Source organism: Dipodomys merriami, unplaced genomic scaffold, assembly GCF_024711535.1.
Source record: "Dipodomys merriami isolate MVZ:Mamm:240054 unplaced genomic scaffold, mDipMer1.0.p SCAF_1144, whole genome shotgun sequence".
In the NCBI taxonomy this organism is placed as follows: domain Eukaryota; kingdom Metazoa; phylum Chordata; class Mammalia; order Rodentia; family Heteromyidae; genus Dipodomys; species Dipodomys merriami.
In genome coordinates, this window is record NW_027202432.1 from 65,923 (window position 1) to 138,011 (window position 72,089).

The 72,089-nt window shown below is 41.1% G+C and overlaps 1 non-coding gene across 1 annotated transcript; it reads left to right on the forward strand.

The window, feature by feature from the left end:
* Positions 1-42,595: 42,595 nt before the first annotated feature.
* On the forward strand, positions 42,596-42,702 carry LOC138822770 (U6 spliceosomal RNA). Its single transcript, XR_011370620.1, has one exon. It is a non-coding gene; the product is annotated as a U6 spliceosomal RNA (small nuclear RNA).
* Positions 42,703-72,089: the final 29,387 nt, after the last annotated feature.

The window sequence follows — 72,089 nt, forward strand, 5'->3', positions numbered from 1 at the left end:
AAGGAAAGCGCTCTACCACTGAGGCACTTTCCCAGCCCTAGAATTTGATTAAGTTTAAAAGGGAAAATATTATCAGAATTAAATCGTCACTCAAAAATCAATTTATGTGGTGCTTTATATATTCAGCCTTTCTTGCTTATAAGGTTTGCTGTGACCTGTTAGTAACAGATTTGCAATGGGTAAAAGTCCAGTTGTTCAAAAAAAGTTGTTACTTCAGCAAAGGTATGACAATGTATGAGAATGTTGAACCCTAGGTTTTTAAGAGGAAGAAACACAGATGTAAGACCTCAAAGATGCTGACTAAAATGAATGAAATTCACAGTCCATTAAAAGGAGTGTTTGCTATCTTCAACAGCCAAATGCATTTTTCTTTGCATGTGACTATCAGCAAAGATAAGATTGTAGACAGACTCAGTTCGTGGTTCTTATTCAATGAAGAGAATAAGGAGCTGTGTGGATGGCTGGTGTAGATGGAAAACAGTTCTACAGACAGCAGACAGCATCATTGAAGAAAGGCTTGAGAAGTTTCAGAAGGTGAGCCAACAGTGTCCAGGCAGGTGTAGTTTGAACACCCTTCTCACTGTTGAGAATCACATGTTACAGGCATGTTTCCTATAAGGGTTGAAGAGAACAGTTGCTTTGTTTGCATTGGCAAGTCAGATAGGAGGACTTGCTTGGGTCTCCTGAAGTATCTTGGTGTCTCAGACCAGTGAATGTTATTGCACAAGAACAGAGGTCATCTACAATGAAGTTGATGATTTCAGATAGTCACTAGGCCTCAGATGTAATGCAGCTCAGTAATACATGTAACAAGAGTGGTATTCATATAGTTAAATGAAACTGAGTTATATACACTTGTGAATTCCCAAGTAAATTAGAATGGAAGATATCCATGAGAGAAATCAGTGGGGCTGTTACATCAAGAAAGTAAGAACAAACCATAATTTGAATATGTTTAGTGAGCCTTTCTTGACTTTCCAACCTTTCCCTGTGAAATTGCATTAACTATCACGTATGATGAGAATTTCTCATTCATAAAACTCTTTAGGAGTCACGCCATGTTTGTGGCTAAGGAATAAATGCTTTTGAAGGCTGGGCACTAATGGCTCAATCTGTAATCTTAGCAACTCAGAAGTCTGATTACTGAAGATTGAAGTTCAAATCTAGTCCAGAGAAAATCTCCCTTTAGTCCTCAAAACCATGGAAATGTAGCTTTAGCTCAAGTTATAGAGCACCTTCCTTAACAGATAAAGCTAAAACACCATGCCCAGGTCTTGAATTGAAGTTCTCAGAGTGGAACAAATAAAAGTAAAAAAGAGAGATGCAGTAATAATGGAGCTTTATGTTTTCATAACTTACCAGGACCATATGGAGGTCATACCCGTGTTAAGTTAAAAGAAGGCCCAGCTGAAGCAAATGGGTGAACAGTTGAAAAGGGCCAGCAGCAAGGCAAGAGTCTTCAAGATGGATGGCAAGCTTAGCAACATCAAGGACATTCATCTTCAAGAAAGCACATCTCTCTAATTACATATTCACCTTTCATTATTCTCCTCATCGCTATGAACATCCTCTATGATTGGCTACATTTATCCACGAGAGTCAGCCGACCACAGCATACGATTTATGACATTTCCTGCATGAAGTTGCTTGTTCTCATTGTCATCAGCCTTTCAGCAGCTTCAGTGAAGAGCATGTTCTCCCACTTTCCCTGTAGTCAATAGTACCCTCTTCTATTTCCCTGCAAAGAAACTGTGGCTAGCAGGCTTGAGAATTGTTACATTCAGAGGTTCTTCAGTTTTGCATTTTTTCTTTCATTTCTTGGTAGGTGAGTTAGAATAAGAAAAACAAATAAGAAATTTGTTTTAGTTTAAAGGAAAAAATATTTATTTGAAAACACAAGTTATCATTATTTGAATTTATTTTTAATTTAAATATAATAGGGATGGTTTTAGTGCTGCATGCCTTTAAACCTAACTATTTAGAAAGCTGAAAGCTGGGGCTGGGAAGGTCGCTCAGTGGTAGAGTGCTTGCCTTGCATGCATGAGGCCCTGGGTTCGATTCTTCAGCACCACATAAGCAAAAAGAAAAAAGCCGGAAGTGGTGTTTTGGCTCAGTGCTAGAGCGCTAGCCTTGAGCTGAAGAGCTGAGGGATAGCGCCCAGGCCCAGAGTTCAGGCCCCACGACCGGACCCCCCCCCCAAAAAAAAAAAGAAAGCTGAAAGCTGAGGATCATATTTTCAAGACAAAGTAAAATTTACCAGAAGACTCTTATCTTCAGGTAAGAACCAAAAGCTACAGGGGGAGCTGTGGCTCAAATGGAAGAATGCCAACCTTGAGCAAAATGCAAAACCAAAAGAAACTAAGCACTGAATTTAATTCCTACTACTAACACAAAAATATGTATGTGTGTATATATATGCATATATTCATATATGTGTGTCATATCTATATAAATTTTATATGCATATGCATGTATATATAATTATATAATAAATTTTTAGCAAGTGTCAGGAATATGCAAGCAAACATTTAGTCTTGCTCCAAAAAACAGATTCATATGTAAATATGAACCCCTTGAATTTATAGGAGCCAACAAATATAGAAACGTAAACCACCAGACTAGAAATTGATAGAATGGATTTTGTTATAGAATAGAGTGTATGCACAAGATTAGGCATATGATAGTAAGTCATTTCCCAAAACATTGAAAGCAAAAGCGTAATAGTAAAAGAAATCATATTTAGAAATGGACTATGCCACTCAATGGACAGGTAGATCAGGAAAATAAAACTGTGCATTTTCCCTTCTACATTTGATTCATATCCCCTCACTAAATTATCTATGATTGGTTCAGTTGCTGCCATAGTACCTCTTTGGTGGCTCCACTGTGATTCACTTTATTCTACTGAACCAGAAATGGAGGAGAGACGGACCACAGCACATTTGCTCGTTTCTCAATGAGCAGTGATTGGCAGGGGAGTTTTAAAATGCTACCCATGTTCTTGGTTGCCTAGTACCACCTTGGATTCCAGATTAAATCCTGGTAAACAGATACAAAAGTTACATGTAGTTTATTGTTCCAGATTCACAGCTAAAGAGGCAGATGGGAAATTGGAAGGGTTTGGTGTGAAAGCCACAGGTTTATGCAAAGCAGAAATCAAAGGATGTGGAGATGAAGCAAGCTATCTTGGAGGAAAAGGAGAGACATTTGAAGGTGATGAGCACCTCGACAGTGAAGACAGAGCAAGTGCTCTTGACCATTTCAAATGAGCTCCCAGAATGCCAGGGTAAGAAGTGAGAGCTTCCCAGAGCACTGCTGCTGAGCACTCGTCAGATCCTTTGCTATCATGATAATTGATTTTAGAGAGGAGCAGTGAGGTTTGTAAAAGTTGATTGCAGCTTACTATGTGGAGCCTGTTCTGCAGCATTGTGGAGTGTGGTCCCTCAGGATGCTTAGGGCAAAGATCCTATAGCTCATGTCAAAGAATGCAATCTACTTAGAGTAGACATTTATGGATGGCACATGCCTCATACCAACATGCTGACAATGAGCTGGTAGCAGTAGTTCTCTAAAGATCTAACAGCAAAAACCGGAGAGGGAATTCCTGAGCTCTACACCACAACAGTCTACCATGCCAATTGCTTCTATCCTAGTACTGGCTACCCAGTTTGCACACCCATGACCTTGTTACCCTAATTGTGCCAATCCTAATCCCTCACAATTTTTAGTCTTTCACTTTGTCTTTGGATTCCTGTCCCTGATAAACTGTCTGGATACCTGTATTAGGTACCCCAATCCCTTCTAAACTCTTTCTGCAACCCAATATCCTGCCAATGCAACTCAGTGATTAGTCACAATTCCCCTTTCCTTGGTATCCTAATCTCTGCTACTCTGTTCTGCTACCCATAATTCATAACACCATGGTTCCAGCCACCTGATCCCTGACACCCCTGTTGCTGATACCCCCTTCCCTAACCAAACAGGGGAAGAATGGGAACAGCCAGTTGAAAAGGGTACTGCTGTCCTCTTGCAGACACATTGGGACAAGTTATTCCTCAGGTATTTAACATGAGGGACTAACTGGAGGTGGAAATGAAAGAGGTTACTCAGAGGTGACTAAAATCTAGGGACAATGACATATCACTGGTTGATAGGAAAAGAAGGGCCCAAAGAGAAAGTTAATGAAAAAAGAAAATTTTACAAAAAATATTGGAAATTATACAATAGGTTTAGCTTATTCTTTTCTAGTAGTGATCTGAATTATTTTTTGACATAGATATATCACTGTTTTACAGTTTAAAAATTATATGAAAATGCACATTTATGTGGTGCTTATTCATAGAATATTTGCATATAATCACGTTAATGATATTCAATATTTTATGTTCTATGATATTTTCATGAGTCTGCCTTTGTCAATATGAATTGAGCTTTCTATCAATAAATGGAATTTCATTGTCTAATATTAGAAGATTACTGATGCTAGTACCGAAATGAAAGCTAGAACAGGAAAATTGAATAAAGCTACATATTTGAAGGGAGGGTCAGTGGTAAGTGCTATGATGAAAGAGAAATTCTTCACCATGTAATCTGCGAAGAATAGAATGTGTTTTGTTGAATTATACTGTATTTAATCTTCTTAGAAAGCAGAACATTATCTTTATTCTTGCTTTATGGAAACTCTTGAATGAATGGTTTACAAAAATTATCAATATCAATTTGAAAATTCACTGATGTGAGTTATCAGATTATCATTATACTCAAAGCTGTCTTGAGATGCAGGCAGTCTGGATTCCTTTTCTATGAAATTAATGGAATAGTCTTACTTTGGAAGGGATGAACAGTCCTTGACACTTGTTCCAAAACAAGAAAGATACTGAAGAAAAAAAAAAAAAGAGTAAGGAGACCCAAGGCTGCTGAAATGAGCATATATCCCATTTGGACTTAAAAGGGTTTTTGTGCAAACAATAAGAATTTCATCTTAATAATATATTCCAAAATGTATGTGCTATGTGATACCTTTTAAATGTAATATTTAATGCTGTTTGATTACTTGGAGACAAAATTTTACAGAAAACCTTAAATTCCAAAAAAACTGCAATGCTCCAATAAACACCTAGAATAAATATATTTTAAAAATTCAGACAGATTGTAGGAAGATGGCAGCACACTCACAGGTAGCCCCACTAAGTGTCTCTTACCAAAAGAGCCACACTTTACATCAAGAGATCCACTCCAATCAAACTTTAAATACCTAAAGGCTTTTTCTACTACAAAAGGTCTATCCAGCAGGCAAATAAATACAAGGCAAAAGAGAAGCAGTAAATGGGGCTCCTCCAGAGCAGCTGCACCACGTAACTCCACGCCATGCTGCCCTGGGACTTTCTGTATACTTTAAACGGAGGAACACCCAAAAGCTGAAGAAAGTGCTCAATACTAGACCCGCAGAAATTTAGGAGGGAATCTGGTGAAATGTTGGAAAATGCCCTCACAAACCCTCCCTCCCCCCAGAGTGGCTACAGGGAAGGAGTGAATTAAGCAAAACGACCACCATTACAATTGCCATAAATTGGCACCACCAGCTAAGCACCCAAATCAGCTTGTACCTGCAGCACTGGCAGGATCCCCGTGAGCCCCCCCCCAACTCCGCACAAGGTCCCCAGCAAACCACAGCTGCAGGCAATCAATTGCTATATGCTCTGCTGTCAATTGCCCTGCTGGCAACTGCCCTGCCGACTGTACACTTTTCTGGGACCAGCTCTCTCCCTGCTGCCACCCTGCGCAGACCCCAGGCTCTCATAGCTGCTGCACCATGAAGCTGTTGCAGGCATCTCTGCTGACACACCTAGTAGCCACAAGCCTAAACCTCCAAGGCTGCCCAACACCACGCACCACCTCCTACCACATCTGCTGCAGACCAGCATGGACTGCCTCAGTCCACACTAGCCTGCTGCACCAACCTCCACCCAGTCCTCCCAGTGCCAAGAATCCACACGCTGCAACAGAGGAGACCCTTCAGAATCAGCAGAGCCACCCTCCCCCCACACACACACCTGGACCTGCTAATACCCAGACCCTCTGACTGAGAACTGGCCAACTCCATCTTACCCACCACAGCACAGGCTCTGTGGTCCAACACACTGCCAGCTACAGACCTTGTGTGTAACACAATGGGGTCCACTCCCTGGGGGTGGCAATTCCCTGTAGAATCCCAAAGCCCCCTGACACAAGCCCCCTTCCAAAAGGGAAGGATCACATCAAACAGAACACAGAAAAAAGCTCTGTTCCTAAGGCTCTTGTGGCTATCTTGGAAAGCCTGGGAACCCAACTCCAGGTCTATGATAGCAGTCTACAAACCTGAAATCCAAAAAAAAACCTCCCTGCCAATGGGCCTGAAAGTGGGACTCTATATAGCAGGCACCCTCCTCCATCAAAAGACCATCTGCTTCCAACTGTAGAGAGCTGCGAGAGGCCGCACCTGGAAGATGGCGCCAGCTTCCGCCCTCCGCCTTCCCGATGGCGAGTGCTCTCGTGGTAAACAACTCCTTATATGGCTAAGGCAAAGAATCTGGCTTGCTTCCGCGCACCTGAACCTATTGGTGGTTCCCACGTGGCGTATCAGGGTTGGCTACCCAGCGGGTACTTAAGGCTGTGGGGAATTCTCCCCGGGGTTGGGGGTCAGAAGATTACTCAAAGGTCCTGAATAAACGGCAGAGAGAAGAGTCCGGTGTCGCGACTTCCTTGCTGGTCGAGGCGGTAGCGACACGTGGTGGCCCGTACGGGGAACTCAGCCATAACCCCAACGAGGACTCAGAACTCTCTGCGGTCAGGGTGGTGCACTGGTAAGTTCCCAGGTAAAAGGGGAATCCCCGACAAAAGCGGGGGTAAGTCCCCAGGTAAAAGGGGAATCCGCGACAAAAGCGGGGGTAAGTTCCCAGGTAAAAGGGGAATCCGCGACAAGAGCGGGGAGTAAGTTCCCAGGTAAAAGGGGAATCTGCGACAAGAGCGGGGGTAAGTTCCCAGGTAAAAGGGGAATCCGCAACAAGAGCGGGGGAGATTTTTGCTCTTCTCTGTAGATAAAGAGAGAGCGAGAACCCGGGGCTAGTCAATACAGTAACCAAAAGTGAAAGTAAAAGTTTGTTTACCAGCTTTAAATGTTTAAAACATGGGCACTTCTTCTTCGCACCCAATTGTTTTGGCTCTCAATGAGCTACTGCACTCAAAAAAGTTAAAAATAAAAAAGAGTACTTTAGAGAGATTTTTGAATGAATGTGACATCGTTGCCCCGTGGTTCTCTGTCTCCGGAAGCCTCACGGTGGCCTCTTGTGAGAAACTAGGGAGGGACCTAGATTTTGCCTCTGAACAAGGAACGCTTAAGAGCGGAGTGACACCAATATGGAAACTGATAAGAGGCTGTCTCAAGGACCAGCGTTGCAGTGAGGCGGTAGAGAATGGTCAGGCCGCCTTAGAAATGCTGCAGGAAGAAAGATCGGAAAGGGCAGACAGCGAAAAAGAGGAGAGCAGGGGGGGGTTATACCCCGATTTTGCCGAACTAAAGACCTCTGAGTCTACAGACTCAGAGGAACTACAATCACTCATAGAACAAATAGAAAAAAACAAAGATAAGAAAGAGGAGGAAAGGGAAGGAGAGAGAGGACCCAGATAAAGATGAATGCACGCCCTTCGTGCACCTCCCCACACCTTCGGCCCCTCCGCTCTATGCGGAGGAGCCCGGAAGTGGTAGCCCCGGCTGTTCTTTCAGCCCAGGCATGTGGAAAGCGGTCACAACCGAGTTACATCTAGCCTGTCCAATATTTCAGGATCCACAGGGACAGCGGTATCATGAACCCTTAGATTTTAAGGTTATAAAATCTTTAGCTGAGTCTGTGCGGACATATGGAATCACAGCCTCCTTTACTGTAGCCCAGGTGGAGGCCCTAAACAGACATTGCATGACACCCGGTGATTGGAGTTGGCTCGCACAAGCTTGCTTGAGCCCAGGTCAGCATTTAGATTGGAAGGCCTTTTTGATTGAATTTGCTAGTGAAGAGGCTGCAGCCAATCAGGCTGTGGGGAACCCAGCTTGGGACAGAGATATGCTGCTTGGACAGGGAAGATTCCCCAATCAGCAGATAGGCTACCCGCTTCAAGTTTATGAACAAATCAATAAAATTAGCATAAAGGCATGGAAGGCCTTACCAAATAAAGGCGAGGTGAGTGGCAATCTCACCAAAATCCTGCAGGGCTCTATGGAGCCGTTTTCGGACTTTGTTGCCCGTATGGTCGAGGCTGCTGGCAGAATTTTTGGTGACCCAGACGCAGCCATGCCATTAATTAAGCAGCTTGTTTACGAGCAGTGCACAAAGGAATGCAGAGCCACCATAACCCCATATAAGAATAGGGGACTACAAGCATGGATAAGAGTTTGCAGAGAGCTGGGTGGACCACTAACTAATGCTGGATTAGCTGCTGCTGTGGTGCAATTAACCCAGAAGAAAGGGGCTGGGAAGGTGGCTCAGTGGTGGAGCGCTTGCCTTGCATGCTGAGGCCCTGGGTTCGATTCCTCAGCACCACATAAGCAAAAAGTAAAAAGCCAGAAGTGGCACTGTGGCTCAAGTGGTAGAGCGCTAGCCTTGAGCTGAAGAGCTGAGGGACAGCGCCCAGGCCCAGAGTTCAGGCCCAGGAAAAAACCTATTTAAAAAATGCTGCAAATTTGTCTAAACAGTTGTCTAGTTATCTTTTAGGTAATTGAACTGGGGAGTTCGACAGCCTGATGGAACAGCTCAGGGTTGCCATCGTCATGGTGAACTCGACCCGAGTGGATGCCGGATTGGCGGAGGGGTTATCTTCATGGATCTCCGCTGCTATGAATCATCTTAAGGAATGGGCGGGTTTAGGAGCCCTGACAGGCCTTCTGGTGTTAGCCTCCTTGTCTGTGGTGCATTTGCCAAATTAGAGGTTGTCAGCGTCGCAGTGCAGCCATGATTATCCAAGCCTTTACAGTCATTGGAGAAGGTCAGTCCCCCCAAGCGTGGCTTGCCACCCTAAAACAATGAACACAGATTGCAAAGCCAAAGTACTGCAGTCGAGAGGCATGAGTTTTGCCCTCGAGGAGAGCATGTTTGATTGCACACGGGTTCAATTCGCCTTTTGCCGTCCTTGTGAAAAACGAATCAATGGACAGGCTGAGTCATCCCTAGAGAAGGTACCCTCTGGGAGAAGGCTTGTATGCAGTCCTTGCATTGCACAAAAGGGATCAGACCTCTGTTCTCATCTGTGTTCTTTAAACAAAAAATGGGGAACTGTAGAGAGCTACGAGAGGCCGCACCTGGAAGATGGCGCCGGCTTCCGCCCTCCGCCTTCCCGATGGCGAGTGCTCTCGTGGTAAACAACTCCTTATATGGCTACGGCAAAGAATCTGGCTTGCTTCCGCACACCTGAACCTATTGGTGGTTCCCACGTGGCGTATCAGGGTTGGCTACCCAGCGGGTACTTAAGCCTGTGGGGAATTCTCCCCGGGGTTGGGGGTCAGAAGATTACTCAAAGGTCCTGAATAAACTGCAGAGAGAAGAGTTCGGTGTCGCGTCTTCCTTGCTGGTCGAGGCGGGTAGCGACAAGAACAGACCCCAGGACCAATGGAATAGAATTGAAAACCCAGAAATGAACCCACAGACCTATCGCCATTTAATCTTTGATAATGGAGCTAAAACAATAGAATGGAGGAAAGACAGCCTCTTCAGTAAATGGTGCTGGCAAAATTGGTTAACTACATGTAGAAAACTAAAGCTAGATCCTTATATATCACCCTGCACCAGAATCAACTCCAAATGGATCAAAGCCCTCAAAGTCAAAGCAGACACTCTGAAAACATTACATGATGGAATATGAGAAACCCTAGGTCTCCTTGGCTCAGTCCGAAATTTTCTGTATAGAGACCTGGAAACACAACCAACAAAGAAAAGTTGGACAAATGGGATTGCATGAAGTTGCAGAGCTTCTGCATGGCAAACGACATAGCTAGCAAGATCAATAGAAAGCCCACAGATTGGGAGAAGATCTTTACTAGCCATACAATGGACAAGGGTCTCATATCTAAAATATACGTGGAACTCAAAAAATTAAATCCCCCAACAACAAATCCTCAAAGAAACAACTGCCCAATAAATAAGTGGGCTAAAGACTTGAAGAGAAACTTCTCTGAAGAAGAAAGAAGGATGGCCAATAGACACATGAAGAAATGCTCAACGTTCCTAGCCATAAAAGAAATGCAAATCAAAACAACATTGAGATACCACCTCACGCCATTTAGAATGGCTATAATCATGCATTCTAACAACAACAGATGCTGTAGAAGATGTGGACAGAAGGGATCCTTGTGGGAGTGTAAACTTGTTCAACCACTTTGGAAATTAGTATGGAGGTTCCTCAAAAGAATTCACATAGACCTCCCCTATGACCCACCATTCCCACTTTTGGGCCTTTACCCAAATCTTTACAAACAAGACCACACTAAAGCTCCCAGCACAACTATGTTTATTGCGGCATTATTTATGATAGCTAAGATATTGAACCAACCCAGATGCCCATCAGTATATGAATGGATCAAGATAATGTGGTATATATACACAATGGAATTCTATGCTTCCATCAGAAAGAATGACATTTCCCCATTTGTTAGGAAATGGAAAGGCTTGGAAAAAATTATATTAAGTGAAGTAAGCCAGGCCCAAAGAAACATAGGTCCCATGGTTTCCCTTGTTTGCAATATCTAGTATATGTATTTCAAGCAGAAAAGGTTAGATAATGTGATGTTAGGAAAACGAACCCTTAGATATGTATTTAAATGTATTTTCTTTAATGCATTTGTTTCTAATGCATTTATAAGATTATTTCTTTGTAGCTTTGTATGTCTCTCCCCCCCAGTATAACCTCTGCTTTCACTGTATTTGATGTCGGTATAATTTGTGGAGGAGATGGGAAAAAACGAGTCGTTTAAGGATACAGTTTGACCATATGCAACTATGAGAAGTACAAGTTGTCATTTCAAAAACAAACTTTACAACTTTGGTGTGGAGGGGCAGGGGGGGAATGGGTGGGCGGGCGGAGTGATGCTGGGAAGGGATGTGAAGGGTAAACAAAGGAGGAGGCTGTAATGCTTGATAAGAAATGTACTCATTATCTTGCCCATGTAATTGTAACCCCTCTGTACAGTATGTTCACAAAAAATTAAAATTCAAAATAAAAGTTAGATTTGTGCTCCATGGACCACATTTCATGACTCATCAAAGAGTATCTTCACAGTACTTAAAGTATTTATATACTCAACATTGAACCTTTTTCCATTCTGTATTATTAATGAGCAAAACATAAATGTTCGTAAGGCTTGCCTTTTCATTGGAAAATTCACAATAATGAATTTTCTAAACTTTCCTTTCTTTTATACAGCAAATAAAACTAAGTATGGTGTGCAGAGAAGTAAGTTAATGTCACCTCTATAATGCTTGGACCTGCTTGATCATCTCACGTAGCTGCAGCTCTGTCTTCTTTCAGGCATCCTTTCAGGCCAATTGATCTTCTCCTTAGTGCCCAGGTTAGGTAGCTCAGCAACTTCCCTCCAGTCTCCAAGGATACCTCATGGCTGTTTCATCATTGCAGAAAATTGATTTGTCTATTCTACAAAAAAATAAATGTGATTGGGTTAAGTCTCTACTGACATAAGATTTTATTTTACATTAGTCTATATTTCCTTCAGGGAATTCCCTAAATGTTTAATTAATGGAAGGAAGGTGCTGGGAAAGAGTGAGGGAACAGAAGACACTGTACAAACAGAAATGTATTTATTACCTGACTCATTTAATTGTAATCCCTCTGTACATGTTCTTTATAATACCAATAAAGTAAATTAATGAAAAATGTTCAATTAGACCAACCTGGTCAGAATGTAGACATGTCCAACTAGTCACCTAACAAAACTAATGCTTTACACACACTAAGAAGACAGTAAACTCCCAAATAAAGTGTACGTAAATCATTTGCAAGGCCACTCCAGCCCAGCCGCCACCACCACGCTGGGTCCTTTTTCCAAGATGGGGCACCAAGGACACTGCCTCCTGGGCTTCAATGCAGCTGCTATGAGGGTCTGTGGGGCACAGCCTTTCCAGCACCGAAGCTGCAGAGTGGAGCCAAGTCAGTACAGCTTGTTGTGGTACACAATTGTGCTGCAGTTGAAAGGGTGGCAGGCTGCACCTGAGGCCTCTGGTGCCCAGCACCCATCTCAGGCTTGAGTCATTGGGAAGCCCCGCGCCGGCAGGGGCAGCTAACATGCTGTGAACCTCCAACTAGCAGTGGGTGCTCCTTGGGCTCAGGCGCCAGCAGCAGCAGAGACTGGGACGGCGAAGCCTCAGGGACCCAGGAGCCTTGGCCCACTGTCCCATGCCTCGCCCCTGCTGACATCTCCTGTGGACTGGCCCATGGACCCTGCTCAGCATCTGTGAGCACCAGATGCTGCTCATCAGCAGCCTGAGTCCCACACTGCCAGCTGAGCTCCAGCAGCTGAGCACCCCTGGACTGGTTTCTCCACCAGGTCAAGGGCCTCAGGGAGACAGCCAGTGACTGTGCTCATGCCCTACCTCCTCCACCAGGCCTACATGAATTTCAGGCAGCCGCAGGATGAGCCAGAGGCCCGGAAGCAAGTCCTGGCCGGCCAGCAGCTGCCCTATAACCCCAGGCTCAAGGCAGAGCCAATGCACCTGCTCTGCAGAGGCAATGGCAGTGATGGAAGCCACGGAGCTGCAGCAGAAGCACCGCTGCCTCCAGGCCATCCTCAGCTGCCTAGGGGCACCCACACCATCAACTCCCGGGGCTGCCCACTCAGGCTGCCCATATAAGCAGTGCTCATTGTCTTCTGTGTCCTCCCTTACTCTGCCAAATCCCCGCGGGTGCCACTGCCTCCTCTGCCAACTTTGCCCTGGACACTCAGCTGCCATAGAGTCCCCTCATAGAGTTCATAAGGGTTGACGGCACTTCTGGGGACAGCCCCCAGTAAAGAATCAAGGATCACGGTGACAGTATGCAGAAAAAGGTATTCCACACATTTTTGATAGACTATGAAATCAGAAGAAAGCAAAAATTATCAAATTTAACAAAAGAGATTAACCAGGCACCAATGGCTCACAGCTTTTATCCAAGCTCTTCAGAAGGCTGATAGCTGAGGATCAAGATTGGAAGCCAGCTTGGGCAGGAAAGTCCCTGAGATTCTTATCTCCAATTATCTACAAACAACAACAACAACAGCAACAGCAGCACCAGCAACAAAACCCCACAAGCAAAGCTGTGTCTCAAAATGATAAAGTGTTAGCCTTGAGCATAAAGCAATGCCAGGGCTCCAGCAGTATCTGCATAGCCTGACAAGCTCGACTCCCCCAGGATAGCTCACACCCTCAGAGGAGGTTGTGAGGAGGAATCGATCTCTGGGGTACACTTCAACTACCAAAATTTACATGCTCACTAGCACCAAGCAGGTACCACTTATAGCTCAACAACTCATTTCTAGCTCTTTCTCACCACACTTGGGTGGGAAGGTGAGGGAGCTATGGAGTAGCAGGATGCACCATTTTGGTTGAGGAGGGGGATATCTGATATCAGACCCACAGATCTCACCTGGATAGACTAGAACTCTCCAGAAGAAGGCCAATGTCAACAGATAGAGTCATTCTCTAACAAGTGTAGAAGGGGGAATATTGGGTCTGAAGACTCCATAGTGCCCAACTTTGGGATTGGTGGCAGCGACTACCCCCTGCTGTGGTGACTAAGTGGTAGCATCTGGTTTGCTAGCCTATGAACAGCAGACGTGAAGGGGGGATGGATTGGGGTTGGGCCTGGGCAACTCCCTTTTGCTGAGTTGTTGCTGCTACCACCATTTGGACATGCCAGGGCTTGGAGCAAGGCTGCTTGAACTGTGGGCTGAGTGGCTCTGAAGAAGCAGAAGGAGAAGTGTTTTGTGCAGGCGGTGGCTCCATTACTGGTGGCTCTGGTCTTCCTGCCCAATGTGGGGCTGTGGGCTCTGCACTGTAGGCTGCAGACTGATGGAACCTTGAGGGGCCGGGAGCCAGACAGCTGAGTGCCTAGGTATGGTGCAGACAGAATGTTGCACCCCAGTCTCCCACCCTGGTGTGGGTTTACTCCAAACCTGTGACTCCTTCTCCTTCCTCCTCATCTGGTAGGTGTCCTCAGTGGCAGCACCTGAGCAGTCTGTGCTTCTTCCTACTTTTCTCCCAGGTGGGGTCAATTGAGGTTGTGAGCATAGGGATTTGTCCACTCAGTAGAGTCAGAAATAGAACCCAGGCCCCTTGGTGCCCCAGTATGGGACCCTTATTTCTACTTTTCATACTTTACAATCAGTTCTTTCTGTTGCCCTCTCCTGTCCCCTGACCTCATCCAGCATTCTCTTTCTGGGGAGTACCCTGTCTGCACATGCCTGTGTCCCAGGATGTGATGCCTCCTGTAGGACTAGTGCCCTCATCATCTCTGCTTCCCTGCCTCACCTCCACCTACTTATCCTTGTGTCTCTACTCAGGTCAGTCCCTTTCCCATTTAACCATTTGCACAGGGACCCCAGGATTCCCCGCTCATTCTCCCAATTCACTGTTATCCATCCTATCTGTTTTTTAGGTATTGTTGATTCCTTGGGGAGTGAGTGCAAAGATCCTCTTGGAAATGTAGGTCCCTTGGATGGGGTGAAATGTGAATTTCTGGTTCTTGAGGAACTTGCCACCTTTGACTCTCCAGTAGTACAGACATATCCTGGTGGAGAGATTGCCCAAAATATCCCCTAGAGGATTTCCCTGAGGGTGAAATGACACATGCCTTCCTTCCCTGCTATGAACCGATGGCACGTGACATTTTTTTATATTCCAAACTGTGATCATATTTGTTTCTGCCTCTTTGAAACTTACTCATGTACCTGAATATGTTTATGTGCATTTGGACTAAATTATCAATATTTCTTTGTGTGTGTGTGTGTGTGTGTGTGTGTGTGTGTGTGTGTGTGTGTGTGTGTTTGTGTGTGTGTCTGTGTGTCTGTGTGTGTGTAGGTATGTGTTCAGATCTTTGGTCTTAAACTCAGGGCCTGTGTTCTGTCTTTTAGTTTTCACTCTTGGCCAGTGCTCTACCACGTGATCCACAGCTCTACTTCTGGCATTTTGATGATTCATCAGAGTTAAGAGTTGTAGAGTGGGCTGGGAAGGTGGCTCAGTGGTAGAGCGCTTGCCTTGCATGCCTGAGGCCCTGGGTTTGATTCCTCAGGACCACATAAGCAAAAAAAAAAGGAAAAAAGCCGGAAGTGGCACTGTGGCTCAAGTGGTAGAGCGCTAGCCCTGAGCTGAAGAGCTAGGGACAGCGCCCAGACCCAGAGTTCAGGCCTCTCGATCGGACCCCCCCCCAAAAAAAAAAAACAAAAAAAAATGTCGTACAGACTTTCCTGCAAGGGATGCTTTAGAAACAAGATTCTGAGATCTCTTCATCCTGAGTAGGCAGGATGGAACTCAGGACCTTGTACTTGCCAGGGAAATGCTCCTCCCTGAGCTAAATCCTTAAACCCAGCTCATATTATTGATTGGCTGGTTTTTGCTCACAATTGGTGCTCTTTTTCGTGAGCCACATCTCTCTTTGTGGATATTTTTGTTTTGTTTTTTCAGTTTTGTTTTTTTGGTTGGGCATGGGGCTTGAATTCTCAGCTTGGGCACTGTCCCTGTGCTCTTCAGCTCAAAGCGAGCACTTCACTGCTTGATCCACAGTGCCACTTCTGGTTTTCTCCTGATTTATTGGAGATTAGTGTCTCATGGATTTTCCTGCCCTGGCTGGCTTTGTACCGTGGTCCTTTGATCTCAGCCTCCTGAGTAGTTAGAAATACAGGCAGGAGCCACTGGTGCCGGGCTCCTTCCATGTTTTGTTTTTCTCTTTTTCCTTGTTAATTAATGATAAGAGACTCAGATTTGCTTACCCAGGCTGGCTTGGAAGTGCAATCCTCTCATCTCAAACCTCATGACTGAATTATAGCTGTGAGCCACCAGTACCTCCCTTGGATTTGTCATTTTTGACAAATGCCAAATGTGTCTGTTGACATGGCCTGATCATTGAACATTGCTAAGAACCCAAGGCAAATTTCAGGAGAATGACAAAGATGTAGAAACCATTTGGTGATGACTCACACATACCATTACATAAGGTAAGTTAAAGACTTTCTTCCCAGAAAAACACAACTCTTACCTACATAAAAGATAAGGTGTTTAAGTGCCTCTTCATATTTATCTAAAATAGTATACACATTGAAAGGAACTCCACGATATGGATATGCTTCTCATGCATGAGAAGCAAGCACTCTATCATGGAGCCACCTTCCTAGGCCAATAAACAAAAGACTTATAAGTGTCAGCTGGGCACTGTTGGCTGATATTTGTAATACTAGCTACTCAGGAGGCTAGAAGCTGGGGATTATGGTTCAAGCCAGCCTGAGCAGGTAAATATGTGAGAATGCTAACCAATTAACCGCCCAAAATACCAGAAATCGAGCTGTGGCTCAAGTGGTAAAATCCAAGCCTTGAGTAAAAATAGCGAAGGGACAGGGTCCAGCCCCTGAGTTCAAGTCCCACTCTGCACTACCAGGTTAAAAATTTTAAAAAATGATAAAGGAACTTATCTTCTATGGGATTAAAACACTTGTGAGTAGTTGCTGACATACACGCCTGCCTTCCTACACCATGGGACACATGCAACATGATAGACTTAAACATTTCTGTTCATTTCAAGGTTAGGTACAATCTAGCCGGGCGCTGGTGGCTCACGCCTGTAATCCTAGCTACTCAGGAGGCTGAGGTCTGAGGATCGTGGTTCAAAGCTAGCCCGGGCAGGAGAAACCGTGAGACTCCTATCTCCAATAAACCACCAGAAAACCGGAAGTGGCACTGTAGCTCAAGTGGTAGAGCGCTCGCCTTGAGCTGAAGAGCTGAGGCACAGCGCTCAGGCCCAGAGATCAAGCCCCACAATCAACAACAACAACAAAAAAAGGTTAGGTACAATCACATGATTACAACATATGTAGAAACTACATCAGAGTGAAGCTTAAGTTGATTTCCTTTGCCAGTGATCTTAGAAGTTTGTCAGAGCAGAGTGTCCTTCACAGGAAGAAAAGAAGCTCCTACTGACTCAACTTAAACTCATGTTGTGAGTAGAAATACTGCTGGGCTGTTTGTTAATGCAGCGTTACTTGGCTGGTTTTGACTCATCCTGGTTCCTTGAAGGCAGAGCCCCATCTGGTTGCATTTTGGGGGCCTCAGAGGAGGGCACCATGAAATAGTAACTGAAGAATACCACCAACTCCCCTTCATGAAAACCTTATTATAGTTTGAAGCCAGTGGTTCATATGTGTAATCCTAGCTACTCAGGAGGCTAGCAACCTGATGGTTGTGGTTCAATGCCAGCACTCCAATTAAACATCAAAAAATCTGGAATTGGACCAGTGTCCCAAGTGGTAGTGTGCCTGCCTTGAGCAAAAAAGCTCAGGGACAGCCCTAGGAATGGTACACACACACACAGACACAGACACAGACACACACACACACACACACACACACACACACACACACAAACACACATATACCACTTATTATTAGCTCGTCTAATGCTCCGAACAACCATATCCCTCAGTTATCCTTATTTCCATATTACAGAGGAAGAAAATTCCTGGAGAATCAGTGACACCAGACCCTAAATCCAATCCCCTGCCTCAGTACCTTTCATTGGAAAAAAAACCTGTGGCCCAAAAGACAGGCTACATGCATTCTGTGGTGTGTGTGTGTGTGTGTGTGTGTGTGTGTGTGTGTGTGTGTGTGTGTGCACGTGCGTGCGTGCATGCACACACCAATCCTAGGGTTTGAACTTTGAGTCTGGGTGCTGTCCCTTAGCTTTTATTCTCAAGTTTGGCACACTATACCACTTGAGCCACAGCTCCATTTCTTGGTCGTTAGTTTTTCATTGAAGATAAGAGTCTCACAGACTTTTATGCCCAGGCTGGCTTTGAATCATGGTCCTTAGATCACAGCCTTCTCAGTAACTAGGAGTCTACATGTGAACCATTGGCATCAGGCATGGATTCTTCACCCTTATGGGTAAACCTGTCTTACCTAGTTTTCCTCAGTATGAATTAGTTTCAATAATGTTTGATCCTAGGCCAGTTGAGACATATATTGTCCTTATTACAGTGTCTGGCTGGTGTTTCAGTACAGCAATTCCTGCTCTGCCTGAGATGAAAGTTCTTGAGAAGGACAACTAAGCCAGGTGTTGGTGACTCACACCTTTAATCCTAGCTGGTGAAGAGGCTGAGATCTGAGGACTGTGGTTCAAAGTCAGCATGGGCAGGAAAGACTGTAAGACTCTAGAAGTGGGACTGTGGCCCAAGTGGTAGAATTTTAGCCTTGAATGAAGAGCTCAAAAACAGTGCCCAGGTACTCAGTGCAGTCCCTAGGACAAACACAAAATGAAAGAAAGAGAAAGAAAAAAGAAAAGGAGTGGGGGCAGGAGGAGAAAGAAGGAGGGAGGGAAGAATTATGGAATTAGTGGCTCAGTTATGTAATCCTAGCAAGAAAACCAGTAGTGGAACTGTATCTCAAAATAGTAGAGAGCTAGCTTTGAGCAAAAAGCTCAGGGACAGGCCCTGTATTCAATAACAAAGACTGACAAAAAAGAGAGGGAGAGGATAGAAGGGGAAAGGGAGGAAAAAAGGGAGGGAAGGAATGAACTAGTTCAAGAGTTGAGTGAAATAAAATCTGCTAGGTATCTGGGAACCTACAGAGAACCAGGAGGCACAGTTTTTTAACAACACATCCTTGGCTGGTGCTAAAGATGAGATTCCCCCTACAGAGCCCATCCTGCGCTTTAGTTCAGGCCTATTGAATGCTCCCTGGGCCGTGGGAAGGAAGAGCTAGCCTTTGCTTCACTTGTAAAGACTAGGAAACCAAGGACATCAAGGACCTCTCATAGCAAGAAGAAGAAGACATGGGTATCCATTCACTGGAATCTGATCCTTTCTGTGACATGCCCACTCTGATCCTTCTCCTATCCTATTATCTTCTGGTAGCCTGGAAAGATGTAAAAATCACCTAAATCACCAGGAAAAGAAAGGAAACTCCCTCAATGGCTATAGGTGGGTCTCTCTACCCCATTTGCCAGTCCTAGTCCAGCACAGACTCTGCCAGAACCGTGATTAGTAGACTAAACAACTTTGTGGACCAACCCCCCCTCTCTCTCTCGTTCTATTTTCTGGGGGAACCTTCAAAGACCGAGTATAGATAGAATGGGCTGCTATGTCCCCATTGGCACCAATAGTATTTAGCCATTTTCCTTAAAATCACAGCCAGAGCACCAATGATTAAAGTCAAAATCAAATCTGGGAGCAACTCATAACATGTAGAGCTAGAACATTTTTCATTGCTGGGGGCCTCTGGTGACCTCAAAGGGAGCCAGTGAGATAGGGGCAGGGATGAGGCTGCCTTGGGACTTCTCTCTGTGTCCTGTACCTTATAAGGATTCTCAAATCAAGGTCGGGCCAAATAATAATGACAAATAATAAATATTGATTACTAACAACTGTTGTATTGAGAGATGAAGGTTACATTTATTTTATTTTTACCCCATCAAATGTCCATACCCTCCCCATAGAGTATTTATTATTATTAATGTGCTTACTTAATCTTCATTTCACATATCAGAAAATGGTATTCAGAGAGATTAAGCCACTGACTAGAGCCACACAGCTCAAAATCAAAATAGTATGACGATAAGAATACTATCTGAGGCAGGTGCTGGTATCTCTTGCTTGTAATCTTAGTTACTTAGTAGGCTGAGGTCTGAGGATCACGGTTTACAGCCATGATCTCTGATTAACCACTAAAATGCCTGCAATGGAGCTGTAGGACAAGTTGTAGAGTGCTACTTTTGAGTGAAAGAGCTAAGGGATAGTGCCCAGATCTTGAGTTCAAGCTCAAGTACTGGCACCAAACAACAACAATAAAAATGGCTCATAACCATCACCTAAGACTATCTCCCACACACCAAAAAAAAACGAAGACCCGAAGGTGTGGCTCAAGAGGTACAGTACTAGACTCAAGCAGAATAAGCTAGGGGAAAGTGTCTACACTTTAATTTCAACCCCTCCCCACTATAAACGTGTGTGTATATGTATATGTATACGTATATGTATATGTATATATAATGTGTCCACACATATATACACATGCATGAAAGTATACATACATGTGTATATGCTGATTGGGGGATATCAGGCCTGATAGCTCAAGCAAGAGAAAAATTTTGCATCATTCAGCCTGTAGATGGAGACTCAGAATTTCTATACTGCAGCTAAGTGGCAGAATTTGAGTATGCTCAAATTCTGAAATTCATCAAATCATTGGATAAAGTCCATTCTATTTAGGAAGGGTAATCATCATTTTTGCTTTGCTTTGTTTTGGTTTTGGTTTTTGGCAGTCCTGGAGGGTGAACTCAGGGCCTGGTCACTGTCAATGAGCTTCTTTGGCTCCAGGACAGTGCTCTACCACGTGAGCCACAGCGTCACTTCTAGCTTTTTGTTCATGTGGTAGTGAGGAATCAAACCCAGGGCTTCATGCATGCTAGGCAAGCACTCTAACACTAAGCCACATTCCCAGCCCTTAATAAATCTTCTTTACTCAACGTTAAAAATTATTTAAATCTATCTGTTTATATTTACCCATGTGATTAAAATGGTAATCACCTTCAAAAATATTTTCATAGCAATATTTACACTAATGTTTGACTAAAAAATGAAGCACTACATGCTAGCAGAAATAATGTGTTAAAATAGACCGTCCCTAGCCATGTGTTGTTGGCTCAAGGCTGTAATTCTAGCTATTCAAGAAGTTTAGAGCTGAGGATTGAAGTTTTATGAGACTCATTTCCAATTAACTACCTTAGAAAACTAATGAGAATTTATGGTAGAAATGGCAAAAGATGCCAGGGATATTGCCCAGGACCTGAGTACAAGCAATAACACTGGGGTGTGCATGAGCATGAACACACACACACACACACACACACACACACACACACACACGCACATAGACATACACACCATGACCATCACTATCATTAGAATATCATGACTCCACACACAGGAGATCTGCAACAGTCAAATTGTGAGAAAGGAAGTAGAATGGTAGGTTTCCTGAGACTGGGGAAATGGATTGATGGATGGTGCTGTTTAATAAGTGCTTAATTTCAGGTTGGATTCTGAGAAAGTTCTAGAGGTTGGTATCAGTGAGGCTGCATGAAAATGTGAATAAACTTAAAGCTACTGAAGTGTACAATTATAACTGGTTCATATGACACATTTTATGCTCTGGTTATTTTTCCAGGATGAGAGAACAGATAACAGTGCAGCCAGAGGGGGCCTGGACATGAAAAGATGGGAGGAGGCGAGGCCTCTTTTAGTGTTCACTCATTCAGTTTCTCACCAACAAACATCTGCTGTTGGGCCATTTGTGCTGGACTTATGCCAGGTTGAAGAAAAAGCAGTGAGTGGCTGTCTGTCACTGGTGCTCTATCATTTCAGCCACATCTGTACTTCTGGCTTTTGTACGTTAATTGGAGATAAAACTCTCAGATTTAGCTGCCTAGGCTGGCTTTGAACTTCAATCCTCAGATTTCAGCCTCAATGTACTATGTTAAACAAATGATTGGAACTTGCTCTTTGTTGTTGTTGGTTTTGGTTGTCAGGCTAGAACTTAGGGCCCAAGCACTGTACCTCAGTTCTTCTGCTTAAGGCTAGCATTCTACCAGTTTGAATTACTACACTACTTTTGGTTTTCTGGTGATTAATTGGAAATAAAGTTTCACAGACTTTACTGCTCAGACTGCCTTGAACCTTGATCCTCTGATCTCAGCCTCTTTAGTACTTAGGATTGCAGCTGAGCCAATTACACATTGCTGTGAATTGCTCCTTCATGAATGAAGGGGTTCTGATTATCTCCATTTTCCAGATACAGAAACACAGGAAACAATTTGAAATTACTTGTATGTGATGTCAAACGTTAGTAAATGCTGGAGCTGGGACTTTTCTCCTGGACTTTCCAATTGCAAAACTCACCTTCAAATAATACTCCATTAGTGTGTGGCTTTTGTTATCCCCTACCCTCACATTCCTGTAACAAGGAATCAAGAATGCCCAGAGGTGTGACTAAGTACATGGCTGTCTAGTGAGGAGAGTGCCTGGGTCTGAGTCTGATCTTCACTACTGAAATTGGATTGAAATGTTTGTTTGACCAGGATTTAAGTTTTGTGATGCTGGCCCTGGCAAATCATTAGTTCTCTTCCAGTGTCCTGGTTTGTAAGACTAAGATAATGATTACCTATCTCATAGGTTTATTACCAAGTTCACAAAGAAAAAGGTGGGTTGGTGCCTAGCATACAGTCAGCAACCCATTGACGTCAACTCTTTATTTCATTGAGTAAAGATGGCAGCCTATGTCTGGTTGTCCAGTTCAGTGGTAAAGCCTATACTTATTTAGCATGGTGTAGAGGAGGAAGGTTGTGAGGGGAGAGGAGGAAGAACCAAGAAGAAGGAAGAAGGGGTGGAATGTGGTCAGGCACAAGCAGCTCAAGCCTGTAATCCTAGCTACTTAGGAGGCTAAGGGTTGTGGATGGTGGATTAACCCAGTCTGGCCAGGAAAGTGTATGAGACTCTTAAGTCTAATAAAGTACTTAGAAAAAGCTAGAAATGGCATTGTTCCTCAAGGGGTAGAGCACTACCCTTGACTGAGCAAATTAGGCTCAGGGACAGTGCTTACAACTGAGCTCCAGTTCTAGGCAGGGCTCAATCAATCAATCAATCAATCAATCAATCAAGAAGTAGAAATGGAAAATTCGGTTGTGTGTTAATCATGAATTTTTTTTGCTATGACAAAATACTTGACAGAAATATCTTAGGAATTTATTTTGCTCAGTGTCATAGATTTCAGGCAGTCATGGCAGAGCAGAATATGGTGGACATGGAGAAGGGGAAGGAGTAAGAGAGGGAGAAGGAGTGCTTCCATGGGAGGATTCTCTTTTCTCCTCTTTAATTCCATATGGAAAGCCAGCTTATGGGACTGTGCCACCCATGTGCAGGAGGTGTATCTGCTTCAGTTAGTCTGCTTGGAAACCCCCCAAACACACCCAGAGTTAGGTGGGTGCATCTAAACACAATCAAATCAATCTCAATTAAGTTTATCCTCAAGATTAACCATCACAGTTGCTAACTTCATTTACCTCCAAATTTACCTTCCTTGTTCTCTCACAACCCACGTATCATTTATCATTCTTGTTTTTTTTTCACTTTTAGACTATTGTGTGTGTGTGTGTACTTTAATTGGAAAAAAATTGAATATAAAACAGAATATTCCATTGGGACCTTAGAAAACCATTGTATCAGTCCTATCTCCATTTCCACTAGACCCTGTAAGTTTCCACTTAAGCAATATCATTTCAAATATTTTCTCATCTAATATGAAGAAATCTTCCATTCAGTGTCATGTAGCATTGTAGAATTAGAGGACCGAAAACACATTTAAGAAATAGGCCATGGAGCTTATCTCACAATAGCAAAAGTTAAGGGACCATTATACGTTCTCTGGCATATGAAATTCCAAAATCAGACATGTTCTACTCAGACTTGTTGTCCCTGGAGTGACTCAAACCTGCACATCTGAGTTAGGGTAGAAAGAAAGAGTGCAGCAGTGGTTTAGTAGTGGTGATTGTGATAAAATGCATGCAGCATACCCCAATGTTTAAAAAATATAACAACTACCAATTATAGTCTGGAAGTAACCTAAGGATAGACAGCAAATGAAGAAAATACTAAAGGTTAGTAAGATATCTGAGTTTTTAGAGAGCTTTTATGTTTATGTTTAAAGAACATAATTTTTAAAAACACAACACGTATATCCTCCCTCTTCAAAGGACAGAAATTCCACAGAGCAGTTGGAGAGAGGCACAAAGGCCTCTCGTCAGTTTAGTTATAATTGTACATATTTCTGCCTTCCAAGGTTGAGAACAAGTATCTCTCATCTTAGGCTCCCATATTTCTCTCATAAACAAGACAACAATAAGCTAATATTAGTGGAACTTCTCAGTGTGCTGAAGGCCAAAGAAGCAGCACCTTGCTAGGCAAACCCTGAAAAGCCTGTGGACATACTCATGTTTGGTCCTTGGAACAGCTCTGTAGAAAAGTAAACTTTTCTATAATAGTCTAACTTAGTGGAACCAGAGAAATAAATGAGTTCTGTCCACAGTTGTTATTCTTTGTTACTTTACACGTTCTATTTTATTAACAATGATCAGATATGCAAATAGTCAGTAAGTGTGACCACAATGGAAAAGCATATCTATTGGGAGAGAAGCCCGATTTCAGATTTAATAGACAGATTTTAAGGACTATACTACTACTAGTAGTACTACTACTAGTACTACTACTACTACTTCTACTACTGCTACTACTACTAAACAGGAAATAGAGCTATTGGAAGATAACCCCAGTGGCAGAGGGAGAGAAAATGGTTTAAAATGTACATTTATAAAGTTCATGTAGACTCATATGCTGGTGGCTCATGCTTGTAATACTAGCTTGTCAGTAGGATAGGATCTGAAGACCAGGGATTAAAATCAAGCTGGATAGTAAAATCCAAAATAATCTCTAATAAAGTGATCAAAATAATGGAATTAAGTGGTAGAGAGCAACTCCAGAGGGGGGGGAAAAAGGTAAAAGACACTTCAAACAGGAACAAAAGAAAGTGTTAACAGTTATATATGTAGGATTTCGTATATGACATTTTCATATATGCTTATAATGTATTCTATTTGGTACATCTCCCTCCCTTCATCATGATGTAAAATAGTTTGGACATGTTTCATTGTTTTATTCTCATACAAGTAACAATGTTGACCATGTTTATTCTCTTCATTCAAAATTCTTTAAAAGCATTTACAAAAACAATATAATGAAGTAGGTTAAAATTATATTAGGAAGGAGAGTGGATGAGGAAGTATGATTGAGTGAGGTCAATGAAATAAATTATATTCTTGCATTAAACTGTGACCACGAGGCTACCCTGTGTACTGAAAATATATTAATGAAAATATCTGTTTTTCAAAAAGAACAGTTGATAACCAATATCCTACCTAATGGTGAAAATTCCTATACTAATCTCCTAAAATCAGCAACAAGATATCCTTATCTACTGTTACCACTTGTAAGTTGAAGGAAATGGAGTTGCAAGGAAAATCAATTTGACAATAGAAATGTCCATTTCTGTGTCGATAGGAAAGAGTGTAATTATCTTTTGTGAAGATAACATTATCTTTTATTTATGTCATCCTGGACCTAGAACCCAGGGATTGTGTTCTGTCCCTGAGCTTTTTACTCAAAGCTAGAATTCTACCCCTTGAACTGCAGCTCCACCCCTGGTTTTTTTTATGGTTAACGGGAGTAAGAGTCACAGGAGTCTCATATACTTCTTTGCAGGGACTGGCTTCCAACTGCAATCCTCAGAAATCAGCCTCCTGAGCAGTGAAGATTACAGGCAGCAACCACTGGCTCCCAAACCTCACTTTATTTTTTATTTAGAAAATTACAAGAATTAACTACAATTATTATGTTCAATAACTGAGTTCAATATATATATATATATATATATATATATATATGTATATATTAGAACAGGTGAAATTGGTCAAGGAATCAGTTTAGTGTCAGTAAACCTTTTGAAGATGCGATGGAAGATATTCTAAATTTTAAGGAAAAAAAACAGAGCAATTTACAGTCAGCAAATCATACCTGGTAAGCAAAAACAGAAGCAAAAGCAATGTAATCTCATAACCACAATTACATTATCATAACTAAGAATTAAAATGTGAAATTATGTAATTCTCCCCAATATATTTCCATTATCTGATTGGTCTCACAATGTTTCAAGAGGCAAATGGTGATTTTAAAGTAGAAACTCATGTTAGCTGACACAGTTAGGAGATAAATTTCCCTATGCATCAAGGAACTCCTCAGACTTAGAGTCTGACACTGGTCCAACCTATGTAAGACCAACTTCCTCTAGGGTAGCCTATCACATTGTGGGAATTGTAGTGTCCATTGAAGCACAGATGCTTTGAAAGGGTTGGGATTTTTTTTTGGAAGTATGGGGTGGCAGAACCTACTTAATGTGCGCCTCTTCACCCACCATTGTTTTCACTCTGTAAATTCGTTTCTTTCCCTCGTTGCTGCTGGAAATGCTATGAAGTACAGTTTTGCACTTCATAGTTGGAGTAGCGAGGCAGGTGCCCAGCCAGTCTTCAGGGGACCTTGACAACTGTAACTTGAAGGAATCTCAGGCTCTGGAAATAATGTGAGGTGAGAACCCTAAGATGGGTGTAGGACCTGAGTCTACACTCCATGTGTTACTCCTTTCTGGGGTTAATGATTTGCAGTTCATGAGTTTGCATTGCCAGTAGACTATGTGCATGCAAACAACTGAAAATGACTCTTGAAGTTCTGAGAGTAAGTTGAATGGTTCTCCAGACTAAGAGAGCCAAGAGCTTTGTTTAAACTCCATGACCAAGGGATTCTGTTGTTAACCCATGTGAATTTATTCACTTTGCCCAGCTGTAACATGAGCATGGTAACAATTCTAGTGATGTTGTGAATTGTGTGTCTGCCTGGAGTCTTCTTATATTGCAATTTTATTTTGGTATTCTGTGTTGTTTCTCCTACAGGTGTGTCTTTTCTGCTCCTGCCTTGTTAGCCTTCTTAGTGCTCCTTGATTGAGTACATACATGATTGTACACGACCTTGTGACTACAGACAGTTGTACATATTATGGTAGTGTGTGCTTTTTCTGTATTTGTAGAAATGAAGCCTACCAGTGTTGGAAGGGGGGCACCCCATGAAAAGGAATTAACCTCCTCAAAGGACAGACCTCGTCAACTCTGACAAGTCCTAATGAGAAGATGCAGAAAGTCACAGGAAGGGGGAAATATTTTTAGCTTTTCTTACCTTAAGCAAAAATTGGTTCTACTTCCCAAACACAAGATTCCTCTAACATTCTCAATCATTTCGTGTTGCTGGAAGGTTTAGACCAACTTTTAGGAGTGGAGGAGAACTGGGTTTAAGAATAAGCCAGAGACTATCAGCGGTAACATGAGGCTGTGGTTTGGTGTACAGGAGTAACGGTCACAAAAGATAGTATCTGCCTATTTACTAATCCTTAATCCTATTCTCACTATCATTTCTGGCACGTGATCTCTCAAACTAATCCTGATCGTGCCATATATAGAATTACTAATTGTAGAGCACATGGGCAGCAAAGATGGCACTGAGAGGGAGTTGGTGGGCAGAGCCCAATTTGCTTTATGTTCTGTGCGTAACCAGCCTGTGGAAGCTTAGGTGCATGATAGGGTATGACCTTGACAGTGATTGGTTCCTCTTCCTCCCCTCCCATGCCACCTGGTCTTTTTTGCTTTAAAAACTGCTTGCTCTGTGTTAATAAACGAGGTTTCCTCACTTGAGTTGACTCCTTGCTGTGTCTGATTGTCTCCCGAGCTAAGGGAGGCTGGAGAACCAGCTAGTGGGGGACTTACCATTCCTTGGACCCCGTCCGTCTTTTGTGGGACAGAGGAATATCCGACATCTGGCGCCACAAGTAGGGCACAAAAGGAAAAGACACCGGTCAAGGCAAAACAGTCTCTCAGGGTAAGTGAAACCCTTACTATGGGTAATGCTATCTCACAGAAGAAGGAGGAGGAGGCAACATTAGGCCTAGAAGGAGTAAAGTAGGACTTGGGAATTGAGAAGGAAAAGGAATGGGTCAAATTGGAGGGAGAATGCACTGAGACATGCACAGTGGAAGTCAAAACGAGGGTGAAAGTTACCCCCTCTGACTCAGGTCCCCCTGATAGTCGTAGGCTCCCTCCCTATTCCCCCGATTGGGTGGGGGGGAATAGGGTAAGACACCCTACAGGACATGCGAGAGGTACCTGCAAGACTTGGACTCCTACCAACGATCCATGTAGGAGCTGAGGGCTGGGGAAGTAACCTACTCAGAGGCCTACCCTGGAAAGGAAGGGCCACCTGGGGGCCTGGAGCCTAGGCCACAGGATTTACATCCCCAAGTGTATCTGGTCAATCTGGCACCAGGAGCAAACAAGCCCTTGGAATGATATCCATGGGAAGCTAAGGATCTTAAAGAGCTCTACAAGGCAGTGGTGGAGGATGACCCGAACTCTCCTTGGGCCCAGACCCTATTACAGGACATTGCTTATCACCCATGTGTCCATAAGGACGCTGGATGTAGCCAAAGCTGTTCTCACCAGTTCTCAGTTGATTTAATGGTGTGCTTTCTTTAAGGAGGAATGTAGAGTGAGAGTGGAGAATAACTGGCAGCCTCAACCCGCAATACCTTTTACTTATGCCATGTTAACAGGGACTGGAGAAGGGTACTCCACTGGTGTCGAACAGGCCACAATACCTGGCCCATACTGTGACCAGGTGAGGCAGGCAGGACTTGCCAGATGGTACAAACTGGATGATGGGCCCACTGAGACCCCCATAGCAGGAGTGAGGCAAAAACCTGGTGAGCCTCTAGCTGAGTTTATAGAATGAGTCCAACAGAGCATTCACTGCAAGCTACCAGCAGGGAACCTCTGAGATCAGTTTGTAAAGCTGCTGGTCTGGGAAGGGATGAATGCAGACCACCGCATGTCCTGTGCAGGATTGAGAAAGAGTTCCCTGAGCAGATGGGTGGTGGCCTCCCAGAATGTGGACAGCAACAGCACCAGTCCCAATCATTAGCTTTAGCTTTACATGCTCAGACATCTGAAATGACTGAGACTATTACCCAGGCGCTGGCAGCCCAGGGCCAAGGGACCCAAAGACCATCTGGGAGGGGTCTCTTATGGGCAGGAGGGGCAATTTAAGAGGGATTGTTTACAACAATCCCCCTCCAACCGGCCGGGGGGGAACAAACCGCCCCCTACACCCTGCCCCAGGTGCAGGAAGGGATACCTTTTGAAAAAGGATTGTTGATCCAAGTTTGATTTAGATGAGAAGCCTTTAAACTAGGGGAGGGGCATCCTCCAGCCCTGTTTACTCAAGGAGTAACCCCCTCTGCTGCGAGGCACAGGCAGCCTCGCAGCAGGACGACCCAAGCCCATTGGACCGCCCCCCTAGTGGAAGGACTAAGCCCTAAAATAAGTATTCTCATAGGAGGAAAGAGGTTTCACTGCTTAATTGACACGGGGGGAAATCAAACCATACTCAGGGAGGAGGAAGTGCCCTTGGATTGGAAGCTTGTACCTGGGCCCCCTATTTTGGGGGTAGGGGGCAACTCCCAGTCCAAAGAGATGGTTGCCCTTATGAAATGGACTAACCCAGATGTAGAACAGGGAAAGATATGCCCTTTAGTAGCAAACAGCCTCACTGCCAATTTACTAGGGCAAGACATGCTAAGACAAATGGATGCTGTGGTCATTATGGACCATCAAGCTTCCTATGATGATATCCTGGATGGGGAAGAAGCACAAAGGCTTAAACAGGATCTAGAGGGAGTTAAGAAAAAGGATTTTTTAAATTTCATAATTACAGAGAAGAACATAGGGGAACCTCTTGGGTGCACCCCCAATCCTAAAGGCCACTGTTCCCCGAGTACCTCTCATCAGTTGGAAGCCTGGAAGCCCTGTCTGGGTGGAACAGTGGCCATTGACCAAACCTAAACTTGTAGCCATCCACCCTTTGGTGGAGGAACAAGTAAACTTTGGGCATATAGCCCCTTCTATGAGTCCTTGGAACACACCAGTATTTGTTATTCAAAAAGTCTCCGGGGCTTGCCATATGCTCCAATATCTACTTAAGGTAAATGAAAGGATGGAGCTAGGAGGAACGCTCCCAAGAGGCATGCCCTGGACTCCTGCTATACCTTCAGAATAGACCTTGGTTGTGATTGATATTAAAGATTGCTTTTTTTTTCTGTCCCCGTGCATCCAGATGACTGCAAGAAGTTTTCTTTTTCCATCCCTTCCCTTAAATTTTTCCAGCCTGATCGGAGGTTCAAATAAACGGTGCTGCCACAAGGAATGTCCAATAGCCCAGCCTTTTGCCAACAATACTTGGCCACACTTTTAGGGCCTGTTCTGGGTTCAGATACCTCCCTTGCCTATGCCTACATGGATGATATAATTCTTGGACACCAAGACCTGAGCCGCCTGGAGGGCCTTCTGGCCCAGGTTCTTGCCATATTTAAAAGGGGAGGGAGTTTACCATAGCCCTCACTGAAATTCAAAAGGTACCTCCTGTTAAGGTGCTTGGAACCCACTTTACCTTGACTCAGGCCAGACCCCTTAAGCCTTTGCTGGATATTCTAGCCTCTCTAACCTTAACCCAACTTCAGAGTCTTTTAGGGGAAATCAATTGGCTGTTACCATGGGTTCCTGTCCCTAAAGATAGTCTTGTGCCCTTATTTGCTCTACTAAAAGACAGGACGCCCCAAGAAGTTATTACAATTACAGATATCCATTGGGCAATATTTTTGCAGTTCCAAAAAGCCCTGGATAAATGTTCCCTAATGAGGTATTTTATTTTTGAGCCCATTTTCCCTTTGGTTGTTTGCAGGTGTTACATTGATTTCTGCAGTTTTAACTCAAACAGGGGAGCCATTAGAGTGGGTTCACACTCCCCTTGGGGGCACACCTCAGGTGTACTCTCAGGCAGACCAACTTGCAGATGCTATTGTCAAGGGAAGGACCCAAGCCCAACGGCATTATGGCCTTGACCCTCACTTCATTGTTTTTCCTTTTCAGATGGCAGATGTTGAGTGGCTCGCTCGAGCCAATGCTCGTCTTGCTCTCTCCTTGGAGGGGTTTCTAGGCCAAATTGACTGCCATTATGGGCCATCCAAATGGACTGTCATGTTATGTCGACTTCCCCTCAAAATACCATCTCTATTTTCTCCTACGTCTATTCGTGGCACCCTCCATGTTTTTACTGATGAAGGAAAAGCAGGCTCTGTGTATGCAGACTTTGAGGAACAACAAAAGACCCCAAGCCAACAAAGATTTCAGCCTTCTTAAGGGTCAGCACAATATAAAGAAATGCTAGCCATAATTATGGCCCTTCAGGACATTCAAAAGCCCTTTAATTTGTATTCTGATAGCCTATATATGATTAACTTGCTCCCTCGTATTCCCCAGGCACACATTAAGCTGGATGAAAACCCTATTTCCCCTCTTATGGTTACCCTTATGAGCCTATTAGAAGAGCGGGTTGCCCCTATTCATATTCAACATTTGAGAGAGCATTCAAAATTTCCTGGGTTTTTATCCCTAGGCAATAATTTGGTAGACCAGTTAGCTACTGGCCCACAACCATTAAAGTTACAAGAGGCTACCTGTTTGCATGATTTAACCCACATTAATTGGAGAGGTTTTCAGCATAGATTTCCTCAGATTCCTGTAAAGGACATAAAACGGATAGTACATACCTGTACAACATGCCAGCCCTTCTTAAAAGTATCCCCATTACAACCACCAGGGTTAAATCCCAGAGGCCTTAAACCTAATGTCCTCTGGCAAAGGGATGTTACTAATTTCCTAGCCTTTGGTAAGTTTAAATATACATTTGTCTCTATAGATACCTACTTAGGAGCATGCTGGGCCACAGCACATACAGGAGAAATAGCTAAATATTCATAAGCACATTTTCTTCAATGCTTTGCCACCTTGGGTCTACCAGCACAAGTTAAAACCGATAATGGACACTGTTTTGTTAGTAAAGTAATGTCAGATTTTTTGACAAATGGCATATTAATCATACTACAGGAATTTCCTATATTCCCCAAGGCCAAGCAATTATAGAAAGAAATCACCAGTGTCTTAAGGATCAATTATTAAAACAAATAAGGGGAGTTAGCCCCCATATACAGATACAGATAGATTTGTTCACCATTAATATTTTCAATTTTTCAAAAGGGGCAACTGAATCCAGATTTCAGAAGCACTGGGAACAACTAAACCCTAAGCCCCATCTGAAAGTCAGGTGGAAGGACCCCCTGACACAACAATGGAGAGGTCCTGACCACGCCATGGGCAGGAGATTTGGATGTGTTTTTCCCAAAGGGGAGACAGTCCCCATTTGGATCCCTGCCAGGAACCTTAAGTTTTTACCCATTTCCTCTGTACAGGAGGATACCCAAGGATAAACTAACTAACAAGGAAAGAAAAAGGGCTATGGTGGCCAAGGCTTGTATTTAAAAGAGGAAAGCCAGAAAGATAATTACTAACCATCCCCAAGGGCAACCAGACCTTGAGAATCTCTTGTGTTCTCTAACAATTGCAGATGGTGATACTCCAGCTGTTGGCTCTCCTGACCCTCCCAGTCTGGGATATGGCCCTACGGAATCTGCATCAACCTCAACGGGTGACCTGGGCAGTGATTAGTGGTGGCAATGCAGAAATCATCAAATATCTTGTCTTTAGATCTTTTTCAACCCCACAGGCAAATAGCCAGATTAGAACAGGCCCCACCTCTGGATTCTGAAGAGGCAGACTGCTATTCCATCCTTGACTAATGTTAAAGGACGGCTAATGACATTGCTTGGCCTGGTAATGCATTTGCTGATGGTTTTTCTATGCTTTCCTTGCATGATACGTGCACTGCAAAACTCTTATGAGCTTAGCCAAACATTTACATAAGATCAAGCTCCAAGTGAATGAATTTCCCCCGAGAGGAATCACGGCCAGAGATGGGTAAGAGGGAGTGTCAGTCTGACCAACGTAAGACAGGGCCTTCCGCTTCACTCTGAAGAAGTTCCCGAAGACGGGTAAGGCAGACAATGTGATCCACCCAACCTAATACAGGAGGGTTCGCTTCTTTAAACAAAGACAGGGGAAATGTTGGGAGCCATTGGGAGCTGACAGTAAAGCTCAAAGGACATCTTGACCCTGTGCTCGGTTAAAGGCATGTACAAGGAACTGGCTCATTTTAAAGACACCATGTGCCCAGGATTGGTTTGCTATGTCTTCAGTTTGTTTTAAATGTTCCGTGTTTTTCTGGAATATAGTAGAATGGCCTGAGTGTGGGAGCCCACGAGGATTCACCATGCTGCATGTGTGGAACTCCCAATACCCAGGCTGCTCCTATGTTCTGAAGAGAACAACCTTACAAGATACTGACTTTTATATGTGCCCAGGAATTAATTGAACTGCTTCAGGCATTTCTAATGGTGGTGAGACTGATGTTTATTATTGTTCTAGGTAAGGATGTGAGATAACTAGGACGGGCTCTTGGATCATGAACAAGGGCGCTCCCTATCCTTGTCTGGCAAACCTCGACCCCCAGACTTGCCTTGAACCTCCTGAGTGGCCAATGCTATCCTTATCAATGTAATCCTGTTAAAATAACCTTGACAAAGGAGGGCAAAAGATAACTAACTGGGAGGTGGGTCTGCCATTAAAACAAAAAAGGCAGAATCTGTAGAGCACATGGGTAGCAAAGATGGTGCTGAGAAGGAATTGAGTGGGCAGAGCCCAATTTGCTGTATGTTCTGTGTGTAACCAGCCCATGGAAGCTTAGGTGCATGATAGGGTATGACCTTGACAGTGATTGGTTCCTCTTCCTCCCCTCCAATGCCAGCTGCTCATTTTTGCTTTAAAAACTACTTGTACTGTGTTAATAAATGAGTTTTCCTGCTTGAGTTGACTCCCCGCTGCTAAGGGAGGCTGGGGAATGGGCTAGCGGCCACAGTTACCTTTCCTTGGACTCCGTCCATCTTTTGTGGGCCAGATGAAGACCCGAGAATTAATGCTAGATCTATTATGTTGGTTTTTCCTGCCTGTTCTGGAGGTGTTGGTCAGGGATCTCTGGTCTTATAAAAAGTTACTGAAGAAAATTTGAAGTAATGTATTTTGCTCAAGTTTGTATGTGTTTTACATATTCTGAAGTTTTACCTAATGTTATCCTTCTTGTCACAATCTGCTCAAAGAAGTATTTCACTTTGGAAATTCCTTTTGGGAATTGAAGTCAGTGAAGCATAAGCACTCCTTTCAAATATCTTATAGAAACATGTTCAACCAATTTTTATCTTCTGCAATTCCTTTTGTGTTTGCAACTTTTAAATTGTTACTAACAGGGTTACACTCCACTTGGTTTATTTGTTATGGACAAATGCCAATTTCTCCAGTATAATAATGAGCCTGCTTTACACCATTTAAAATGAGACTTCCTAAACACGTATTCTGAAACAATTGGTAAAATATATTTTAATACAATCCAATGCCACTTTTTCTGTGCTAGTCCTCCTTCTTAAATTTAATGCCTGGGCACTGACCATGAGCTTCTTTTGCCAAATGCTAATGCTCTACCAGTTAAGTCACATCTCTACTGGCAACTATTTTTGGTAATTTATTGGAGATCAGAGTCTCCCAGACATTCCTCCCACAGCTGTCTTCAATCTATGATCCTAAGGTCTCAGACATTTGGGTAACTTGGATTAAGCAACCATAGCCCAGTTACAATGCCATCTTTTAAATAAAGATTATATTTTAATAAAATAATCTGAAATAGAAAATTTTGAAATTTTAAGGAGGTATGTTCAATCACTAGTGTATATGAAAATAGTCCAAATCACAAAGCAAAAATAAAATATCCCAGCTTGAAATCTATAATACTCCTGACCTCAAACATTATGAATATAGACACAGCTTACAATAAATTCTTTTAAATTATTTTTCTGTTTTTATTTTCTTTTTTGCCAGTATTGGGCCGGAATTGTGGGTCAGGGGGTTATCTCTCAGCTGTTCAGTTCTAGGCTAGTGCTCTACCACTTGAGACACAGTACCACTTCTGGCTTTTTCTGCTAATGTGGCGCAAATGAATCAAACCCAAGGCCTCATGCATGCAAGGCCAGCACTCTAAAACTGAGCCACTTTCCCAGCCCTCTTTCTAAATTTTTTGAAGAAACATGGTGGTGATGTAGAAAAACCCAATATTAATGTGTAAACATTGCTTTTAAATGATTCATATTGTCTTTCCTAACACAAACAACCTAACTGATGTGTACAGAGTAGATTTTCAGTTTTGGTAAATGTCAATGTAAAGTTCATTTAATTTTATATTATGAGTTTCCATTCCACAATATTGTATTTTAAAATATACAGAATTATGGATAATAGCTTTTCCTGTGTAATAAAACAACTGAAAATATAAAATGACAAAGCTATTTATTTGTTTTAATTTTTATGTATCTAGATTCTGGGGTGTCCTCACCTTAGTATTTTGTGCTAGTATTGTTTAAGTAACATATTAGACTTTAGTGTTCTCCTTCCTTGGATGTAGGTGGCTAATTGGCATTGTGTCACTCCGATTACTAGTATTTTAAGGTGTGTCTTTATTAAATCGTGTATATCCAGCAAGATCGCCATAGTTTTTCATATCAATGTTTAGGAAAGTGAGGGACTTCTCAAACTGGTGTTTCTATCTTTTTTACTGATGTCCATTTGGACAAAGCAGGTTAAATGGCAAATTGCGCAGCATTGCACAAGGTTGTTCTGAGTATTTGTATACAGAAAAATATTTGTATACTTGACAACCATAATTGAAATTATAACAAGAAATATCTATTGGATGCATTTTTCCTGTATGAGTTTGGTGAACAGATATGGAATATTCACATGCATTGTTCTATGGTTATTTATTTTGTTGATGAATGAGGTAGAGCACAAATTCTAAATTGAGTCCTTAGGATAGTTTTGCATTAATAAAATGTACTTCATACATCCCTAAGTGTATTTCAGTAATAACTAATTGTTATTATTGTTGGGATGTGTTTTTTCTTTCAATTATTCATTTATTTTGTGGGAACATTATTTTTAAAAATCCTATATGTATATTAACCTAGAAATTAATTGCTTTTATCCTATCTACCAACTAATAGATTGTGGATTCACCTTTAGTGAAGAGTTTAATGCTCTACTTGACAGAGAAAAAATTCTTTTCCCCAGAAGGCTTTATAATTTTCCAGCTCATTTAGAATATTTTCAACAGGAAAATCTGGGGCTAAATCACAGAGGTTCTTTCCTGACTACCTCATTTGCCAATCTCCCAGCCATGCTTCCAGAATCTTCTGATCATTGTCAACATCAAGAAAGAATGAAAGGATCTCTGGTGAGGTGTTTTTTTTTTATTTCTCATGTTTTTACATTGCATTTTATGTCCCTAAGGGTGTCCAGGCTTGAAAAGGACAAAAACAATTTGAGCTTTAGGAACATGTTTCTAAATCAGATAAAGATGACTTGTAGATTAAGTAATTATAAAATCTTATATTCTTTTTTTTTAATATTATTTTATTTTATTTGAGAACATACTGTACAGAGGGGCTACAATTACATGGGCAGGATAATGCATACATTTCTTATCAAGCATTGCAGCCTCCTCCTTTGTTTACCCTTCACCTCACTTCCCAGCCTCCCCCCTCCCCCAACCCAATTATACCCCCCTCCCCCCCGACATTGTAAAGCTGGTTTTGACATGACATTTTGTACTTCTCATTGTTGCAACAGGTCCACCTGAATCCTTAAACGACTTGTTTGCCCCCATCTCCTCCACATGTTATACTGACATCAAATATAGTGAAAGTGGGTGTTACACTGTGGGGGAGGGACATACAAAGCAACAAAGAAATAATCTTATAAATGCATTAGAAACATATGCATGAAAGAAACGAAAACATTAAAATACATATTTAAGGGTTCATTTTCCTAACATCACATTATCTGACTTTTTCTGTTTGACTCATACCTATACTAGATATTGCAAATAAGGGAAACCATGGGACCTATGCTTCTTTGGGCCTGGCTTACTTCACTTAATATAATTTTTTTCCAAGCCTTTCCATTTCCTAACAAATGGGGAAATGTCATTCTTTCTGATGGAGGCATAGAATTCCATTGTGTATAAGATCTTTACTAGCCATACAACGGACAAGGGTCTCATATCTAAAATATACTTGGAACTCAAAAAATTAAACCACCCAACAACAAATCCTCAAAGAAACAACTGCCCAATAAATAAGTGGGCGAAAGACTTAAAGAGAAGCTTCTCTGAAGAAGAAAGAAGGATGGCCAATAGACACATGAAGAAATGTTCAACATCCCTAGCTATAAAAGAAATGCAAATCAAAACAACATTGAGATATCACCTCACTCCAGTTAAAATCTTATATTCTAAGTTGTGTGCAGATCTGTTTCCATTTGTGTCTTGTTATTCTGATATGAGAAAAGGTGGTAACATTTGTTATGTGATTCAATGACACCAAGTAGGTGACTTCTGGAAGGTGAAGATTCACTAGCAGCTTGTCAGAGATCACATCCTCATGAGCAACACTGAACTATCTTAATGAAGTTTTACAAGAGTTGCTGAAATAATGTGATCCCATACAATTTTGGATGTGGTAGGGGACTGAGAAAGGTGTGTGTACTTAAATTACTGTCCTTACATAGTTTTTGGATTGTTCCATGGTCCTTAGCTTACCTGATTCTTAGCCTATGTTTGATAATATAATCTGTGGCCTTTCTAGAAATCTGTCTGTCTGATTCTAAGGTATCTTTACAAGACTATTTTTCTATGGTTTTCTCTGTTCATTCTGTTTCCTGCTTATTAGATTTCTTTATGTCCTTCTTTCTAATTTGTCTCTTTTTCTCTCTGTCTCTTTCTCTCATTTCCTCTTCTCTCCAATTATCTCTTCGTTTTTTCTTCAAATGCTCTATTTGGGAACCAGTTTTTCTTATTGATCAATTTTCCTTTGCTGATATGTCTCTTAAAATGGACATTTCTCTTACCATTGTAGAGGAAAATTGTTGTTAACCATAATCCGACATAGTTATATATTAATCTGGAGCCAAAGAAAATCAGACGAACACATATATAAAGAAAAAGAGATTGCTGGGTCATAGGGGAGCTCTATGTGGAGTATTTTGAGCACCAATCCCACTTTTGGGTATTTACCAAAATGTTCCCAAACAAAACCACACTAAAGGTACCAGCACGACTATGTTTATTGCAGCATTATTTACCATAGCTAAAATAGGGAACCAACCCAGATTCCCCTCAGTAGATGAATGGATCAAGAAAATGTGGTATATATACACAATGGAATTCTATGCCTCCATCAGAAAGAATGACATTGCCCCATTTGTTAGGAAATGGAAAGACTTGGGAAAAATTATATTAAGTGAAGTAAGCCAGGCCCAAAGAAACATAGGTCACATGGTTTCCCTTATTTGCAATATATAGTATATGTCTGAGTCAAGCAGAAAAGGCCAGATAAGTTGATGTTAGGGAAATGAACCTTAAGATATGTATTCAAATGTTTTTTTTTTTCTTTCATGCAATTGTTTCTAACATATTTATTAGATTATTTCTTTGTTGCTTTGTATGTCCCTCCCCCATGATACCCCTATTTCTCTGTATTTGATGTTGGTATAATTTGTGTAGGGGAAGGGAAAAAACAAATCGTTTAAATAGGGATACAAGTGTACCTATTGCAACAATGAGATGCACAAGTCATTATGTCGAAAAAGAATTTTACAACTTTTTTGGGCTGGGAGGAGGTTTGGTTGGGGGGGGGGCGGAGGGAGGATGGGAAGGGGAAACAAATGAAGAGGCTACAATGCTTTATAAGAGTGTACACATTATCTTGCCCATATAATTATAACCCCTCTGTACAGCATTTTCACAATAAAAAAGCAGAAAAAAGCAAAAAAAAATAAATATAAAAGAGAGATATAGTGAAACTTCTGGAGTCTCTGTACCCCACAGACAAGAAGGAAGGGAGGGAGTCTTGCCCTCCTGGGGTCCATGTCAGGTGCCTACACCACAGACCGGGCTAGTTACCTTGTCCTGAAGGCTTTTAGGTATTGGGTGAAGTCAGTCAAACAGTGAAGAGCCTCCTGCCTGGAGATCAGAGTCCAGGGACAGGGTAAAGGATAGAGAATAGGGGGAGAGATAAGGCCTTTTCTGAGCTTACGCACGGGGGCAATAATACCTCAAGCCACAGCAGCGTGGCCATCCACTGCTTGCACTGCTTACAAAAGCAAAGGCTAGGAGGTTTTTCAGGTGTCTGTTTAGCCCAAAGTAAGCTCAGAGGGCTCTGTGCTTCTGATGAAGAAAAGCCTTGGAAGGAGGAGGAAGGTAGCAGAAAGGCTCCGTGAGAGGTGGCAAGGAGGTGGGTGGCCCCTTGGCAGAGGGCACCTACTTACTCCTGGTGCGTTTTATCTCCTGGGTGTCAGCACCATATGTTAGGAAAATGGAGGAGAATGGAAAAGGAATAGGCCTGACTTGATCACCAACAGAAAGGACTCTTTATTGAGGAACAGCCAGGGGCACAGCCCTTCCAGCAGGATTGAGGTTGTGTGAGGTAGCTGGCACAGGATCAGTGTTTTATAGGAGATCTGATCAAGGAGGTAGAGGTTAATGAAAAGCCCCTAGGTCAAGAAAGATGGAGGATATTCAGTTGGGTCTGAGATGGGATGTTTACAACTGGGCCTAGATGGATTGCCCTACCTGCACATCAAAGGAGTTCACACATACCTGGAATTATGCCTGGAGTCCGTATGGACTTGGGATAATAGGGTGGGGGTCAACCATTCAGGCCAATTGGAAAAAGTTAGCGTTCCGAGCTTTTCTGCATATAAACACTCCATCAACATTTTCTTATTAGAGGATTATTCAAGATTAGCTATATGTTGATTGATAATAACTGAGCTTGACAGAAAGGTGAGGGAAAACTGTCTAGTCTCCAATGAGGTTCTGACTTGTATTTCACAAAGTGTTATGAAAGCACTCAATGAGAAATCTTGTAGCTGCATTTCTTAAAAGTGCTTGCCTAGGGGCTGGGAATGTGGCTTAGTGGTAGAGCGATTGCCTTGCATGTATGAGGCCCTGGGTTCGATGCCTCAACACCACATAAGCAGGAAAAAAAAAACCAGAAGTGGCTCTGTGGCTCAAGTGGTAGAGTGCTAACCTTGAGCTGAAGAGCTGAGGGACAGCTCCCAGGCCCAAAGTTCAGGCCCACGACCGGACCCCCCAAAAAAATTTAAAAACAAAAGTGCTTGCCTGGTTACACTTTCTGATAATGTGTCAATTCAAGTACTTCTTGGAGTTCCAAACCATTCAATTTTGCTGTATTAGAAACTTGTTACGTTTTGCGGACAGCTCTTGGTGATGAAATTTGTGCTTTTTAAAATTGCTTTCCCAATTCCATCCACAAAATGCAGACAAAAATTATCTGAAAAAATTCATATCTGTTGATATTGCATATACATTTACTTTCCATTACAAACCTAGAATGCGGTAAAATTTCTCATAGCAATTACACTGCACTAGATTGTGGGCAGTTTCTAATGTAAATAATATATTTATTTTTGTAGAGAATTTGAGTATCCAAAATTTTAATATGCCTGTCATCCTAAAAACAATACCTTGCTGATATTGAATGACAAATATAACTTCCCATAAGTACAGAAATTTTCCTTGTATCTTTCTAATATATACTTTTATTGTAAAGATACTGTACAGAGGGGTTACAGTTACACAAGTAAGGAAATGAGAACATTTCTTATTGAGCATTGTTAACCCCTCCTGTTTTTCCTCTACCATCCCTTCCCTTTACACCACCTCAACTCCTCCCTCCATCCCCCTCTGATAGAGTGTCTTGTACATCCTATTGTTACAATGGATCAACCTGTATCCTTTCCTTATATCTTAAATGAAGAAATGCTGGCTTGTTTCATGCTGATTCTACTTGTGTTGACACACCTAAAGTCACTCTCCAAGTCCAAAAGCACATAAATGAAGTGCAAATCATCTTTTGTCAGTGGTATAATTGTGTTCTACACATTTATTGACAGGATACAAACCTTAATACAGATATACATTTGAAGGCATTTGATGTGTGAAAACCCGTCAATATAAAATATAAAGTGATTTTGAAAAAAATAAAAGTGACTCAGAAGAAATTATAAATGCAAAAACAGTCTTTACAGAAACAAATTCTTAGAGATATTTCATGACTTTGAAAAGGATAAAGTGGCTGAAATTAATATAAATTTAGAAGTATGACAATTCACAAAAATATAAAAAGATATTCATGTATATCATTATATAAGCCAAAGCAGAAAGCAAATGTTGTTTAGATGACTTTTTAAAATACACTTTCTCAGGAACTGGGAAGGGGTTTCAGTGGTAGAGTGCGTGCCTAGAATGAATGAGGCCCTGGGTTTGATTCCTCAGTACCACATCAGTACAAAAAGACAAAGGTGGTCCTGTGGCTCAAGTGGTAGCACTAGCCTTGAGGTAAAGAGCTAAGGGAAAGCACCCAGGCCCAAGATTTCAAGCCCCACGACCAACAAAAACAAAATCAAAACACAAAAAATCATTGTCTCTCACTTTTGTGTCCTCAAATCTGTAAGACGGCTGCTTCAGCCTAGGGCTAAGATTTTAGCTGTGGACACTTAACACTCCTGATTCAGACTCTACTTGAGAAAAATTTTAATGAATATTTTGTTCTTAATTTTGTTCTTTGTAAATTCATATGCACCTATAATACATGGTGTGGCCATCCCAGTAACATTCTCAAAGTACCTCCTAATGACGACTTACAAAAAGTTGTATTATATTACAACAAGGAAAACAATGCTACAATAAACAAAACCAATCATTAAATATTAATGATTAATAAAATGAAAAATGAAACAATTACCAGTGTTTCCAGTATTTGAAGTATACTACATATTAGGTTTTACTATTTTTTCATAATCCTGTACATTTAAAACTGCCTAAGATTATGATGTTCAATAAGAGTTTTATAGGCTATGAGTAGTCTTTAAAGTTTCCCACTAAGATTATTATTTATGGCTCATCTCATCTGTATATGGCTTATATCACCATTTGTTCCTCGCTAACCTATAAAGTAAGGAAGCCCTAAAGTTTTAACAGAAACTGTGGAATTAACAAAGTCTTAACTTTTCACTCTGCTTCTTTACACAAAGAATTTGCAAATTCTCATTAGTAAAATTTCTATAAACTCTGAAATGTACACACTTAGTAGTATATGCTGCTACAATAAATCTTAAATACTTTATGGAAAAGTTTTATGACCTGTCATACAGTCTTAATTTTGGCATATATATAAGCAAATTCCCAAAATTAAAAATATTTAAAACATTAAAACTTTTAACAAACCTTAACACTTGCTTCAATGTTCATTATGAGAGGTGCCTTGTATAGAATAATTGAATTCCTCCTCTTACACATCTCTTGAACAACAAATATCTGGAATTATATTGTTTTTGACATGCCAATCTTGACTTTATTCATAAATGTGTGCTTATATAAGAAACACATGGTTTTAAAATTTCACAACAATTCTTTAGAACTTACTTTTTGTTGAATTGTTTAGTTTAAGAAAATCAATTACACTTTATATATAAAAAATATTCTGTGCTCAATTCGGCAGCACATACACTAAAATTGAAATGATACAGAGAAGAGTACCATGGCCCCTGTGCAAAGATGACAAGCAAATTCATGAAGTGTTCCATATTTTTACAACAGACGCTGGAGTGGATGTGGCCAGAAAGGAACCCTACCGCATTTGAACCCTACTGCATTCTTGGGTGGGAGTGTAAACTTGTTCAGCTACTTCGGAAAGGAGTATGAAGGTTCCTCAAAAGATTCCGCATAGCGCTCCCCTATGACCCAACAAATACTACTTCTGGGCATTTACCCAAATGATCACAAACAAGACCATACTAAAACTACTAGCACTACTATATTTATTGCAGCATTATTTACCATAGCTAAAATATGGAACCAACATTGATGCCTCTCAGTACATGAATGGATCAAGAAAATGTTATAGATAGATAAATAGATAGATAGATTGATTGATTTCCATTGTGTGTGTGTGTGTGTGTGTGTGTGTGTGTGTGTGTGTGTGTGAGAGAGAGAGAGAGAGAGAGAGAGAGAATAGGAATTCTATACCTCCATCTGAAAGAATGACATTGCCCAATTTGTTAGGAAATGGAAAGGCTTGGAAAAAATTATATTAGTGAAGTAAGCCAAGTTCAAAGAAACATAGGTCCCATGGTTTCCCTTATTTGCAATAAATAATATATGTCTGAGATAAGCAGAAAAGGTCAAAAGCTATGTGCATATGACCAGATAAGATGATGTTAAATGAAATGACCCCCAAAGTAAGTACACAAGTGGGTTTTTTTCTTGCTTGCTATTATTTCAAACGTATTTATAATGTACGATGTATTTTATTGTTTCTTTATATGTTCCTCGCCCACAGTATAACCTCTGTTTTCACTGTATTTGATTTTGGTGCACCTGAATCTTGTATATACACTTAGCTAATTGGGGAGGGGAAAGAAGAAACAAAATGGTTAACTAGGAATACTGGTCCACCCATTGTGACAATGAGATGCACAAGACACTATGTTGAAAGTTGAACTTTACAATTTAGGGGGGTTGGGGGGGGATGAAGGGGAGTGTACTTGTAGAGATGTGAGGAAGGGATGGTGGGGGAAAAAACCAAGGAGGAGGTAACAATGCCTGAGAGGAAAGGGACTCATTACCTTGCTCTTGTAACTGAAACCCCTCTGTATGGTATTTTAACAATAAAATACATATAAAAATGTTCTGAGATGGAAAAGTTTATTTCCTCTATTATACCCATATAATATCATTAACTAAGAAATTAATGCAAAACACTGACGTGAATAAGTGTGTGAGTGTGTGTGTATGTGTGTGTGCCTGCATGTTGGTGTGCTCAGAGTTTGAACGTAGGGCTTTAAGGTCTTGCTAGGCCTTTCCCCTCTAGTTTGGTGAGCTAGTATATTAGCTACATCTCCATTCATGCTCTTTTCTAGTTCATTAAAATTTTTGAAAAATAATGTCATGATTTTTTGCTCTGATTGGTTTCCAAATGTTATCCACAGAACTCAGCCTTCTGAGTACATATCCTGAGTAGTCAGGATTACAAGGGTGACCAACCAGCACAAGGCTTTCAGAAACATATTAAATGTAGAAGAAAATTTACTTCATGAGTGCTTGTTTTATCATCTACATTTAAAGCATTTTGGAGTGATTATATGTGAATTTATTTCGTTTTTGGAGTCTTAAAAGACAGTACGTGATGATATTTAAAAATTTTACTACTTTTTAAAAAGGAAACTGGAAATGTGGAACAGAAGAAATTTGGCTCTCTTTGGACCTCAATTTATAAGCTCATCTCTGTGCATGATAACCCAATGTCACCAACACAGTCTGTGTTGAAGACAAAATGTGGCAGAAAACAAACACCCTTGGCAACAATTGCTATGGTATTATTTCTTGGACAATATGTATATTGAATTGAGTGTGTAAGAGAATGGAGAGATTTTACCTACCTTTTTTGTATTGCTGAAAGACTTTTGGAAACTGACTGATTTCCTTCCTCATTGTGTGTCTTTGGACCGTGCACTTAGTGCCTTTAATTACAATTTTTCCCAACATTATAATGGTAATAACATTAGCATTACAGCAAATATTATCTTAAGAATTAAGAGGCATGACACTGGTGAAATACTTAAGTTTCTATGAATAAGCTTTGAGTTTGGTCAGCAATTTTTAATACTAAATATAATTCCATATGTATTACAGAAACCATTACATGTAGAGAGAAACCAGAACTAATGTTATCAATTGACTGTGATCTGCTTTCAAGGAAGCCAGGTGGATAACTTCTCATGCTGTAATTCAAACTGGTTATCTTGTCTTGATATTGTAAAAATATCAGGGACAGAATAATGAAGAAATGTTGTGAACTGAGCTGAAGCGCGTATGAAAATGTGCGAAACTGATAAAACGTAAACTTATCTGAGCAGTATATTGTGTTTTACATCATTTAAGTTACATTGCAAAGATAGGGAGACCTAGAAGAATGAATTCTACTTTTGATACCCTATCATAGGGACTTAGAAGGATGAACTTACCTCATGCTTGAAGAGGCATCATCGGATGAGAGGAACCGTGTTTTTTTGTTTGCTTCCTTCCATTTATTCTTCAGTTTGAAATCTGAACTACTTGAAACTGAAGGAAACCAAGGGAAATCAGACATGCAGGCTTTGGAAAGAGCAATAAACATAAAATAAAATAAATATAGCCTTGTAAAAGGTCAAACTAAATTGAGTTTTATAGTCTCAAGTGATCTAAGCAATATCATGATATTGAAAATTTTAAAATGTTAGGAGTTGCTTAATTTTTTCCTTTCTACTACCTTGAATTAATTATTGATTTTGTATAGAGAGCTTAAAGATGAGATTAACAAGTAACATGAATAAAAATGGACAAAAGTTCTGAATAGGCCTGTTTTCCAAAAAGCCCTGAAAATCACAGTGGGTTTACAAAGTTGTGTTTAATACCATTTCTATGCTGGCTTAGTGAACAGAAGTCATTAGAGAAATGCAATTCAAAATTACTATGATACTACTTCATAACTATTATAACTCTTACAAAAAACCCCAAAAGAACCAGGTGTGGTGGTAAAGGTTTGTAATTCCAAGCATTTAGGAGGTTGGACTAAGAGGAATTGAGTCTAAAGCCAGTCTGGGTTACTTCACCTATTAGAAACATGCACTTTCATAAAACTCAAAAGGCAATAATATTGGTGAGAGTATGGAGAAAAGAAAATTCTCTACACTCTTGGTCAAAATACAGGCTCGTATTCTCGTTGTAGAAATTAGTATGCATTTTCTAAAAAAATGCAAAGTTGAAATATCATCTGACTCACCAATCATGTGATTGTTTCTCTCTGGGTAACTCGTAAATATATTTGTAGTTCATTGTTATTCACATTATTCACAACAGCAGCCAAGATATACTTCGAAGTTAAGTGTTCAAATTCACACAATTAAAGCAACTCTGGTACATGCACAAATACATGTTCTGTTTCATCCTTAAAATAGCAAGATACTTCTCCCATTAGCCACAACTTACAATGACCAGAAAGATCTAATCTAAATGAACAAAAATTTTGTCTTCCGATCTTTGTAATACTACACACACGCAAACACACCAACCTCAAACATTACGAGAGAATTTTTTTTAAAGTAAAGCAAACTGGAATCACTAGGGCATTTAGATCACAATGTAGAAGATAGTAGATATGAAGGATAACCAAGTACAGAGTTGTAATGTACAAGATGAGGTTACAGAGGACTACAGTGGCCTTACAAAGGAATGAAGCTAAGTAAGTAGGAGTTGTTCTTCCGAATGAAGCTAAATAAATAGGAGTTGTTCTTCTGAGTAGGGTTTGCTCTTTAAAGTTGTTCTTCCTTCAGTAATGGATGAGATTAATGTAATTCTTTAAATATACCTGCCTGTTTGCAGAAATAATATCAAACAATATAGCAATAATGTTCTATGCTCAACATAGAACAAAATGTCAAATTAAAATACATGAGATTATTCTTGATATAAACTAATTATTACAAATAAGGGAAAACCTGAGACCTATGTTTCTTTAAGTCTGGCTTACTTCACTTAATATTTTTTCCAAGATCTTCCATTACCTTACAAATGAGGTGGTATCATTCTTTCTGATGGAAGCATAGTATTCCACATGCATGTGTAAGTGTGTGTGTATGAGAGAGTGACATTTTCTTCATTCATCTACTGAGGTGCATCTGGGTTGATATCATATCTTAGCCTAGGTAAATAATACTGTGATAAACACAATTGTGCTGGTAGCTTTAGTGTGGCCTTGTTTGTTGTCACGTGGGTAAATGCCCAGAAGTGGTATTAGTGGGTAATAGGGAAGCATTATTGTGTACATCAAGGATAATCTTAGTAGATGAGCAGAATAGCTCACTATCTACTTACATATGATCTTTTTTTTTTTTTTGGTCGGTCGTAGGGCCTGAACTCTGGGTCTGGGCACCGTCCCTGAGCTCTTCAGCTCAAGGTTAGCATTCTACCACTTGAGACACAGTGCCACTTCCGGCTTTTTTCTGCTTATGTGGTGCTGAGGAATCGAACCCAGGGCCTCATGCATGCAAGGCAAGCATTCTTACCACTGAGCCACCTTCCCAGCCCTACATATGATCTTATAAGGTGATTCCAAGTGAAATGAACTCAAAGACATGTTTTTGTTGTTGTTGTTCTTAATGTAGTATGTGATTTCTTTTTATCTTTTGTGTTTTCCCCACCAATGTTTATCCCCTGTAGTCACTGTATTTGATTTTGATACCCTGGTTATTGTAAATATGTTGATCTGAACTAGGAAAGGGAAAGGTGAATAAACAAAATAGTGAGACAAAGGACAAAGGGGGAACCTATGCAAACGAGATACTCACAATATTTTGGAAATAATCTTGGGGGATGTTAGGAAGGAAGAGGGAGTAACATGGGGGAAGTGGTAACAAGTTAGAAAAAAATGAATTCACTAACTTACTTATGTAAATCTAACCCCTCTGTACATTAACTTGATAATAAAATTTAAATAAAAATAAAATACATGAGAGCAGCAATACAGGAGATGAGAGTGGGGAAAATATTGTATTATACAGAGAAAAGTAGAACAGCTGTGGAGTACAGTGATTTCACTGTAACATAGGAAGTGATAAACTAGTATACAACTTTTCACCCTCATGTCAATCACTAAACAGGGAAAACAAAATGCAAACTCAGTAAAACAATAGAGATAAAATAGAAAAATAAACAATTAAGGTGAAGAGATGAATTGGACCAAGAATAACAAATGACACAGGAAGCAAATAAGCTGGTAAGTTTAAAAAATATTACCCATAATAGTATTTTTTACATCACAATTTGTTAGAACTATAATTCAAATCACAGTTTAATAATATATTATTTTAATAATGTTATTATTACTGATTTAATATTGAATGTTTAACATATAATTTTAATTTTAGTAGATATAGAAAAGAAGAAAGTGAAACTAATTTTAATAATATATTTCATGAATTGTAAAATTGAGAAGCATTAGAATTTAAACAAACATATCATTATTTCAATAAAAAATCATCATTTCATTTTTGTGAATTAATTTAATAATTCAGTTTATTCTACACTTAGCACTCATCATAACATCAAATAATAAATTATTGCATATGACTCTTGGTATTAGGTGAAAAGGCTCAACACTGTGGTAAAATTCACACCACAAATTCTCCAGGCAGTGTATGAGGGTATGACTCCTCTTGTCTAGCTTAAATTGTGGAAATTTGATTACTACATGCATGTTAAATTCCTGTCTAGGAGACATCCATAAAATTATATACAGTATTTCATATGATGCTTATAGAACATATTCATTAAATTTTTATTTTGTGCCAAATAAATATTTGTACAGAGACTGAATTTCTGAGTAGATGATGGTGTATGTGTGCCAGATAATACATATTGAGGCTTATTTTATATTTCTGACATTGTTTCAATAGTTGGATTTAATTTTCCATAAGGTGTTAAGTGTATTATATTGGATATATGAAAGTAATGAATGTTTATTACATTAATCCATTGTCACTTGTCTAATCCCAAGTATAAATTATCCATGTGTTTGAAGTAATGAAAAAAACAACAGATATAAGCAAGATAAATCTGTCTAATCCCAAGTACAAATTATCCATGTGTTTGAAATAATGAAAATAACAACAAATATAAGCAAGATAAATCAGACTCTAGACAAGTATTTCCTCCTTTATTTTGATAGTTGGTCCTCTTTTACAATACAGTATATTCTTGGGAAAATGTGCTCCACGCTGACCACAACTGAAGAATATTATGATTTGATGTATCCTAAGAGAAAAAAGGAAGGTAATCCTTCCTTCCAAACTTTTGCTCCCAGAGATGTGATCTGTTTTATAGTAGTGACTTGAAAATGAACATTTTTCACAGTCAACTTTGAAAAGCCATCTTGATAGACCATTGTTAAAGAGGATTATTCATGGTTTTGCAAGGATGCCAGATTGGCTCATTTTGAAACAATGAAAACAGGAATTTAGTCAGCTGTTTTTGTTTCTTTAGGAGAAAAACCTATTGAGTATAGGCCAGGGGATCATTGGGACCCAGTGAAGCTACTACCTTGAATAGTAAACCTAGACCTCTAAAAAATATACTCCAGTAAGCACAGCCAGTCAGAGCTGCTATCACAGCCTACATGAAGTCAGGCAAATAACAGAAGATGAGAGGCATTTAACTGATAAAAACATATTTTTATGAGTCAGACTGAAATGAGACTCTAGAGAGAGGGTCAGAAATACTGATTAGAGAGATTAAATTTGTCACACAAAGATTGGAAAATAGAATTCCTTGTAGAACAAATAAATCATAGAAAGCCTGTGCATGTAAGAATATGACAGCAGACCAAATTCCAGAAATGCACATTTTCTTAGAGGACAGCTTAATGAATTATCAATGGAAATCTTTGGATTCTTAAATATTTGACCACATGTGGGAGAAGGCCAATTACTGAAGAGAAAGAAAGTGTCATCACTCTGTTAGGAGGTTCAATATCACGTTACGAAGTAATCAAGCACAGACTTGTAATAAAAAGAGAAAAAAATAATTTTTCCAAATGAGGGGATCATTTGATTTGATTTAGTAGTTCTTGATTTATTTGCTAGCAATTCCCATACAATTGATCCAGTCCCACATCTGAGTTGATATTTACTGAAGTATTCCCACATGAAGGAAAAGAGAAAATTTACAAATGTATGATGAAATGAATTGAGGGTGACATGTTCTAATACTGATATCTGACCTTTAGACACAGGAGAAGAGGTGGATTCTCTTTTTATATAAAAATCCCCCATTTCTTAGCCTGGTGCCAGACGCTCACAGCTGTAATCCTAGCTACTCCGGAAGCTGAGATCTGAGGACTGCTGTTCAAAGACAGCTGGGGCACCTCACCTGAGACTGTTATCTCCATTGAACCACCAGAAAACCAGAAGTGGCACTGTGGCTCAAGAGGTGGAGAACTGACCTTCAGTTGAAGAGCTTAGGAACAGGTCCCACTCCCATAGTTAAAGACCAACAACAACAACAAAAAATCCCCCTTCTCTTGGACTGCCTACATCTTTTCCTAACATTCAACAAAAAGCCCTTTTATCACCCGCTACATTTAAGTCCTAAACTAACTACTGCCAATAGAATGATGTGGTATCTGATGTCAAAAGGTTCATATTTGCGGAAACAAATACCAACAGGGTTAACATTTTTCCCATTCCTTGAACTCTTGCCCTGGGCCCTGAACATGGTTATGTGGTAGCTTTAATGTGAGCTTGTTTGTTATTTATTGGATTACTGCCCACTAGGGTAATTAATGAGTCATAGGGGAGATTTATGTTTAGTCTTTTGAGTACTCTCCATACTGCATTACAGAGTGATTGAAAAAGTTTAATTTGGAAGGGAGTTCCGGGAAGATGGCAGAGGAGAAGCTGGAGGCTAAACAAGCTCTTGTATACAAAGCAGTTTTAGTGTTCCAGTGAACAGTCCTAAGCCAGAGAATCACACCAAGTGTGCCATCACAGGACAGAGAGTTAGGCCAGAGAGGGAAAATCCAGGCAAGGAGACAGATCTGAGCACTTGCCAGCAGATGCTACTGCGGCTGCAGTTGTGGTGAAAATGGCCATAGCTGCCATACCTGCAACACAGAGAGTCCAGGACAAAGGAGTCAGATGCGGCAGGCGAGCAGATTCTACTCAATATCAGCAAGAAGCGACAAGGAGGAAACATTTCATCCTGCAGTTCACAGACCAGAGACAACCCAGGAACCAAGACTCCACGTGGGTAGAAGCCTTTAATCCTCACTCCTTCTCAGGAACAGAGGAGGAAAGGCCACCCCCCCCACTACCAGAGATCTCCATCTTTGATACTGACACAGGCCAGGCTGAGCTGCTAGCTCCAACTCAGGCCTTGGAAGAAAACTAGCGTCATTTAGCAGGTCACAAGAACCTAAACTGACCGGCCATACTCAGCTCCACCCAGGGAAAAGTCACCCAGCTCTGGATGCCAATTCCAGGAGTGGCTTTCTTCACTTGGTAAACAGAGCCAGAGGCTGCCCCTCCCTTTAGCAGCCTTGACAATCAATTGAAATTCAGTAAACAGGAACCCTGAGAATGGCTCCAGGCTGGGCTTTGTGAGTCTCTCACTAACCCCTCAGGGAAAAGCTACTGATGGCTGAAAGGCCTCAACTCCACCCAGAATTTAGCATCATCACAGCATCTCCAAACTTGAGGAAAGAGCCATCTCCCTCTTTTGTGATACTCAAAGCAGATCTCCCTCCCATTGAACTAGCCTGGGAGGAGGATCACAAAATCTGGGTAAAGCAGAGCATTTTTCTGCCTACTCAAACTGACTTAAGAAACCAACCAAGCCACAGGAAAATCAAACACCACAAGCAGACCAGAGACTCCAACAGGTGGCTGGTTATGGACACAAGGGAGATACAGGATCTTCACACCCCTCCAATAAAATTAAAGAACTTTTTTTTCTTTTTTGGGGGGTACCTTTTAATAAAAATTTTTTTTCTAAAATTTTTTTAATTCTTAATTTTTACCTTTTTAAAAAATTGTTTTCTAGGGCTGGGAAGGTGGCTCAGTGGTAGAGTGCTTGCCTTGCATGCATGAGGCCCTGAGTTCGATTCCCCAGCACCACATAAGCAAAAAGAAAAAAAGCCAGAAGTGGCGCTGTGGCTCAAGTGGTAGAGCGCTAGCCTTGAGCTGAAGAGCTGAGGGACAGCGCCCAGACCCACAGTTCAGGCCCCACAACTGGACCCAAAAAAAAAATTGTTTTCTAGTAACATTTTTTCTTCCTCTTATAATTTTTATTTGGGGAGTATATGTGTGTGTGCGTTTTTTTCTTTCTTTTTAAAAGAATATTTGATCTTTTTTTCTTTCTTCCTCAATGTTTTCACCTTTTCTTCTCTTCATTCTTCTTTGTGTGACTTAATTGCTGTTCTGCACATCCTCAGATATACCCATAGTCAATTATTGGACCTTATCCCCCATTGTGTACACACTTAATCCAGAAATTTATTACTCAATTCAAAACCTCTTAGACTTAAATTCCTTAATAGCACTATGACTCTTTATACCTGTATAATAATTTCAGTATTTTTATTTTTAATTTTTCATGTTTCCATTATTTCCCTCCCCTTCCCTCATTGTATCCACTTCTTCTCTGCGTATTTTGTTTTAATTCTGCATAATTTTTAAGCACTACAATTTTTATTTTTTAATTTTTGCTTTTCTATTTTTTCTTGTCTCTTTTTTCTCTTTCTCTTTCTACTTTTTTTCTCTCTCTCTGCTTTCATCCTATCCAAACTATTTCCCACTTTGAGATTAAGACTTAGTTAAGTAAACTCTCCCTGTGCCTTCCTACATCTTTTTATTCCTATTTTTACCCACATCTCTCCTCAACATAATAAATTCTCGTATGCCAAATACTTCTTTGGGGTTTGTAGCCCATTAATATATAATTGTTTGATGTTGAATACATATATCTGATGAACTAGATTGTATCTGCAGACTTTGCACTGTGCAAGTACAGACTTTGATTGATGCGTGCTTTAAGATAGTGTTCTAGCACAAAACTGGTGTTACTTTCATCCTAAATGAGCAGAGTGAGCTGGAAAAACACACAAAAAAAGGAAAGTCCGCGTATCTCAACTCCAAGTCATGATAATCAGGGGACAGAACAGATAATGAATAATCCAGAGGAGAGTTCCAAGAGAGCTCTACAAACACTGCTGGCAACAATGGTAAATGAAAAGACTGAAAACATACAAACGATTCTGTATGAGCATGATAGGGAGAGAGAGGAGGCAAACCAAAGGTTAATGCAGGAATATCATGAGCCTGAGGAAGCTACTCAAAAACCGATACAGAAATTGAATGACCAGCTGGAGACCACTCCAAAAGAAAGGCAGGAATGGCATGAGCACGGTGAGAACACTGAAAGAGAAATACAAGAATGGCGTGAATGTGAGGAAGCTAAGCAAAGAATAATACAAGAATTGAGAGAACAGGACGAGAATACACAAAGATCACTAAAGGCATTCAGGAATCCATTAACAAAGAGCTGAAGGAAGTCATGGAGACCACAAAGGGAATGCTGAATGGCACCCAACAGAAGGAATGGGAGTCCAACGAAATCATAACCAATCAACTAAATTAATTGATAATAAGCACTGAACACCAAATTAAGGAAGTAAAAAAGCTCATACAAGTCTAGAACAAAGCTTCAACAAAGAATTTGAAGGCATCAAAACTGAACAATTGGGGAAATGAGATAAAAAACAAATAGAAAGTCTTTACCGCAGGTTAGACCATGCAGAAGATAGAATCTTGGGGATTGAAGACAGCCTAGATATTGTGGAGAAAGAACATACAACAATCCAAGACAAGTCCAAGAAATATGATAGATCTATTCAAGACTTGGAAGACACCACAGAAGACCTAATCTGAGGATAATGGGTGTAGGCGAGCACATAGAAATAGTAGTTAATGATCTAGGAAATTTGTTTAACAGGGACCTAGTAGAGAACTTCCCAAACATGCAAAAAAATAGGCCTATTCAGATATGAGAAGCTTTTAGAACACCAAATAGACCAAACCAGAATAGGACATCCCACCATAACATTATAATCCACACAGGATCAATTCAGACCAAGGAAAAGATCCTTAAAGCTGTCAAGGAGAAAAGACCAATCATCTATACAGGGAAATCCATTAGAATCACCTCAGATTTCTCAGCAGCGACTATCAAAGCAATGAGAGCCTGGAATGATGCATGCCATGTCCTAAAGACAAAAACTCTCAACCAAGAATATTGTACCCAGCTAAACTCTCCTTCATAACTGAAGGCCAAATAAAATCCTTTCATAGCAAAGAAAAATTGAAACAGTATATCTCCACCAAACCATCCCTACAAAATATTCTTAAAGATGCCCTACACATAGAAACCAACAAGACCACAATAAAGGCCAAGAAACTGCACCCAAACTGAGAATCCAAGAACTATAGCAAGAACCCCGTACCTCTAGCCCCCATGAAGGTGGATTAAATGGCAGGATCTCCCAAATACTTCTCAGTCCTATCTCTCAATATTAACTGACTTTATCCAAGTAAGCGACATATACTGTCTAGTTGGATTAGAAATCAAGATCCTTCTATCTGCTGCCTTCAGGAGTCACATCTTGCCCGTAAAAACAAACACATTTTCAATGTTAAAGGTTGGAACAAAATCTACGAAGCAAACGGCCCCCATAAACAGGCGGGAGTTGCAATCCTAATATCAGATAAAATAGACTTCAAATTAAAACTCGTGAGAAGAGATAAAGAAGGTCGCTACATACTAATTAAGGGATCTCTCTTTCAGGAGGATATTACAATTCTAAATATCTACTCGCCAAACAATGGAGCAACCAAATATATCCAAGAAACACTAGCCTCCCTCAAATCTAATATAACTACAAAGACATTAAATGTTGGGGATTTTAACACAACACTCTCCCCACTAGATAGATCAACTCGGCAAAACTCAACAGAGAAACTACAGATCTAAACAGCTGCAAAGATCAACTAGATTTAACAGATATCTACCGAACATTTCACCCAGCAGCATCAGAATACACGTTATTCTCAGCAGCACATGGAACATTGTCTAAAATAGAGCACATTTAAGCCACAAAGCAAACTTGTCCAAATTCAGAAACATTGAAGTTATATCTTGCATTCTCTCTGACCACAAGTGAATAAAATTAGAACTCAACACCAAAAGCCACCAAAGAAAGTCTGGTATCACATGGAGGCTGAACAACACACTGCTGAATCACGAGTTGGTTATGAAAGAGATTAGATAGGAAATTCAAATGTTCATGCTATTCAAAAAAATGAGCACACAAATTACCAGCTCCTCTGGGATATAGTAAAGGCAGTACTCAGAGGCAAGTTTATAGCTCTGAGTTCCTACATCAACAAATTCGAGACAACTGAAACCAAAAATTTAATGAGACATCTAAACCTCCTTGAAAAAGAGCAGCAAGATAAACCCCAATCCAGTAGACGGGAAGAAATAATTGAAATTAAATCAGAATTAAATTAATTAGAATCCACAAAAGCTATAGAAAGAATCAACAAAACAAAGAGTTGGTTCTTCGAAAAAATTAACAAAATTGACAGACCCTTAGCAAACCTTATCAGAAAAAGAAGAGAACATACCCAAATAAATAAACTCAGAGATGAGAATGGGAAACATCACCTCAGAAACAACCAAGATTCAAAATATTATGAGGGAATACTTCTCAAAATTTTATGCTAATAAGTTTGAGAACTTGACAGAAATGGACCTTTTCCTAGCAAATATTGACATGACAAAACTAAACCAAGATGAGTTAAACCAGATTAACAGGCCCATATCAAGCGTTGAAATAGAAACAGCCATAAGAGTCCTCCCAGCTAAGAAAAGTCCTGGACCAGATGGTTTTACAGCGGAATTCTACAAGGCCATCAAAGAAGAGCTCACACCAATACTCCTCCAACTCTTCAATGAAATTGAAAGAGGAAGTTCACTACCGAACACATTCTATGAAGCCTTCATAACCCTCATCCCAAAACCTGGCAGGGACTCATCAAAGAAAGAGAACTATAGACCCATTTTTTTGATGAACATCGATGCAAAACTTCTCAACAAAATTTTGGCCAACCGACTTCAACAATTCATCCAAAAAATCATACACCATGATCAAACAGGATTCATTTCAGGGATGCAAAGCTGGTTCAATATACCCAAATCAATTAATATTATTCATCACATCAACAGGAGCAAGAATAAGAACCACATGGTTATCTCAATAGATGCAGAAAAAGCATTCGACAAGATCCAACACTCATTTATGATGAAGGTTTTGGAAAAATTTGGAATCCATCGAACATTCCTCAATACAATAAAGGCTGTCTAGGACAAACCTACAGCCAGCATTATACTTAATGGTGAAAAACTTAAGCCATTTCCTCTGAACCCAGGAACAAGACAAGGATGCCCACTCTCTCCTCTTCTCTTCAATCTAGTATTAGAATGCCTAGCTACAGCAATAAGACAAGATGCAGACATAAAGGGGATCCAAATAGGGAAAGAAGAAATAAAACTCTCCCTCTTTGCAGACGACATGTTTTGTATCTAAAGTATCACCTAGACTCCATGCCCAAATTACTGAAGCTAATTCAAAACTTTGGCAAACTAGCAGGGTATAAAATTAGCCTCCCAAAATCAATGGCCTTTCTGTATGCCAACGATGAGAAAAGTGTGGCTGAAATTAGGAAAGCAACTCCATTTGTAATAGCCCCACAAAAAATAAAATACCTAGGAATTAACTTAACCAAAGAAGTGAAGGACCTCTATGATGAAAACTTTAAAATCTTGAGAAAGGAAATCAACACAGAACTTAAAAAATGGCAAAACCTCCCATGCTCCTGGATTGGAAAGATTAACATCGTGAAAATGGCAATACTTCCCAAGGCTATCTACAAATTCAACGTGATACCTATCAAAATTCCAACCTCATTCTTCAAGGAAATAGAAGAGGCAATCCAAAAATTCGTATGGAACAAAAAAGGACTCCGAATAGCAAAAATGCTCCTCAATGGAAAGAACACTGCTGGAGAAATATCAATACCAAATTTCAAACTCTACTATAAAGCCATAGTAATCAAAACAGCTTGGTATTGGCATAAGAACACACCTCAGTACGAATGGAAAAAAAATTGAAAACCCAGAAATGAACCTACAGACCTATAGCCATCTAATCTTCGATACGGAAGCTAAAACAATAGAGTGGAACAAAGACAGCCTCTTCAGTAAATGGTGCTGGCAAAATTGGTTAAGTACTTGTAGAAAACAAAATGTCATGTCAAAAGCAGCTTTACAATGTCGGTGTGGGGGTGGGGGAGGGTGTTAAAATTAGGTGGGGGGAGGGGGGAGGCTGGGAAGGGAGGTGAATTGTAAACAAAGGAGGAGGCTGCAATGCTTGGTAAGAAATGTATGCATTATCCTGCCCATGTAATTGTAGCCCCTCTGTACAGTATGTTCTCAAATAAAATAAAATTAAATTAAAAAAACAAACCTAAAGCTAGATCCTTATATAACACCCTGCACCAGAATCAACTCCAAATGGATCAAAGACCTCCAAGGCAAAGCAGACACTCTGAAAACATTACAGGATGGAATAGGAGAAAACCTAGGTCTTCTTGGCTCAGTCCGAAATTTTCTGAATAGAGACCCAGAAACACAACAAATCAAACAAAGGTTGGACAAATGGGATTGCATAAAGTTGCAGAGCTTCTGCTTGGCAAAGGACATAGCTAGCAAGATCAATAGAATGCCCATGGATTGGGAGAAGATCTTTAATAGCCATACAATGGACAAGGGTCTCATATCTAAAATATAATTGGAACTCAAAATATTAAATCCCCCAACAACAAATCCTCAATGAAACAACTGCCAAATAAACAAGTGGGTGAAAGACTTAAAGAGAAAATTCTATGAAGAAGAAAGAAGGATGGCCAATAGACACATGAAGAAATGCTCAACCTCCCTAGCCATAAAAGAAATGCAAATCAAAACAACATTGAGATACCACCTCACTCAAGTTAGAATGGCAAAAATCAAGAACTTTAACAACCACAGATGCTGGAGGGGATTTGGACAGAAGGGAACCTTACTTCATTGTTGGTGGGAATGTAAATTTGTTCAACCACATTGGAAAGCAGTATGGAGGTTCCTCAAAAGACCCCACATAGAACTCCCCTATGACCCAGCAATCCCACTTTTGGGCATTTACCCAAATGTTTACAAACAAGACCACACTAAAGCTACGAGCAAAACTATGTTTATTGCAGCATTATTTACCATACCTAAGATCTGGAACCAACCGAGATGCCCCTCAGTAGATGAATGGATCAAGAAAATGTGGTATATATACACAATGGAATTCTATGCCTCCATAAGAAAGAATGACATTGCCTCATTTGTTAGGAAATGGAAAGACTTGGAAAAAATTATATTAAGCGAAATAAGACAGGCCCAAAGAAACACAGGCCCCATCGTTTCCCTTATTTGCGATATCTAGTATATGTATGAGTCAAGCGAAAAAGGTCAGATAATGTGATGTTAGGAAAATAAACCCTTAGATATTTATTTTAATTTTTTTTTCTTTCATGCATGTGTTTCTAACGCATTTGTAATATTATTTCTTTGTTGCTTTGTATGTCCCTCCCCCACAATATAACCCCTGCTTTCACTATATTTGATGTCAATGTAACTTGTGGAGGAGATGGGGAAAAACAATTCGTTTAAGGATACAGGTGGACCTGTTGCAACAATGAGAAATACAAGTTGTCATGTCGAAAAGGAGCTTTACCATGTTGATGCGAGGTGGGGGTTGGGAGGATTGGGACTGGGGGGGAGGGGGGAGGCTGGGAAGGGATGTGAAGGATAAACAAAGGAGGAGGCGGCAATGCTTGGTAAGAAATGTACGCATTATCCTGCCCATGTGATTGTATCCCCTCTGTACAGAATGTTCACAAATAAAATAAAATAAATTAAAAAAAAAAAGAAAATGAGCTTTACAACGTTGTTGTGGGTGGGGAGAGGGGGGAGGATTGGGTGGGGGGGTGGGAGGGGAGGCTGGGAAGGGATGTGAAGGGTAAACAAAGGAAGAGGCTGCAATACTTGATAAGAAATGTACGCATTATCCTGCCCATGTAATAGTAACCCCTCTGTAAGGTATTTTAACAATAAAATGTGATTTATTCAAAAGTACTATAAAAATTCATAAAAGGATTTGTGATCAGAAGTAATAGGTAAGAAAAGTAACTGTAACTATATATGTAAATTGAGCTTTCAATATAGGATGACAAGTTTTCAATAAATAAGCCTATAGGATATGATTTTTTTTTTTTTGTTGGTCGTGGGGCTTGAACTCTTGGCTTGGGCGCAGTCCCTCAGCTCTTCAGCTCAAGGCGAGCGCTCTACCACTTGAGCTACAGCGCCACTTCCGGTTTTCTGGTGGTTTATTGGAGATAGGAGTCTCACGGTCTCTCCTGCCTGGGCTGGCTTTGAACCGCAATCCTCAGATCTCAGCCTCCTGAGTAGCTAGGATTACTGGCGTGAGCCACCAGCTCCTGGCTAGGATATGATTTATGTATCTCTAACGCACATCCAGTATTCTACATTTTCCCACATTGTCTTGTTTTCTTACCTCTATTCCTGATCAATATTCTACTTTCATGATGTCAATTGCTACTAAAATAACAAGTTGGATTTTTTGGTTTCTAGATCCAATAAATTTTAGTAATTTGGAATAGTATCATAAATTCATAGAGTTTGACTTGAATGTCAAGTTTGAGGATACTGTATTCAGGGTACTGTGAATTCGCCTGAAGCAGCCAGGAACATATTCTGAATACACAAACCCCCCGGGACCCCCAGCTAAACAGGCCATAGCCAAGAGAGGAGATGGGGCAGCTCCCATCCTCAACCTTCTTTCTCTGGCACCTGCTATAGCATATGTTCAGCTCAATTTGGTGGAAGGGAGGACTGGCAGATTGTATAGAACCTGGGAAGAGGTCGTGGGACCAAATTATCTCAAAATAGGGCTGTCCTGGAATGGCTGCCTCAGGGGTCAGAGTTGAAAATGGAAAAGCAAGGAATGAAGAACAGGGGTCTCACTTACCTCATGATGTCCTCTGAGGATGGCTCCAACAGCTGGGCCCACACTTAGCAGGAAGTTCATGTGGTATAGCTGAAGATCACTCAGGCTTCCCCAGCTGCTGTGGCAGGCATAAAACCTGTTGAAAGAAGGAGGCAAGGGCTGCACCTCAAGCCCCATAAATGCCAGTGAACATAGAGAAAACAAGTAATCCTGAAGCTCTACAACCCTTGCTGGGAGGGGAGGCAGGGCAAACTCCATTCTTCATTCATTAGGAATCTAGGGCATCGAATGACCAATTCCTTAAAATACCTATATTGCTTATATTGCAATGCAAATCTCAGTAATATTAATATGAATATATCTCTGAGTCTGCAACCACCACAACTGGGTTCAGACCAGTTTGGCACCACTTCTGTGTGTTGTGTGTGGACACAAACACACACACACACACACACACACATTTCCTCTCCTGAACATGTTCTCACAGGAGGGGTTGAACCAGGAAGTGGACAGGGAGGAGAAGAGAGAGGGGGACACTAGGGACTAAGGTGAATGGGGTTGAAGGTGGTCAGGGAAAAGGGATCAGCTGGGAGGAGTTACGCCCCAGTTACCTAAATTCATGGCTGTCCAGGGATGGCTCCTGGAGATGGGCCCACACTCACGAGGAAAGTGGAGGTCCCCCATGTTGACATTGAAGAGTCAGCAATATTAGCTCCAGTACCAGCAGATGCAGTGGAACTGAACAACAAGCATGTTACAAAGTGGAATGGTAGACAGGAAAGACTCTGAATCCCTGCTTTTTTCTCCAATGATTATTTTGCCTTGGTTCAGTCCAATTGCATCATCTTCATATGTGCATGCCATGCACATCCTCTCACTCAGCAGGGGAAGGAATGGGGGAAGGATGGGAATGGGTGGCAGAGGAAGCAAGGGATGGAGGATGGAGTGAGGAAAGCAAAGGTTAAGGAAGCAACTGGAGTGAGGAAGCATGGTTTGGGGTGGGCAGGGGAAACAATTGATTGTGGGAAGGGGAAATATGGGGTGTGGGTGGGGATAGCAGAGGTTTAGTGAAGAAGAAGGACACAGGTGGACAACTTGGCAATAGAAAGGAGGAGAAGAAGACAGGTTCAGCCCACTTAATATTTAAGAGCCATGTCCCAGGGATGGCTCCTGTTGAGGAGCAGAGGAGAGAATTGAGAAAAGGGTAATGGAGGGGAGTGAGAGGTGGCACTCACTTACATTGACTCTGGGTCTTTGCTGATTGCTCCAGCAGTTGATTCCACAGTGACCTTGAAAGTGGAGATCAGCTGGCTGGTGAAGCCAAAGAGGGCCTGGGGAACCACGTCCCTCTAACAGATGCAGCACCAGTTGGGAGAGGTGGCATCTTCCTCAGCTCCAACTGCTGGAGGCGCAGCAGTTGCTTCATAGCAACCGTGACTACTGGGGGCTAACCAGAAGGGGATGGGGTTGAACTCTAAGCTCCTATCTTCCTTCTATGGAGGAGCTACATCCTCTCACCCATGAATTTTCCTACACTGAGAGGGGTGGAGCCGGGTTTAGGGTGAGGTTTAGACCAACAGGTGTGGGGAGGAGGAGACTGGTGGGAGTGGGGAACCATTACATTGGAACTGGGTCCTCTAGGGTTGTCTCTGGTAGCTGGGTCCACACATCCCTAACCCAATGAAAGTTCAAGGGTCACTACAGGGCCAGGGAATGGGGTATGGGTGTCCCGTGTGATGAGGAGCAAGGGATTGTGTTGGGCCAGGTGTTGGTGGGAAAGGGGAGCCTGGCAGGGGATATTGGGTTCCAGGAAGAGGAGATGGCCCACTTCAGTTGAAAATGGCCTGAGATGGGAGGCTCCCACAGGGAAGCACAGAAGAAACTGGAAAGAGAGGGGTTTAGGAGAGAGGGGTTTAGGAGAGGGGGCTCCTTTACCTCAAATCAGGGTCATCATGGGATATTGTCTGTAGCTGGGCCCACACTGAGTAGAAAGATGGAGATCTAGGTGTTGAAGCTGAAGATCTCTCAGGAAGATGCAACACCGGTTGAGGAGATGGAGGCAAGATCTTCATATCCAGTCCTGCAACTGCCAGCAAACTCAGGTAAACCAGAGAGCCCTGAGGCTGTCCAGGCCTTAGCCAGGCAGGGAGGATGGGCAGATTATGACCTGGCCCTTCCTTCTCTGTGGCAGCCATAGTTCATGTTCAGAATATTGTGGCACCTGGCATTGGGTAGTGAGTGCTGGGAATGTGCACATTCCCCATCCTAAGCATATGTTCCCAAGGGAGGGGCTGGACCAGGCAGTTAGGGGAAAGCAGTGAGGCCAGAAGGGGTGGTGGCTGGAAGGGGTGGGGCCAGGAAGGTGGGAGTGGAGGTAAAAGTTGTGGCAGTGAGAAGGGTGGATCAGGAGACTGGATGCGGCCCTAAGTGGATATCTGGCTTCAATAAGTTGTTTGGTCCACAAAGGGGGAGTAGGGCTCATAGAATGGTGGTGGGTTGGGGGAAACATGGGGTGACCATGGGCCAGCGGATGGAGGCGGGAGGTGGGATGATGGGGAGAGGTATGAGACAGGAACCTAGCAGAATGGAAAGAGGAGCACGAAGAGGGGTTGGGCCCCCTAAACTGGAAACAGGACTGTCCAGTATGGCTCTCTCCATGTGCTGTGTGCTATGCTCATCTCTGCTATGTCATGGGTAATCCCAGTCGGTTAGAGTTACCATTTCCCACAACCTGACTACAGGAAAGGAACTCCATCTAACTATTCACCTGGCAGTGGCAAAACACTCTGGCACTGGAGAAGAGGTTTATTGTGAAGATGGGTGGTTAGAATGGGCAGCATCTAGGGTAACAGATTCATATCACGGTTATCCATGAGGTATAGATAATATATAAATGCACTCAAACAATAGTTAATTCTTTTTCCCGCATTTTTCCCTTCCTTTTCTTTCTTCTTTCAGTACTGGGGCTTGAACACAGCTTCTAAGTGCTACAAACATTCCCTGTCCAAGGGCCTATTGTTCTTCACCTCCTAAACCATCTTCTTGGTCCCTGTCCGCCCAGGTGCAGGTATCATGGCCAGATGCCTCCTTTCAAGACAAGTGGGAGCCCACCAAAAGGGAAGGGGACCTTTGGTTCCTCCCCTGGAAGAACCAAAAGGAGGATTAAGGGTTTTGTGCTTGTGTATGTGCATTCACACGAATATTTTCTTCCATCAGTGGGACAGTTTTAATACTCTGTCTCTTACTGAACGTCATCAATAAATCATCTGAAAATGGAAGTGCAGGAGCAGGAAAGGAAAAACAAACAAACAACAAAGCAAAAAACTTATCCCACAACCACTGGATACATACAAAGATGACTGAATGAAGGCAAGTAAGACTCAACCTAACAATATTTTACCAAATCTATTGTGTTTGAATGGTGAGAGCTCCATAGAAGGAGATGCCAATGCAACCAGGCAGTGTACATTTGGATATATTCAAGGATGCTGTCATTAATATTTAATCATTTGCTTATTCATCCAGGAAGGGGAGATCAGTTACTATGGTATTTTGATTGTGTTCAATCCAATTACCATGTTATAAAAATAGGAAGCTTCCAAAATAAAAATTAAGGCTCCTCTACCCAGCACCAGTTATATTTAGGTCACTTCCAAGCCATAATCATCATAAATATATAAAAAAAGAATGAAAGGAAGGGAGGTAAAGTATTAGCATCCTTTTCTTTTTTTTGTGTCCGGTCGTGGGACCTGAACTCTGGGCCTGGGCACTGTCCCTCAGCTCTTCAGCTCAGGGCTAGCACTCTACCACTTCAGCTACAGCGCCACTTCCGGCTTTTTTTCTTTTTGCTTAGGTGGTGCTGAGGAATCGAACCCAGGGCCTCATGCATGCAAGGCAAGCACTCTACCACTGAGCCACCTTATGTATTAGCTGGGACCAACACATGGTTCAGTTTGAACTTTTTATCTTCTGTAGTATTACTTTCTTCCTACTTTTGGATATGAGTTGTGTGCATTTGAGAACTATGTGCATATTTCTATATACATTCTGGCTGAAGATATATGTCCATCAACTGAGGTGTTAGCTTGCAAAGGATCATTTTAACTGGTACAGCAACTGTATGTCAATGTAATTCCTCCTGTTTCCCATATGCATCTCTCCAAGTTCTACACAACATGTCACTGACCATTTTACCTATGTGGCTGGTGGCATTACCAATCTTCCTTTTCCCAATTCTCTCTTCCCCTCCCTCAATATCCTGCAGCAAACCACAGCCTTTATGGTTTTGTTTCTTCAGTTTTGATTGCCTGAGGTTTGATTGGTCTAGTTCTAACACACTTGGTAGCTATGGCAGGTGGAGGGGGTGGCCTTTCTTCTCCTACTTTTTCCTGACAGATACTAGGGGAGTCTGTCCTTGTTTCAGGAGTTTTACTTGAATTACTTTCCACTTTCTGGGCTTTTCCTCCTATCTGATTTTTATTCTTCTTTTGTATTAATGAGGATTGAACCCCGGATATTTCATTAGCTAGGCAAGTACACTCACTGACCTATAACCCAGCCCCAGAACATCTTTTTGAATTCTCCCTATATCTGAGTGTAGGATGGAAAGAAATGTTTATTCCAGTACATTGGAATGTTTCAGATTTTTAGGTTTTGATTAATCTAGTTAGATACAATTATAGTCTAGAAACAAATATATTGGTAGAACATGATAAGAGGGATTGTCCTACAGCATAACCTTGGAAACTTAGTGGTTAGGTCTTCAACATGAATTCATCAGGGCCATGAGTTCAACGCAATTGAGTTGCTGTGGTCTGAAGCCTCCCTTCAGGTTCCTCCTTTTGCATCTCGCATGCTACATCCCATAGTAGCAATATCCACCATGCTCAGTCTGACTGCTTAGATTTGTTGAAAGGCTGTAAGTGAATGTCAGTGTCATCTTAGATGACTTTATCGAGTGATGTGAAGAACTTCACAACAACAGAGATCAGTGTTCAGTTGCAGTGATGATTTAAGACAAATTTTCATAACTTGACCACAAAACCTCCTTTTTTGGCCACACACTTTAACTTGAACCAGAATGAGGCTATGGCAAAAATGATCTTCTAATAGAGTTTCTAAATCTAACCACAAAGAACTTTTGCTTAAGTAAGAATGAAATATGCCAGCCAATATATTCCCAGAAATTTTATCTGTGTTTTGACCATGTTAAAAAAGTTTTTGTTTTTGTGCTTGGTTTTTTTGGTCTGGGCTTGAACTCTGGGCCTAGGTGCTGTCCTCAGCAATTCAGCTGAAGCCTGGTGCACTACCACTTGAGTCACAGTGCTACTTCTGGATTTCAGGTGGTTAATTGCAGATAAGAGTCTCATGGACTTTCCTGCATGGGCTCGTTTTGGACCAGAATGTTTATATCTCAGCCTCATTAGTAGCTATGATTATAGGCGTGACCCACTGGTGCTAGGCAACTATGTACAATTTCTAACCATGATTGAAAATGTTGGGGAAAACTACAGAATACTTGTAAGCAGCAGTAGTTACTTGGGTATAAATATATGTAATGTACCAAATATTTTTCCAAAATTGAAGTCCTTGTTAATCAAAAAAATAACAAAATTCATTTGGATCTCTTATATAACCAAGTTTACCTTACAAAACAAAACTATATAAATAATTAATGCCTTAATATTAATGGGAACAATCATAAATACAGATAGAGAGAGAGTGAGAGAGAGAATGAGAGAGAGATGAGAGAGACAGAAAAAGAGAGGGAGAGAGAGAGAAAGAGAGAGAAAGAGAGAGAGAGAGAGAGAGAGAGAGAGAGAGAGAGAGAGAGAGAGAGAGAGAGAGAGAGAGAGAGAGAGAGAGAGAGAGATTTACAGGTTGGAATTCTGTAATTCCCAATTACATATTGTACTGAAAGGGAAATTACACTGAAATCGAAAATTAGACCATTCTGCAAGGATTTAAAAATAAACAGTTCTTACACATTACTTGTTTGTTATCTTGATGTGTTTGTGACTAGTGAGGTCATTTGGTTTGCATTAGGATGAAAACCACATTATCTGGTTCTTAAAATCCCAGGGAAAATTACAAGTGTGCAGTTGAAGGAGGTATATGTATATTGTGATCAACCTTTATTTGCTTAGTTTTCAAACACTATGACATGTTCCCAAATAATAATGGATTCTGCAAATATAAAATAAAGTGTTAATTTCTTCCTTTTTTTAAAAATGTATTCCTTATAGCCACATAAGACGTATTAAGTGAAATGAACCTCAAGATAGGGACACGGGTGTGTGTGTGTGTGTGTGTGGTTTTTTTTGCTATTGTTTCTAATGTATTTATAATGTACCATGTGATTTTTGTTTTGTTTCTTTGTATGTCTTCCCCTATGGTATAACCCCTATTTTCACTATTTGATGTCAGTGACCTGCATCTTGTATATACACTTCTCTAATTTGGGGAGAGGAAGGGAATAAACAAAATCCTTAAGTAGGGATACAGTTTGACCCATGTAACAATGAGATGTACAAGACATTATGTTGAAAAATGAACTTGACAATTTAAGTGGGGGGGGAGTGGGAGTATAGTTTGGAGGTGGGTGGAAAGTGATGGTAGGGGACAAACAAGGGAGGAGGCAACAATACTTGATAATAAATGTATTCAGTACCTTGCTATGTAACTGTAACCCCTCAGTACAGTATTTTTACAATAAAAATCCTATTAAAATGAATTTTTATTGTGAAAATGCCGTACACCGTGTTTAAAATTACATAGGTAAGCTAATGAGTAAATTTCGTATCAAGCATTTTTGCCTCCTCTTTTGTTTCTCCTTACCATCCCTTCCCATCTCCCTCATCTTCCTCCCCTGCTCCTATCCCTCTTTAAATAATTTGTTTTTCCCTCCACAAATTATATATGTCTTCAAAATAGAAATGTTTTTTAAATTCTTATGCACATTTCCAATTAGGCAGTTCACATGATGTATACATGAATTGTTAGTTAAATTTGCTTGTGTATATGTGTGGTGGTCGTTGGGTTTGAAGTTAGGTCCTAAATGCTTTTCTCTGCCCCATCCCCTTTTTTGGTTGACTCAAGTTTAGCACCTTCCCACTTGAGTTACATCTTCCAGATTTTTGGTTTTCTGTTGGAGATAAGAGTCTCTCTCTTTCCTGCCTGAGCTGGTTTTAAACAATGATCCTCAGATCTCAGCCGTCTGAATAAGTTAGCCACTTACATTTATTGTTTTCCTCTTATTAATATATTTTTTATTGTAAAGATACTGTATAGAGGGGTTACAGTTACATGAGTATGGCAATAACTACATTTCCTATCAAGTATGGTTACCCCCTCCTTTATTTTTCCCCAACAACCCTTCCCTCTCCACCTATCTAACTCTTGCCTCCCCTCCCCCATGCACAAAGTTGTAAAGTTCTTTGTCAACATACTGTCTTGTACATCTCATTGTTACAATGAGCCAACCTGTATCCTTATTTAAACATTTTGTTTTTTTCCCTTCCCCTCCCCAAATTAGAAAAATCTATATACAAGGTGCAGGGCACCAGAATCAATGAAGTGAAAATAGGGGTTATACCATGGAGGAAGAACATACCAAAGAAACACAAAATCACATAATACATTATAAATACTTTTAAAACCATAGCAAGAAGGGGGATCCAGATGGCAACAGAGCAGTAGGAAAATGCCACAGCTCTCCCCAACCAAAAAGGGAGTTTGATTTCCAATGCTTAATTCCCCAAGAGACCAACAACAGCAAAAAGACAAATACCCACAGAAAAACAGGAGACGGGGAAAAAAAAAAAAAAGAAAGAATGAAAAGGAAGAATTTCAGGACACAGAAGCACGAAGAGCCCTACCCCAACCTTTACTATCTACAGGGCAATACACCAAGCCACGGCCACCCCAGCCCAGCGGGGGCTGCTGGAGTCCCTTGAGACACAGGGGGTCATCTTCAGATCTCCCACTCAGAAGAAGCCTGAGGTACCAGTGTAGGACACGCTGATCATGATGTACAGAGAAACCTCCCAGCTGGGAGCCTGTACAAAGATCCCACCCCCTCCTCTCACTGTCCTGGCAGAGTGGCTCCATGCCACCTAAGCCACTCGGTGGGAAGCAAAGCACTACAAGGGTTGCCCACAGAACACTAGAGCAGAAGACTTGCAAGGTACTGGTGCTCATTGGGAGAGCACAGAGACAAACCCAAGTGTTCAGAACCTGCATGGAGATCCCTCCGCCACCCCTCGGCTGGAAATTGGAGGCTCATCCTGCAGCACTGGCCTGAACATCAACAAAGGCAGAGACAGAGGAGAAAAAATGCACACCGCCCAGCCCAGCCTACAACCACCTCAACTGAACTCTGATTAGAGCAGCAACCCGCAACCTACATCACACAAAAACAACAACTAGCGCCATGGTGAATATCCTGCAGGGGACAGTATAGCCCTCAAGAGAGGTCAGAGCTGGTGGAAACTCCCAGACCCTGACCCAAACCCCCACCCCAACACCCGGAGACCGGACCCACTACAACTGGAAACTGTTCGAGAGCTCCACCAGCCTGTTGGGTCCACCCAGCCCTCCAGGCTGGAGCAAGAGTGCCCCTGGAAGGGAGCTTAAACACCCAAGCTAAGAACAGTGCCGCTGGGTCACAACAACCAACAGTGGAAGAAACTTGAACTGTATACTCCAGACTGTGTAACCCAGGTGGGATGCACAGCAGCAGAGGTCTAACTGGCGTGCCCCAACCAGGGGAACAGGACCAGGCTTTGGGACCTAGTGCTTGAGAAACACAGCCAACACCTCCCAACTGAAGTCAGAAGCTGAGCATATGCCTCAGCAGAGGGGGGAAAACAGGGAACTGCACCCCCTAGGAAACATGCTTGTGACAGCAAAAGATCTGGGTTTCCAGGGCAACAGAACAAGAAGCCCATACCCGGTCAGAACCTGACCCATATATACTGGGCCAGGAATTTGACAACTCATGTTGCCAGCAGGAGCTCAGGCTGGTAAAGTGGCTTAGAGATAGAGAGATTTTCTTGTGTGCTTGATGCCCTGGATCTGATTCCTCAGCACAACATAAGCTGAAAGAGCTAGAAGTGGGGCTGTGGCTCAAAGGTAGGGCTCCAGCCTTGAGCTGAATAGCTAAGTAACAGTGCCCAGGATCAGAGTTCAGACCCACAATTGTCAAAACAAACAAACAAACAAACAAACATCAGGAGCCCATAACAGACTCCAGCAACTGAAATAGTACATCCAGAACATTAGATCTCGCCAAGAGCACCTCTAGGAGTAAACAGGAGTAATCTAGGCTGCTCAACCCGTCTAAAGGTGGGAACTGACAGTGATCTACAACAGAGAGCCGAGAACCCGATGTGGGTCAGACTACCAGCTCAGCTCCCAACAGAATCAAGACCAGGTACAGACTCTCTCTACCAGCACAGAAACAGAAGCCAAGCAAAGATAGACACCTATTGACCAAAATAAAATTTCAGATTAGTCTCCAATAATCCCTGAATCCCTATACGAAAATTGCAGAGAAAAATTACAAGGTTTATCAACACCCAGGATAGCAAGCCACACCCAAAAGCTAGCAGCCACCCAGGGAAGAGCCTGAGTAGGAGCAAAGCAGGAATGGAAGACAAAAGCTACATTCAAGAGATGCTGGAGGCAATGACTCAAGAATTAAAGTGAGAAATAGACCAGAAATTCAAAGAACACAGGGATGAAATATCAAAAGAGATGCCGTCTATCAAACAGGATGTGCATGCAAAAATAAAGGCAGTACACACCTCACTAAGAGGTGAAATTAGTACAAAAATAGAGGCAGCACACACCTCACTAAGAGATGAAATTAGTACTTTGAGAACCAACATCGAATCCATAAATGAGTCCATTTCTTCCATGCAAACCACAATGGAAGCCATAGTTAACACAGTGAACGAAATGGAATGTAGAATGTCAAATACAGAATGCAACAACTGGACCTAAAAATCACAGATATGGAAAAATCATGTAAATTATGCCAAAGGGAAATCCAAGAGAAATCGGATACTGCCAAGAAACTTAACCTTCATATAATTGGAGTGGAGGAAGGTGAAGAATATCAAGGCAAGGGAATGCAGCACATATTCAACAAGGTTATCAGTGAAATTTTCCCCCATCTTAAAAAAGATCCTCTTACTTACATAACAGCATATAGAACACCTAACAAGCAAGATTCCAGGAGAAACACTTCTAAGCACATTTTGGTAAAAATGATACATCTGAATAATAAGGAAACAATCTTGCATGCAGCAAAAATGGAGTTATACTACAACGGGAAAAAATATTTCCACACAGACATTGAATGCAAGAAAAGCCTGGGAAAGTACCATACAGGCCCTTAGAACCAATAACTGCCAACTCAGACTGATATACCCAGCAAAGCTAGCATTCACATTCGATGGAGAACTGAAATTTTTAATACTAAAGAAAAACTAAATGAATACAAAAATATTAAGACAGCATTACAAGAAATGCTAAGAGGGGGAACACAACCTGAAGAAAGCAACCAGGAATGGGGACCTGAACAAGACAGGCATTAATAGAAGTCTAACTGAGCAAGCACAGGAGGAAAGGAAAGAAGAAAAACTTAGGAAAACAGGGAATGATAGGGACCACAATGGATGTCTCTATACTATCTCTTAATATTAACGGTCTTAATTCACCAATCAAAAGATAAAGAACTGCAGATTGGATCAGAAAACATGCCCTATCCATCTGTTGCCTTCAGGAGACCCACTTGTCAGCCAAACATACAAACAAACTCAGAGTGAAGTGCTGGGAAAGGATCTACTTATCAAATGCCCCCAGTAAGAAAGCAGAGGTAGCGATCCTGATGTCGGACAAATAAACTTTTCATTAAAATCAATACAAAAAGACAAGGACGGACAACATATTAATACAGGGAACAATCCAAGAGGAGGATATTACCATTACAAAAGTATATTACCCAAACATTGGAGCACACAAATATGTTAAGCAAATGCTCTCAAACTTACAGACTAAAATAGATCCCAATACGATAATACTAGGAGACTTCAGCACCTCACTCTCAGCAAAGGATAGGTCTACCAACCAGAGGATTGTCAAAGAAGCTACCGAATTAAGTGAGGCCATACTTCTAGAGGAACTAACTGACATCTACCGAGTTTTTCACCCTCAAACAATACAGTAAACATTCTTCTCAGCAGCTCATGGAACTTTATCCAGATAGACCATAACATAGTTCATGCAAGGAACTTAAACAAATAGAAGGGATTGACATAATCCCCTGTATCCTATCTGACCACAGTGGAATCAAGCTAGATCTCATTAACAAAGCAAACCACAGAAATTACTCAAATACATGGAAATTGAACAGCACACTTCTAACCAACACCTGGATAACAGAAGAAATAAAAGAATAACTTAAAAAGTTCCTACAATTCAATGGAAATGAAGACACATCACAAAGAAACTTGTGGAACACAACAAAAGTAGTCCTGAGGGGGTAAATTTATTGCCCTCAGTGTCCACATCAAGAAAATAGAGACAGACAAAGTAAATAATCTCGTGTTGCAAATAAAACAGCTAGAAAAACATGAAAAAATGGAACCTAAAGTTACTAGATGGAGCCCGGTAGTCAAACTAAGAGCGGAAGTTAATGAAATAGAAAATAGGAAAATCATAGGTAAAATTAATAAAACAAAAAGCTGGTTCTTTGAAAAAAATCACATGGACAGACCACTGGCAAGATTAATTAAGAAAAGAAGGAAGGAAACACAAATTAATAGGATTAGGAATGCCACAGGAAAAATCACAACAAGAACCCAAGATATCCAAACAATTATAAAGAACTATTTTCAAAAGTTATACTCAAAAAAGAAAGAAAACCTGGCAGAAATGGATGCATTTCTAGAGAAATACAAGTTGCCCAAACTGAGCAAAGAAGGAAATAAGTAAGCCAATATCTTACAAGGAGATACAGGAAGCAATAAGATGTTTTCCAACAAGGAAAAGCCCAGGACCAGGTGGATTCACAACAGAATTCTATAAGACCTTTAAAAAAGGACTAATACCCATACTCCTCAAGCTCTTCAGAGAAACAGAGAATGAGGGAGCTATCCCAAACTCATTCGATGATGCCAATATCACGCTCATCCCCACACCAGGAAA